Consider the following 70,502-nt stretch of genomic DNA (forward strand, 5'->3'; position numbering starts at 1 on the left):
ATACTTAATTCAACTTCCCCAGTAAGGACTCAGTCCCAGACTATGGGTCTGGGAAGGAATGGGTCCCAGATTGGGAAGCTAAAACAGGAGGGTCATGGTCAGCCTGGGTCGTATAGAACTGTATAATGAAACCCTATAGCAAAACCAATAAATAGCAAAATGGATCTATTCCTGCCAGTCATTTGAAAAGTAACTAAAGCTAGCCAACACATTATGAAGAATTGTTTTTTTTTGTTGTTGTTGATTTTTTTTTGCCAGTCCTGGGGCTTGAACTCAGGGCCTGGGCACTGTCCCTGAGCTTCTTTTGCTCAAGGATAGCACTCTACTTGAGACACAGTGCCACTTCTGATCTTTTCTGTTTATGTGGTACTGAGGAATCGAACCTAAGGCTTCATGCATGCAAGCCAACCACTCTACCACTTACCGCACATTCCTAGCCCCAAGAATAGGTTGTTATATCTATTTCACACAAGCAACTTAATTAGCTGGAAGGTGGGTGCTGTTGGCTCACATCTGTAATTCTAGTTAGTCAGAAGGCTGAGATCTAGGGTACAAGGTTTGAGGATTGAAGCCAGCTGAGACACACAAATCCATGCATTTCTTCCAATTAACTAATAAAAAGCCAGTAGTGGAAGTTTGGCTCAAGTAGTAGTGTGTTAGTCTTCATGAAAACACGAAGCTGAGTTCTAAAAACAATAGCACAAAAATCTGATGCTGGGAACAGTAGAAGAGATTACTGAAAAAGTTTGTTCTCTATGGTTCATTTGTATATCAGATTCTACATTTCTTGCCTTATAGAAACTATGTAACAACTGGAAACACCTTAACAAGGGAACTAAGGTCCCTTTCAACTGTGGGACCTCACTCTAGTATGCAGATGATCCTAATTTCTTGGGTTCTGAAGGATATTGGGTCTCCACAAAAGGTATATATACCCCAGAAAAAAGTGAAATTCTGTAGGCCATATTGTAACTCCACTCTTGACCCCTGAGGAAAGAAAGGCCTTCTTAAAATTAGACACATCAAAGAAATAGCTCAACACTTACCTGGGAATGATTAGGGTTTGGATCTCTGGCCTTAAATAACTAAACCCCTTTATGTGGCAACACAGGATCTGATTATAAACACTTAGAGTGAACTGAAACTCAGAAAGCCTCTCAATGCTTAGAGGTTTAACAGTAACTTCCTCAACCCTGGGAATTCTAGATGTAAGTAAGCCTTCCAGTTAATATGTAACTAAAAGGAAAGGTGTGACATTCAAAGTACTTATTCAAAGGTGGGGAGAATTCTGTAGCATATGCCTTATTTTTCAAAATTAGTGGATGCTGTCACATTGTAAGACATGCTTCTTGGATTTGAATTTCAAGAATAAAACCTAAACTGGATGCTGGGTGCTGAAATCTGTAATCCTAGCTACTCAGGAGGTTAAGATCCAAGGGTTGAGGTTCAAAACTAGCCCAAGCAGACAAATCTGAGACTCTTATTTCAAACTAACCAGCAAAAAGCTAGAAGTGGAGCTGTGGATCAATTGGTAGAGCACTAGCCTTGAGTGAAAAAACTAAGCAAGAATTTCAGGCCAAGTTCATGTTCAAGCTCTAGTATTGACACACATGTGGACACACACAGACACACACACAAACAAATCTATCTTAAATTGTTAGAGTAAAAGAGAAACAAGACAGAGTCAACAAGCAATGAAAAATTTCATTTCTGTAAGTCATTAAAGGATTTTTTTTTTGTACCAATCCCAGGGCTTGAACTTGGGGTCTAGGCACTGTCCCTAAGATTCATTTTGCTCAAGTTTAGCACTCTACCACTTGAGCCATGCCTCTATTTCTGGCATTTCTTTTCTTTTCTTTTCTTTTTGTAGTTTAGTAGAGAGAAGCGTTTCACAGACTTTCCTGGCTGAGCTGGCTTTGTACTGTGATTGTCAGATCTCAGCCTCCTCAGGTTTTTAAAGTAGGTAGCCGGTAAAGGAGAACGCCACGCGGTATTCAGGCAGGAAAGAAAGTTTATTACTGAACTACTTGCCTGTGGCCAAGATGATCCATGGCCTGAGAGAGGGGAGAGAGAGAGAGTGACCCCCACCCAGCCTTGCTTTATTTAGGGCAGGGGCAAGGGGTGTGGCCAGGTGGATTAGGAGGTGACCTCAGGGAAAGGGGAGGTAACTGCCTCCAGGTCTGCAGGTTACCCAGGTAACTGGGTGGAGACTTAATGAGGTGGGGGCATCTGCATGTAGCCCTCAGGGAGAGGACCTAACACTGACCAGCTAGGATTACAGGCATGAGCCACCAGTGCCTGACTTATTAAAGGATTTAAAATCAACCACCCAAGAGTGCCTGCCTCGGATACACGAGGCCCTAGGTTCGATTCCCCAGCACCACATATACAGAAAACGGCCAGAAGCGGCGCTGTGGCTCAAGTGGCAGAGTGCTGCTAGCCTTGAGCGGGAAGAAGCCAGGGACAGTGCTCAGGCCCTGAGTCCAAGGCCCAGGACTGGCCAAAAAAAAAAAAAATCAACCCCCACCCTCCAGGAGTCAGTCAGTATTAAACTAGAGCATTGTCCATAGTGAGTAGCTGTGACATAAATGTTACATCTCAAATAACAGATGGCTCTAGGTTACCATCTCTTAGATGCTATCAATCTACTATGCTATTTCTGTGGGTGGCAAGAGTTTCCAATATATTTAAATCTGTAAAGTTTACCTAGGTCTTAGTTTAATCTTAGCTACTGAGGAGGCTGAGATCTGAGAATCAAGGTTCAAAGTCAGCCTGGGAAGACAAATCCATGAGACTCTTAGCTCCAATTAACCAGCAAACAGTTGGAACCAGAGATGTGGCTCAAGTGGTAGAGCATCAGCTGTGAGCTAAAAAGCCAGGTGAGAGTGCCCTGCCATGAGTTCAAGCCCTAGCTAGTACTGGCACACAAAAAAAATCAGTAAGGAGGCTGGGAATGTGGCTTAGTGGTAGCGTGCTTGCCTAGCATGCATGAAACCCTGGGAATGATTCCTCAGTAACATATACACAGAAAAAGCCAGAAGTGGCGCTGTGGCTCAAGTGATAGAGTGCTAGCCTTGAGCAAAAGAAGCTCAAGGATAGTGCTCAGGCCCTGAGTTCAAGTCTCCAGACTGTTAAAACAACAAAAAAAAGAATGGTACTATTGTTACCCCCATGTTGCAGATAGTGAGATGAAAGCAGAGACGAATTGACCTACCTAAAAGTGAAGTGCCACACTTTGAAGTCAGGCCCCATTTTACCACGTGAACCCCATTGTAGAATCGAACCCTGAGCCAATCAGATTTGTACCTGTGTCCTAATCTTGCTTGCTTGAACACCTGATTGCTGTAACCTTGTTCTTTGCCTTTATAAGCCCTGTGTAATCACAGCTCGAGGCTCCCTCCTAACTTCCGCTGTGTCGGTGGGTAGGAAGAGGCCCGAGTCGCAGCTCGCTTAAATAAAGCCTTGCCTTGCTTTTGCATTTCGGAATGTCTGAGTCTCGGTGGTCTTCTTGGTGGTGGTTTCGTGGCTTGGCACAACATTTGGGGTTTCGTCCGGGATGGCCTCAGAGACCCCCGAGACCCCAGACTCCGAAGGTAAGAAAATAGCACTGTTCATTCTGGGTGTCTGTGTCTGTGTGATTTGTAGCTTTGTGTTCTGTTTTGGCCAGCCACCTGAATCTGAACCTGTAGGTAGTGAAGGACCAGCCAGAATGGACACGCTCATATGGGCAGTCCTGGAGGACTTGGGGAACACCTCAAGCCCTCCACAGGGGGCTCAGGCTTCCCACTACCACCCTGAACCTAAAGGACTGGACCCGGAAGCCCTTCTAATGGGTGCCTGTCCAGTCCACTCTATATTTGGGGTTGTCTGGTCCGCTCCTACACAGGAACGGGAGAGAGAGAGCCTCAAGACTGTGTGGTCTGCCCCCTCACAGGGGCAGGAGAGACATAGTCGAACCTGTAAGCTGCGGCTCCCTAAGTCTGTCTGTAAGTGTTGTCTGGTCTTTGTGCCTGTGATTATTTTTGTGTGTTTCTTCCTTGCGCTGTGCCTGACTGACAAACGGATGATGGGGAACGTTCCTTCCACTCCCCTGGACTTGACTTTAGCTCACTGGAAAGATGTACAGGTGACAGCCCACAATCAGTCAATCAGTGAGAGTGTCTGCAAAAAAGAACTTTAGGGGGACCCCCACCCAGCCTTCTTAAGCAGAAAATTCTTTGGTGTGCTAAAATGTTTTACTAAAACTATCAAGCCCTGGAAAATGAGGCTGGAGAATGCTAAAATCATTTGTTAAAGGTTTTTTCTTTTTGGCCAGTCCTGGGCCTTGGACTCAGGGCCTGAGCACTGTCCCTGGCTTGTTTTTGCTCAAGGCTAGCACTCTGCCACCTGAGCCACAGGGCCACTTATGGCCGTTTTCTGTATATGTGGTGCTGGGGAATCGAACCAAGGGCCTCATGTATACGAGGCAAGCTCTCTTGCCACTAGGCCATATCCCCAGCCCTGTTAAAGGTTTTTGTCTTAAAATGTAAGGCCAATGCTTATTCAGCACGCTTTAAGATCTTTTGAAAATGTATGTGTGTGTGCATGTGTAAGTGTGAACATGTTCAAGACTGCAGTATGATGCAAAACTAAGTTTAAGTTTAAACTCAAAGGGTCATCAGTTGGGGCATTACCAAATGCTTTAAAGGATTTCTCAGGGTTCTTTAAAATTAAAAAAAAATCAGAGCTAAGTGTCAGAAATTTGGATTTAAAAGGATATATATATACTAAACTAATGGGGATAGAAGTAAACTCTCATTAATTCTATGTATGGAGGAAGAAATGGCAAAATGGGCCAATGTTTCTCACTAATATATTGGAAAGCTGAATGGATAAGTATTTCTAATTGTAATTCTTGCATTAAGGAAAAATTCAAAGGTCTTCATGCCATGCAGTAACTGGGACTGAAGAAAAAAAAAAAAAAAAGAGGCTCTTTTGAAACAAGCAGCCCGTAGGCAAAGGGCGGCACCTGGTTTCAGAATGCCTATGAGCTTCAGTTTTTCCAATGCAGATAAAAGCTAAAATGTTGTGTTAGTGTTAAAAAAAAAAGGCTTTGGAAATCAAGAATACATTTCTCGATAAGAAATTTGGAAGTAAAATTGTCCTAAATAATTATTGCAAAGTGAGAAAAGGAGAATTATGGCTACAAAATGTTTAATTGCCATTCCAGCTTCTTTGTAGGTTTTTTGTAAGTTTCCAGCAGGCCCACAGAGAAGCACAGGTGATTCCTACAAGTTTGTCAAGATCTAATAGTGACCCTTAAAAAGTTCCAGGTAAGAGAGCATGCTTAAAAACTACTTCTGTGTGGACCACCTTGTTGCTTATAATTGGAGTAAAGTGGCCCCTTATAAGACTCACTGATCTGAATCTGCGGTTCGAAGCCAGCCTGGGCAAAGAAAGGTCCCTGTGAGAGACTTGTCTCTAATCAGCCAGCAGAGTGCTGGGAACGGAGTTGTGTGGAGCTCAAAGTGGTAGGGTGCTAGTCTTTTAGCTAGAGAGCTGGGGGACAGCGCTCAGGCCCTGAGTCCAAGTCCAGTGGAAAGTCACTCCTCCTGGGACAAAAGTGATGGAGCATCCAGAGGCAGTAAGCCACTGCTTGGATGGCAGAGATGGTGTCAGATCCTAGAGTCACTCCTGTTTGGCCTTTCAAAAGTTGATCAAAGCTGGGAAGTCCTAGAAGAATAGTTCATAAGCATGCCTTTCCAATGCCCATGTCTGTCTACTGGGCAGGAACTTGCCAGTCATCTGTGATATTGGTTAGTAAGGGGAAGTTTGTCAAATGAGAGGATAGATTAAAATCTCACCACCACCCCCGCATTTACTCAAAGCTCTGACTGGCAGTGAGAATTTTAAGCTGATACATCTGTTTAGGAAAGAAAGCTTGTAGACTTGAGATTGTGTCCTTATTGAGATCTGTTAAAGACCTGCAAAGGTAATTTTTTTTAGGTCATCAGAGATCAGTTCCCCAGCCAGTTAGGAAAAAGCTTTTACAAACTAGAATGTTAAAAGGCACAAATTTGTAAACCTGAAGTCACCCATCTGGGCTTCATATTAAAAGAGAGCAAGCATTGGCTGTCAGATGCACGTAACAAGACTGTGCTAAAAATCCCTGTGCCTAAATCAGCCAGACAAGTCAGAGTTCCTGGGAACAGCAACAGCAGACTTTTGCCGGCTGTGGATACCTGGGTTTGCTGAGATGGTCAAGCTTCTATATGAACAGAGGTATTGACTCTAGTAGACCCAGGGCCACGAGCTTTGCTTCCTGTGCCCCAGTATTCCCAAGAAGATTTGGAGTAGATAAAGAAAATTCCCATGGCCCACAAAACCCCGGACAGAAGGAAACAATGACTGGTGGAAAACTTGTGAAGGGAAACTTACCCTGCCACAAGGGCTGGGTAAGGGGATCCTTAAGAGAATCCACTGAGTTTCTCACATGGGAACCCAAAAAATGCAGGACTTGCTCCGACACTCCAAAGTGAAAATTAGACAAGGAGATCAACTTACTGAAGATATTGTTAAAAATTGCAAGGCCTGTCAGCTTTCCAATGCCCCCAATCAACAGATTACTAAAGGAGCTCGCCTCTGTGGGAAACTAGAGGCATGCAAAACAGAGGTACAGAGACTAAACTTATAAGAAATGGTGACAGGCCCTTTGGTTACTACATTGGGCCCTACTGGCCCATGCCTTACCTCTATATCATCCCCTAGACATGCAAGCCATTGAAATGGACAGAATGGAGCCATGATTGGCTCCCAAGGTACCAAAAAGAAAAAGGGGGAAATGAAGTGCCAGACTTTGAAGTCAGGCCCCATTTTACCACGTGAACCCATTTTACCATGTGAACCCCATTTTAGAATCGAACCCTGAGCCAATCAGATTTGTACCTGTGTCCTAATCTTGCTTGCTTGAACACCTGATTGTTGTAACCTTGTTCTTTGCCTTTATAAGCCCTGTGTAATCACAGCTCAAGGCTCCCTCCTAACCTCCGCTGTATCAGTGGGTAGGAAGAGGCCCGAGTTGCAGCTCGCTTAAATAAAGCCTTGCCTTGCTATTGCATTTCGGAATGTCTGAGTCTCGGTGGTCTTCTTGGTGGTGGTCTTGCAACTTGGCACAACATTACTAGACACTGTTATAGGTATTTCCTATGTCTCCTTTAGTGGAGGGCATTTATTATCTCCATCTACTGGCAAGGAGATATATTTATGATGTATTTATGTATTGGAGATGGAACCCAGGGCCACACTTGATACACCTTCAGCCCTTTTGTTCATATTTGTGTATGTGTGTACTGGTCCTAGGCTTGAACTCCCGGTCTAGGAGCTGTCCCTGAACTTTTGTGGCCAAGGCTAGCACTCTACTACTTGAGCCACAGCTCCAATTTCGTGTACACTTGTGCACACATGTGTACACACACAAACACCAGCAATTTCCAGATTTCACAAGACATCTTGAGGGCCTTGAAATAGAATGTTTGTAACTATGCACCGAGCTTTGGGAAACAGAGCGGCCTGCTAGTTCTACCAATATGGAGGTTGAACAAAGCATACCCCTGAGTTTTCTTTTGAACTTTGTATTAAATAAAATTTCCAACATATAGAAGAGGATAGTATTTTTTTCTTGTGTTGGTCCTGGGCTCTAACTCAGGGCCTGGGGTCAGTACTCAGCTTCCTAGCCACTGGTGCCTGGCTAGGACAGTATATTTTTTTCTTTCTTTTTTACAATTCCCCACGATTATTTTTTGGTGTCAGTACTGAGGTTTGAACTCAGGGCCTCATGCTTTCCCTCACCAATTTATTCAAGGTTGGTGCTCTACCACTTGAGCCTCATTTCCAACTCTAGATTTCTTGTTAATTTGAAATTAGTTTGCTTGGGCTGGCGTTGAATCTTGATTCTCAGTTGTCAGCCTCATGAATAGCTAGGATTTACAAATGTGAGATGCCAACTGCTCATCTCATTTTTTTGGTCAGTCATAGGGCTTGAACTCAGGGCCTGAGTGCTTTACACTCAAGTCTAGCACTCTGATTGGAGATCAGTTTCATGGAGTTACTTGACTGGGCTGGTTTTAAACCACAATCCTCAGATCTAGAGGTCCTGAGTAGCTAGGATTATAGGCGTGAGCCACTGGCGCCTGGATCATCCCCAAAATTAATTAGTGTCAACTGATAGTTGTACATAGGGGGTTTCACTGACATGTCCTTGATCAGACCCACTTCACCGTTCTCCATTATTCCTCTCCCCACAAAAGGATAGGATAATGAACCTTCATGTATCCATCATCTAGATTCAATAATTCTCAAACTGCAGGCACTATAATCACTTCAGAGATTTGGGATCAGCTGTCCTCATGAAAATATGATAAACTAGTAATGTTTTATAAGCAAACTATTATTCATGGATGAAACTTTTCTTCCCTTCCCTAGATAAATGGATAGAATAGATTCCAGTGAAGAAAAATGCACTTGTTACTGACTGCAGTTTAAAGACTGCAAATCCCTACTTTAGCAACTATTAAAAACATGTAGGGCTGGGGATATAGCCTAGTGGCAAGAGTGCCTGCCTCAGATACACGAGGCCCTAGGTTCGATTCCCCAGCACCACATATACAGAAAACGGCCAGAAGCGGCGCTGTGGCTCAAGTGGCAGAGTGCTAGCCTTGAGCGGGAAGAAGCCAGGGACAGTGCTCAGGCCCTGAGTCCAAGGCCCATGACTGGCCAAAAAAAAAAAAACAAAACATGTAGGAAGGGCTGGGAATGTGGCTTAGCGGTAGAGTGCTTGCTTAGCATGCATGAAGCCCTGGGTTCAATTCCTCAGCACCACATAAACAGAAAAAGGTAGAGTGCTAGCCTTGAGCAAAAGGAAGCCATGGATAGTGCTCAGGCCTTGAGTTCAAGTTCCAGGACTGGCAAAGAACGAAGGAGTGGGGTATACAGTGGTAGATGGCATGTCTGGCATACATACACAAGGCTCTGGGTTCCATCCTCAACAATGCAAAAAATGGGGTTAAAAATTGACTAGATGAGGGCTGGGATGTAGCTCAGTGGCAAAGTGCTTGCCTAGCAAGTGCAACATCCTGGGTTCCATCCCCAGTAGCAAAAAAGAAAAGACAAAAAAAATGCAGATACATTTTTTTGACTATGAGTGAAGTTGTCCCTGTAGGTTTGCTCTTCAATGGGCTAAGACCCTGGCTCCTTTCTCATTCTGCTTCCCCAGCCCTGACATGAGAGATCAGCTCTACCATACCCTCCCCACCATGTCCCACTTACTATGGCCCCAAATCAACAGACAAGTGATCATGAACTGAAACCTCAGGAACTATGAGTCAAAATAAATTTTTGTTCCTCTAAGTTGATTCTCTCAGGTGTTTTGTCAAAGGATACTAGAGTTAATTAACGCAGTACATTTACACAGCTTTTATTTATGTTCTGACATTCTGTGAACAACAATTGAGTTCATTTTCTTTCTTAAATTTTGTCATTTTTAGTTAATCATGGCCAAAAAGAGAGAGCTGCTTGATTTTCAATCTATTGTTAGTTCTCTAACAGTTGAAGAAACTTTGAATCATATTCCATGGCTTGCTAAAGATGAAAAGTATATTCAATTTATTCAGGTAAGACTTTTATTTTCTTTTTTTTTTTTTTTTTTTTTTTTGGCCAGTCCTGGGCCTTGGACTCAGGGCCTGAGCACTGTCCCTGGCTTCTTCCCGCTCAAGGCTAGCACTCTGCCACTTGAGCCACAGCGCCGCTTCTGGCCGTTTTCTGTATATGTGGTGCTGGGGAATCGAACCTAGGGCCTCGTGTATCCGAGGCAGGCACTCTTGCCACTAGGCTATATCCCCAGCCCAAGACTTTTATTTTCTGACAATATCATCTTCCATCAAGCCAAAACATAACCTTGAAGAAGTTAGGATTTTGGGTGTGGACAGGAGAGAGAAACTGGGGGAGAGGGAGGGAAGGGGTGGCTTTTTCAGAAAGAAATGTATTCATTATCTGATCTAAGTAACCTCTGTACATCACCCTTACAATAGCAATAATTTGTCTAAGGATTTAACCATAAAATTTTTTTTGACTATATTAGCCGGGTGTGAGTGTGTCATGCCTGTAATCCTAGCTACTCAGGAAGCTGACATCTGAGGATTGCAGTTTGAAGCCAGTCCAGGCAGAACAGTCTATGAAACTCGTATCTCCATGAAACTACCCCGCCCCCCCCGAAAAAAGGTAGAAGTGGAACTGTGGCTCAAATAGTAGAGTGCTAGACTTGAGCAAAAGCTCAGGGAGAGAATTCAGACCCTGAATTCAAGCCCCAGGACCAGCACACAAAATATTGATTGCTGCCAGGTGCTAGTGGCTTACATGTGTAATCCTACTCACGAGGCTGAGATCTGAGGTTTGCAGTTTGAAGTCAGCCAGCCTGGGCAGGAAAGTCCCTGATACTCTTCTTTTTACCAGTCCTGGGGCTTGAACTCAGGGCCTGAGCACGGTCCCTGGCTTCTTTTCTTGCTCAAGACTAGCACTCTACCACTTGAGCCACAGTGCCACTTCCAGCTGTTTCTATATATGTGGTGCAGAGGAATTGAATCCAGGGCTTCGTGTATACAAGGCGAGCATTTTACCACTAGGCCATATTCCCAGCCCAAGACCCTGATATTCTTATCTTCAATTAAACCACCAAAAGCCAGAGATAGAGTTGTGACTCAAGTTGCAGAGCACTAAGCCTTGAGCCAAAAAAAGTTTAAGGACAGTGACCAGACCCTTAGTTCACACCCCAGGATCAGAAAAAAAAAGGCAATGTTGTCAAGTGTCTGTGGCTTACACCTATAATCCTAGATACTCAGGAAGCTGAGATTCAGAGGACTGTAGGTTTATTTTTTTGTGGTACAGAGTATTTAGCTCACAGCCTCATGCTTGCTAGGAAGGTGTACTACCACATGAGCCACAACTCCAGCCCTTGATTTTTTTATGCTGTGCTGGGGCATGAACTCAGTTAGGGTATGCAGCTATTGCTTGGCGTTTCCTGCAAGACTGGTATTCTACCATTTGAGCCACAGCTCCATTTCCAGCTTTCTGTTGGTTGATTGGAAATAAGAGTCTGAGATTTGTCTGACCTAGCTGGCTTCAGATCCTCAAATCTCAGCCTTATGAGTAGCTAGGATTATAGGTGTGAGCAATCTGTGCCTGGCAAAAGGACTGTAGTTTGAAGTCAGTCCAAACAGAAAAGTTGTTCAGACTCCATCTCCAAAATAATCAGCAGAAAGATGGCCTTGAGGTGTGCTCAAGTGGTATAGCAACAGGTGTGAAAGCCACTAAAGTTTAAGTGTGAGGCTCTGAGTTTCAACCTAAAATCAGAAAAAAAAAATGCTCTAGGGTAGAACACAATGCAAAGCCATAAAACAATTTTTTGTGTTGGGATTTGAATTCAGGGCCTGGGCAGTGTCTCTTAGCTTTTTGGGTCAAGGCTGATGCTTTTTTTTTCTTCCAGTCCTGGAGCTTGGACTCTGGACCCGAACAGTCCCTGGCTTCTTTTTGCTCAAGGCTAGCACTCTACCACTTGAGCCATAGCGCCACTTCCAGCCTTTTCTGTTTATGTGGTGCTGAGGAATTGAACCCAGGGCTTCATGCATGCTAGGCAAGTACTCTACCACTAAGCCACATTCTGAATCCCAAGGCTGATGCTTTCACTTGAGGTACAGCTCCACTTTCAGCTTTTCTGTGTTTAATTGGAGTCTCATGGCTTGGAACAACAATCCTCAGATCTCAGCTTCCTGAACAGCTAGGATTTACAGGTATGAACCACCAAATAAATATTAACAAATTTAATAATATAAAAACTTTCTGATCACAGTAGTATGAAAATAGAAATTAGTAATGGGACAAAAAACTGGAAAATGTGCAAATATGAATACATTGAACACCACCAACTCCTGGACAATTAGTGGGTCAAATCAAAAAGGGAAATATTGAGACAAATATACATGGAAACACAACATACCAAAACTACTTACAGGATAAAGGCAATTAATAAGAGGAAAGCTTATAGTAACAAATACCTACACTAAGAAAAAGTTGTTACAAAAAAGCCAGGGGTAGGGCTGGGAATATGGCCTAGTGGTAAAGTGCTCGCCTCGTATACATGAAGCCCTGGGTTCGATTCCTCAGCACCACATATATAGAAAAAAGGCAGAAGTGGAGCTGTGGCTCAAGAGGTAGAGTGCTAGCCTTGAGCAAAAAGAAGCCAGGGACAGTGCTCAGGCCCTGAGTCCATGCCCCAGGACTGGCAACAAAAAACAAATAAACAAAAAAGCCAGGGGTAGAGTAAGTTAGTCTTGAGCAAAAAGAATCTAGGAACAGTAGTTAGGCTGAGTCCTGAGCCTCAGGACTGGCAAAAACAAAAATAAAAACAGAAAAAGTTGTTACTTAGGAGGCTGAGATCTGAATGTCATGGTTGGATGCCAACCCAGGCAGAAAAGTACTGAACTAGACGTATAGCTCCAGTGCTGGTGCACCAGTTACTAGCAAAAGAGCCAAAGGAGAATACAAGGCCTTGGAACAGAACTACAGAGCTGGAAATGGTACATGTGGACAACTCTAGCACTAGGGAAACTGTGGCTGGAAGATTATCAAGTTCAAGGCCAGCCTGGGTTATACAGAAAGTTTCAGGCCACTTTGAGCTACATACCAAGTTCACAGCCAGCTTGGGTCTTACACAATGAGACTCTGACTCAAAACAAAGGCTTGCTGGGTGCCAGTGGCTCACATTTGTAATCCTAGTTACTTGGGAGGCAAGATCTGAGGATGGCAGTTCAAAGCCAGCCTGGGCAGGAAATTCTCTGAGACTCTTAGCTCCAATAAACTACTCAAAAAAGCTGGAAGTTGCCCTGTGGCTCAAGTGGTAAAGTGCTCACTTTGAGCAAAAGAAGCTCAGGGACAGTGCCCAGGTCGAGTTAAAGCCCCAGGACTGGCAAAAGCAACAACAGTGGTATATGCAGCAGTGGTACTCACTAGACACTTTGCTGAAAATGAACTATACAATGTATGGGTAATGATGGGAGGGGAAAAAAACTGGGAGTAAGCACAGGAGAGACATTGTCTAAAAAGAAATGTGCTCTTTACTTGATGTTTGTTGACTTATGTAACCAACCCCTCTGTACATCATCTTTATAATTTACAACTTAACAGGACAGAGTGCTACCCTTGAGCTGAGGAGCTTAGGGTCAGTGGACAGGCCGAGTTCAAGCCCCACAACCAGCCAAAACAAAAAACACAACACAAAAATATATTAGGTCACTGTGAGGTGTGAATGCAAACCTGTGCGGCCATCATGTGTATTGTTATTTACTAAAATGATATGTAGTGCAGGACTGTCATAAATCAGAAAGGCTAGGTGGGGGCTAAGGCCTAGCTACATGGGAGGCTGAGATCTGAGGATCATGGTTCAAAGCCTGCCTGGGCAAAAAAGCCGAGTGGGACCTGGGAACATGGCCTAGTGGTAGTGTTTACCTGGGTTGATTCCTCAGCCCCACATATAGCCAGAAGTGGCACTGTGGCTCAATTGGTAGTGCTAGCCTAGGGCAAAACAGAAGCCAGGGACAGCACTCAGGCCCTGAGCCCAAGCCCCAGCACTGGCCCCCCTCCGAAAAAAAAAGCCAAAAGTGGAAGTGGAGAAAGCCTGAGTTCTGCATGTCCCCTCACAGTCACAAAACTATAAGCACAGGAAGTAGTGCTGTGGCTTAAGAATTAGACAGCTAAAAAAAATGTTAAACAGCTGAGAGCAAAAAGCAGTACACACACAAAACTGTATACACATTGCTGCCAAGATATATAGCAGACTAGAGGCAGGGCTCAAGTGATAACTTTTATTTATGCTTTCAGATGGTTAACTGGGGTCTTTTCTGCCTGGGGTGGCTTCAATTACAGCTATCAACTCCAAACTCCTTAAATTGGGTGTTGTCTCTATAAACACAGCTATTCAATGGAGTTGCTTGCAACAAAAATCCAGTAGCTTAAATGGTAGAGTACTAGCCTTGAAGTTCAAGGATAGTCTCCAAGGTGGAACTGGCAACTCTCCCCCGCAAAGTGAAGGGTGAACAGCCATTATATCCAAAGTGCATTTATGCAGAGGGCGTGGATGGGGAAGTGATATTGATCAATATGCACTGCAGTCATAACCTGACTTGGGGAACTGAAACTCCTTTTCACAACTACTCAATACACATGTTTTTTGTGAACTATTGAGGCTTGAAACTACCCCTCAATCTTTTCATTCAAGATGGGAGCTCACTCACCTTGGGCCACATCTCTTAGGGCTTTTCTAGTGGCTAATTGGAGACAAGTCCCTCAGACCTCTCTACCCCTGCTTGGGCAAGTGGTAGTAATAAAAGCAGTTCAGGGATAGCACCCAGGCAGAGTTCAAACCCCAGCATTGGCAGAGGAAAAAGTCTGGGGGAAGGAGTATTTCAGGAGCAAATGCACAAACCAATAGCCCTGCATTCAATACACAGCAGCCCCCGCCCCCCCAAAAAAGGACTCCAAACATATTAAGAAATGTTTATTCAAAATGCCCACAGCATATTCTTAACCTTGTATATAACACTGTCAATTTAATCCCATCCCAGATTCTAGGGAGAAACATTGCAAGCCTTAGCCATGTTTTTTTTTTTTTTAAAAAAGAGACCATCAGATCATTTTACTAGTTTTCTTGCTGACAGCCTTGAAAAAGCTTCTAGCTCAGTATTTTTCACTTTCCTATGCCCCCTAAATCCAGATTGGGGGGGAGACACTAAGAGGAATGAGCCTTCATAAACTTAACACTGAATTCCTACCCCTTTGTGAGATAAGTAGGGTTTTAAAGCTTTTTCTACTTAGGTGAGGTAGAAAAGCTAGGATTTGGGACCTGAGAACAAACCTGAAATTCTGCATCTTGAGAAGTCTTCAGGGTAAAGTTCTAAATGAATCCCTAGCGTACACACACACACACACACACACACACACACACACACACACGCACGCACGGTGTAATGGCTTCCATCAAGTTTTACTAAAGCGGGGCATGGTGGAGCCATGGCAGCTGTCTTTCCTAGGAAGTGGCAGAGGGTGTGGCCCAAATGGAAAAGCCACTTGCCTACATGTAAAATCAGGGTCTCAATCACCAGTGCCACAGGGGATGGAGGAAGAGTAATTTTTAGCAGGGATGGGACATTGGATACCTTTAAACGGGTAGGGTGGGAATATGGCCTAGTGGTAGAGTGCTTGCCTTGCATACAATTAAGCCCTGGGTTTGATTTCTCAGCACCACAAACATAGAATATGAGCAAAAAGAAACTAGGCACAATGCTCAGGGCCTGAGTGCAAACCACAGTACTGGCAAAAAAAAGGGAGGGGGGCCTGGCCATGACATTAGCTATTTGGGACCAAGAATACCACTGATATACCACTTGTGTACTGGGCATATCATATACAAGGTTCTGGGGTCAATTTTTAAGCACCAACTGTGTGTACCAATGCTGAGTGCTGTCCCTGCGCTTTTCTGCTCAAGGCTAGTGTTCTATCACTTGAGCCACAGTTCAACTTTGGGTGATTTTGCTGGTTTATTGGAGGCAAGACTCTCCAGGACTTTCCTGCCCTGGCTGGTTTAGTACTGTGATCCTCAGCTGTCTCTTGAGTTGCTAGGATCACAGGTGAACCACTTGAGCCTAGCTCAAATGTGGAATTTTATGAGGTTATGGCACAACACAAATTTGTGCTGCAGGACTTCTGTGCAAGAGACTGGGTCTCTCATGGCTGTTTACCACAATGCAACTCCTGACAGAAAGAACATGTCAGACAGTTTTTGAGGCTATTTGTGGTCTTCATTGAACAAACCTAGGTAACTTTTTGTCATAAGCACTTTGGAGTTAATTTTGGCATCTTACTTCAGATGAGAAGCTGGTGGTAAGAGGTGGTGTATTTTCTATCCAGGCAGTGAGTGGCTTCCCCACCCCACCCCCACTTGCAAGGCAGTAATAATGGTCTTCCTGGTCCCACCAGTTTCCCAAAAGCCCAACAAAGAATGTTTCCTCAGACCAAGTACCCACCTGGTGGGGTTAGCCACAATGCCCCATAACCTGGGCCTGGCTCACTGGGTCAGGCAGAAGTCTGGGAAGTTCCTGAGTCTCTCCATCCACCTGCCAAAGCAAATTCATGACCATTTGGGTAGGAGAAAGGGTCCTTGGGGCATGTCTCTCTCTAGTAGCTGCAAGAGGCAAGTCTCCATGCTCCAGGAAAATGTGAACACGCAGCTTAATGTCCTGGAACCTTGTGGTAGTTGGCCAAGTATTGGTCAAATGGGGAAAAAGGGTGACATTTTTCTGTTCCACAGTGGAATCAACTAAGGAATAACATAGTTTTTATAAAGAAAGGTAGAATTAAGAAACTAAGGCTAGGTAGGAATAACAAAAACCAGACTAAAAAATAGTGTTAACACCTTCCTACTCAAGAGACAAGGCTGAATTCCTGTAACTGAGCTGTGGTAACTATTGCCAGCTGTCAACTCTTTGAACCTTCTACAGAAAACAGGCCAGTTGCTAGTGGTTCAGACTCATAATCCTAGCTACACATGAGGCTGAGATTTGATGACTGCTGTGTGTCTGAGACTTTTCTCTCCAACTAACCACCAGAAAATGAAAAGTGGCGCTGTGGCTTAAAGTGGTAGAGTGCCAACCTTGAGCAAAAAGAGCTCAAGGACAATGCCCACGGCAGAGTTCAAGCCCCATGACAAAAAAAAAATAAAGGTCAAACATCCCTGAAGCTAAGATAAAAAATGCCTGAGTTCATGTTGAACCCTGGAATCTAGTTTGAGCTGAGGACCTTGTTTTCAAACCAGGTTTGTCAAGTCTCTCAAAGAATAAGTCTACCCACCTGAGCAACTGGAATCATTTCACAAGACTAGTAACATTAAACATCTTCACTCCCCTTCTACCCACCCCACCCTTTTCCTTTTTTCAGTTCTGTGGCATATACAAAGAATCCTTGCCTGCATTCTATTAATTTCCAGTTAATTATCCTACCCTCTCTTCTATCCTCCCCCACCCCACAAGTACCCATTTTGTAGTACTATTTGTTTGGCCTTTAGTTTTTCTAAAGAATTACAATATTTGCCTTATAGATTCTACTATACTTTAATTCATTCCCATTTGGGTGCCACCCAGTGTACTTAGTTCTAGACTTATAGGCACAAAATGCTTTGTTAAATGGCAAAAAGTCAATGTATAATCTAAATTAAGAAAAGTGAGAGAAGAAGTGGGTAAGAATGTTGAAAGGGGTGACACTGATCAAGAGCGTATTCATAAACTGTTGAATAGCAACTCCTTTGTACAACTATCTAAAGGAAAATTAAAATAAAACCTAGGACCACTGTCATAAGGTTTAAGACTCATGCCCTGGGTCTGAGGTGTTCATTCTCAGAACAATCTTCTGAGGGTACCTATCTCATGCTCACAGTCAAACCTAAGTAAATCAATACTGACTATACCACAAGACCAAGAAATCAACTCCAGAAACCCATTTCCAGTCAGTAAGGCCCACCATACCTCATGTCTCAATGTGTACTCAAGCCTTGCAACTTCAGTTCAGTACTTTTGGCAGTCCCTACCCTCTCCCCCATTGTTCCAACCTTCCCTCCTCCTGGATCTGCCTCTATTTTAAGGAAAAAAGCATTATCAATGTCAATTTGTATTCAGGTTTCATCTTTTAATCAGCTCCATGAAGGACATCCTAAACACTACATGAGACACAACAGAATATCTTTTTCTTCCAGTATTAAAAAATGACATTCACAAACAGTTTAAAGGAGCTTTCCTATATAATCAAGGTGGTGATCTTGAATTTAAAAAATCTGTAAGCTAATTACGTTCTTGATGCAGACTGCTTATAGATACATTTAGAAATCACTTTCTGGCCATGATAAACATTGTATACAGGTTTTAAAAACGTCCCTAAATACACATCATTTTTAGTTTTAAAAATCAGTCTGACCAATCTTTTTGGTCAGAAGGAATAATCCTGAGAGCTCTAACAAAAAACCTGATAAAAAGATAAAAATACCTGGATTCTAAAAATTTGTCTTAATTTGTCTTTAAATGGGAAAAAACACATGGAGCTTTCTGAAAGGTATTTAACAGGCTACCTTGGGAGCTCAATTAAAAAATATAACTTGATGTACTAAAACAGATGTTTCAACGCAGCTCCAAAAATCTTTATAAATACAGCAATTTGGAAGGACGATCCTGGATCAGAAGTGTTATTCCTTGTGTATCTGAGAACAGTAAGAAGGGGTAGAATTGTGATGTCAGGAAGAAAACAGGCTGACAACATGCTCACCTCTTTATCTCTTCCAGCCCCCAAAGAGGGTTATGGGTGGGTTTTTAGGACCTCCCCCAAGCAGACTAGCCTTGACATGCAGAGAGCGAGGAAAGCCGGAGTGGTGTTTGTTGGGCTGTCTGGGTGAGGGATGCAAGCGCAGCCAGAAATACTGAGCAGTGTGGCAAGAACAAAAGAAAAGAATTCAGAGGGTTTGGTAGGCAAAGATCTGTTTAGTGCCAACATTCAGGTCTCTCACCTACATATGTGCGCATGTCTCATCTCAGTTGTCGTAATTGTCTCTGTAATTTCCTCCTGAGTAGCGGTCATAACCACCCTGGCTTCTGGGAAAAAGCACAATTGTTTTACAGGAATGCATTCTACACCAAGGATAACATTAAAAAGTGTACATTTTATAATAAAAACATCTAAGACAGAATATATGAAATACATGCACTTCATGTAGTAAACCCAATTTTGTGAGATAAATCAAGTGTGAATATCCAGGCTACTTCAACCTTATTTCTCAGCTACCCACCTGCCACTGTAATCTCTGGAGCGTCCATATCCATATCCATATCCTCCAGGCCGACTGTCATATCTGCCACTCCCATATCCCTGGTCCCCGCCACCTATAGCACATAGAAATTTAAATGGGAGCTATCTAGACATAGGCCACCAATAGGTAACTCTTCTCAGCAACCACATGATCGAACCTGTCACTGCACTTACCTCTAGAGTAGCTGCGACCACGTCCATGGCCCCCAAAAGCACCCCCTCTGGTGCCCCGGGCAGACTTGCCTGCATGGTCCACTCGGATCTGGCGACCATCCAGGGACTAGGTTTGGGAAGGAGACACAAGGAAGAAAGGTTGGCAGTAAGTCAGGCAAAAGGTAAAGGAAATGTGGGCATGGGCAGTTGGGCAAGAGCCCAGAAATACCGGCTGGGCACCAGTTTGTGGGTGCCATGTTCCAAAACTAGCTCCTCTGACCAGAATGGCTTCAACAGGAGCTATAGAATCCCACAAAATGACCTGAATCCACCGTGCTCCCCTGCTACTACTTACATCTTGACTGAACTCAGGCTGAGTTCTCCTCCCCACTCCTCTAAGCTGCCCAACTATTAGGGCTAGACACCTCTCTTGGTTTGAGGCTTCAGAGTCCATCCCAGAAGACTCACGAGGTCCTCTCCGGGCCAGGCCCACAGGTCTGCAGACTCTACTACCTAAGCCCAGGGCAGGTCAACCATCCTCAGGTGGCTTCTCGGCCTCATGCAGGACCAGTCGTCGCCTCCCAGGCAGCACGGCTCTGTCTGCCGCTGCCCTCCACCCCCTAGAACAGAAGGCAGTCATGCTCCTGTGAGTGGGCACAACGAGGCTTCATGGCCACGCTGCCTCTAGCAGACACAGAGGGGAAAACAGAACGGAGAAGTGTAAGATGGGGAGAGGACCCCTGGGTAAGTAGGAGGCCTCACCTCTCCATTCATGGCTCTCATGGCATCTGAGGCATGTTCTGGGTTGGTGAAGGTGATGAAGCCAAAACCTCGGGACCGTTGAGTCTCCCTGTCCTTGACAACCACCACTAGAAAACAAAGAAAGGAAGAAAAATGTAGTGAAGTCAGAACCTAAAAGAGTAGGCATACCTCTTCCACCAATGCTATAGGGCTCTCTTCAGCTTAAATCTCTACCCTAGACCTAAAGAAATATGTCTGACAATGCACACTGCAATCCCAGCACTTGGGAGTCAGAGGCAGAGGATCTGAATATTGACTTACCAAAACTGCTCAACTCCTTCAAGGTTGAAAAAAAATCACAGAAAAATTATAGGCGCAAAGTACCCATTTTTTTCTAACGCTCTTTGCAATTAAAGGGTACCAGTTTTGCTGTCACTGCCCCTCTCCATACACACACATTGGGTTTGGCCCAAGTTTCACCTTCAGAAATAGGCCCGAAGCTACTGAAGTGGTCTTCAAGTGCCTGCTCATCGGTGTTAAAGTTCAGTCCTCCCACAAAGAGTTTTCCTTCTTCAGAAGACATGGTAGTGAATTTGAATCCTGTGGGGGAGGATGGAAAAATAGCGGTAAAGAGGGCATGTGGCGAAAGGAATCAAAATGGGGAACCAAGAAAAGCACAGCAAACAGACAAAAGGATAAGACACTGAAAGAGGAAGGCTTAAATGGCGGGAATCTGCCAGGATGTCTGTCAGATTGCCGCCGCCATTTGAGGGCTGCAACCGCGCATGCTCACATCCCCTGCCACCACGCCCGTCATTTTGTTCCGCCGCGCATGTCCGGTACAGCCTGGCGTTCCCTCGGCGCCCGCAGAACAAGATGGCGGCCATCACGTGGGGAAAAAAGCGGGCAGCCGGTATTGGCTGTCGCGTGGTCACTGCTGCCACCAGCGCCGCCAGTCCCTCCCGGCATTCCTCTCACTCAGACGCAGCTCACTAGCCTCTCACCAAACAAGCTTTTCACCTCTAAGCTTGGGATCCCACCCGCGACAGGGAAGTTCTGGCCAAGATTTCTGCAGCCACTACTGTCCCCACAGGCGTTCCCTGATCTCGGCCGGCAAGGCGCGGGGGTGACGCAAGGAGTGGCCGCACCGCAAGAGACATTCCTTACCTTTGAAAGTGAAAAGACTGACACGCCAAGTTCGGCAGAGCAGGGAGAACAGGGAGGATGTCGCGCGGGAAGACGCTAGATAAAGAGTACGTAGCGTCGACGTCACACAACGTCCCCTAATACGCGCCTGCGTGCGTTCCTATTGGCTGAGCCCATCAGCTGGGGTAGGGCAAAAGGAAGGGATAGCCGAGAGAACAGAGCGATGCGTTCGGCGCGCTTCCGGGGATGGAGACAACTTTTGTGTGATTGGTGCACAGCGACATCAGCAGCCCCTCCCCCCAGCACTAGCAAAGCCGTCTTTTTTCACTCCCTTCAGTGCATGCAGTCTCGTATCCTTTTCCGAACTCGACGGATTCTCATTCTCCTTATTGGATCTTGGTCCTTACTATCTCACTAGGTTCCTGACAATGGAGCTATTCTCATCGGATGTCAATCTTCTTTACCTTCTAGTCTTGTAACCCTAATACCTCTCACGAGCCTGACGTTTTATCCCCCAGTGTCCCTGAAGTCATTACTCTTCAAAGATCTTACATTTTCTCAATGCTTGGTGCGGCCCTTTTGTTTTCTCCTCTCTATGTACTATCTAGTTGCCTGTCATAGGACCATTCTGATTTTCCTGTAATTTGAGATGCCTTCTACAAAACAGGATCGATCCTGCTTTCAAAAGATGCTAATGTCAATTCCCTTTCCACCTGCAGTTGCTCAGGGTAGATGAGCTCTTGAACCACAGAATAGACCTTCACAGCACAATGAAATCCAAAGCAAGTAATGAATCCCATTTTTTTTCATCCTTTACAATGAATGGATTGACAGATTTATTTTCCTTGCTGACCTCTGCATCAATGAGAGTCTGCACAGATTTCATGATTTACCTGTAGAATTAGTTTCTCTGACTTTATAAGGGCCCTCCTCTCCACCAAATCACATACCTCTGGCATGAGCACAGGCTAAATTTGTTAATTTTCAGAGTATTTTTGTTGAGCTGATTTTCAAATTGCCCAGTTTCAGGGATTCCTCAAATCGTTTTATCTTTATTTTTGGTTGGTCACAGGGCTTGAACTCTGGGCCTGGGTGCTGTCCCTGAGCACTTCAGCACAAGGTTAGTGCTCTACCACTTGAGACACAGCGCCAATTTTGGGTTTCTTGCAGTTAATTGGAGATTAGAGTCTCACAGACTTTCCTGCCTGGGCTGGCTTTCAACCAAGATCCTCAGATCTCAGCTTCCTGAGATAGGATTACAGGCGTGAGCCACTGGCGCCTGGCCAGTTTATTAACTTTTACATGTTGAATATTTTAATAAGCTACAGTCAACTATTGGGACATTTGCATTATTCAGTTTCTAAGTAGTATCTTTTGTGTGTGTATGTACAGATATAGGCACTGGATCTTTTTAATTTAGGGCTAGTTCTCTAGCACTTGAGCCACATCTTCAATTTTAGTGGGGTTCCCCCCCCCTTAATTAGAGATAAGTATCTCCAGGATTTGTCTGCCCTGGCTGGCTTCAAATCTCAATCCTCAGATCTTAGCCTCCTGAGTAGCTAGGATTATAGCTACGAACCATGGGTTCCTAGCTTTGGTTTTTCCCAAAACCTTCACATGCTAGTCAAGACTTCTAAACCTGGGTGCCAGTGGTTCGTGCCTATCATCTTAGCTACTCAGGAGGCTTGAGATATGAGGATAGCAGTTCTCAACCAGCTGAGAAATTTCCTATTCTTTTATAGTCATGGGGCTTGTCTCAGAGCTTCGACTCTGTCCCTGAGCTCTTTTGCTCAAGTCCAGCACTCTACAACTTTTTTTTTTTTTTTTTGCCAGTCCTGGGGCTTGGACTCAGGGCCTGAGCACTGTCCCTGGCTTCTTCTTGCTCAAGGCTAGCACTCTGCCACTTGAGCCACAGCGCCACTTCTGGCCGTTTTCTGTATATGTGGTGCTGAGGAATCCTACCCAGGGCTTCATATATAAGAGGCAAGCACTCTGCCACTAGGCCATATCCCCAGCCCCAGCACTCTACAACTTTGAGCCATAGTTACAGTTCTGGTTTTCTGGTGTTTAATTGGAGATTTAACTATCATATAGACTTTTCTGTCCTGGATAGCTTTGAACCATGATCTTTAGATCTCAGCCTCCTGAGTAGCTAGGATTACAGGGGTGAGCCACCAGTGCCCAGCAAAAACTGAGACTCTTATCTCCAGTTAACCTGCAAAAAGTTGGAAGTGGAAGTATGCTCAAATGGTAGAGCACCAGCTATATGTTCAAGTTCCAGTACCAGCACACACACACACACACACACACACACACACACACACACACACACACCCTTGACTTATAGGCACAATTAAAGAATTAGCTTTTATTTCATTCTTCTTTATTCCACTTGCTGCCTTCCATATATTATTTTTTTATGACTCAATCCTTTGGGTTTCTCTCTCTCTCTCTCTCTCTCTCTCTCTCTCTCTCTCTCTCTCTCTCTCTCTCTCTCTCTCTCTCCTCTCCCCCCTCTCTCTCCCTCTCCTGGGGCTTGAAATCAGGGCCTGAGCACTGTCCCTGGCTTCTTTTTGCTCAAGGCTAGCACTCTACCAACTTGAGCCACAGGCCCACTTCTGGCTTTTTCTATATATGTGGTGCTGAGGAAGCGAACCCAGGGCTTCATGTATACGAGGTGAGCACTTTGCCACTAGGCCAATTCCCGGCCCCCTTAAGCTGCACATTTTCTTTTAGTGATTTTAATTTTGTATGTAGTATTATTGTATTAAATGTTTCTAAACTTGTGATTTTTTTATCCAAGGACTATTTAGAATGTTAATTTCTCAAAACCAAGGGCTACAGTTTAGCTAATTGCTAATTATTATGGACGGAGAACATGTTTAATGTTACTATTTTTTTTTTTGCATGCTATAGATCTAACTCAGAGCCTTGTACATGCCAGGTAAGTACTGTACCACTAAGCTATACCCCTATCTTTTTTTTTTTTTTTTTTTTTTGGCCAGTCCTGGGCCTTGGACTCAGGGCCTGAGCACTGTCCCTGTTTTCCTTTTGCTCAAGGCTAGCACTCTGCCACTTGAGCCACAGCGCCACTTCTGGCCGTTTTCTGTATATGTGGTGCTGGGGAATCGAACCCAGGGCCTCATGTATACAAGGCAAGCTCTCTTGCCACTAGGCCATATCCCCAGCCCCTATACCCCTATCTTTTAATACTGATACTTTTTTTTGCCAGTCCTGGGGCTTAAACTCAAAGCCTGAGCACTGTCCCTGGCTTTCTTTTGCTCAAGGCTAGCACTCTACCACTTGAGCCACAGCACCACTTCTGGCTTTTTCTATATATGTGGTGTTGAGGAAATCGAACCCAAGGCTTCATGTATATGAAGCAAGCCCTCTACCACTAGGCCATATTCCCAGCCCCAATATTGATACTTTTAAATGTACTGAGGTCCAAGCACTGGTGGCTCACACCTGTAATGCTAGCTGCTCAGGAGGCTGAGATCTTAGAATCGCGGTTTGAAGTCAGCCTGGGCAGAAAAAAATCCCTGTGAGACACTTATCTCTAATTAACCACTCAAAAACTAGAAGTGGAACTGTGGCTCAAGAAGTAGAGCAATAGCCTTGAGTACAAAGAGCCCCATAACCAACAAAAAATAAAAAAAATAAATGTATGGAGGCCTTCTTTGTGCCCCAACATGATCTGCTTTTGTAGTTGTAAATATTCAAGAAGTCTTCTCCATTAAAACACAGTGTTGGGCTGGGAATGTGGCTTAGCAGTAGAGTGCTTGCCTAGCATGCATTAAGCCCTGGGTTCTATTTCTCAGCACCACATATACAGAAAAAGCCAGAAGTGGTGCTGTGGCTCAATTGCTAGCCTTGAGCACAGGGATGCTCACAGACAGTGCCCAGGCCATGAATTCAAGCCCCAGGACTGAAAAAAAAACACAAAAATAAAAGTGTTATATAGGTATGTTTTATGTGTATTTATGAAACATATGCTATACATATAAACATATATATGACGACTATATTGTATTCTCCTCTGTAATTTAGTTTTTCTGCCAGTCCTGGGGCTTGAATTCAGGGCCTGGGCAATGTCCCTGAGCTTTTTCTCTCAAGGCTAGTACCATTTGAGCCACATTTCCACTTCTGGCTTTTTTGGTAGTTAATTGTAGAGAATAATCTCACAGGCGTTCCTACCAGGCTGGTTTCAAGCCTCAATCTGTTTATCTCAGCCTCTGGAGTAGCTAGAATTAAAGGCTGGAGTTTAGCTTCTTTTCTTTTTTCTTTCTGCAAGGCTGGGTATTGAACTTGTGTCCTGGGACATGCTGGGTAAGCACACTACTACTGAACTATATCTCCAACTTTTTTTGTCATGGTGGTGGTACTGGCATTTTGGAAATCAAGGCTTCAAACTTCTTCTATTGGTGCTGTACCTCACAAGCCATGCCTCCAGTCCGTTTTTTGCCAGTCCTGGGGCTTGAAATCAGGGTCTGGGCACTGTCCCTGGCTACTTTTTGCTCAAGGCTAGCACTCTACCACTTGAGCCACAGCGCCACTCCTGGCTTTTTCTGTTTGTGTGTTGCTGAGGAATTGAACCCAGGGCTTCATGCATGCAAGGCAAGCACTCTACCACTAAGCCATATTCCCATCCCTATCCAGTCTGCTTTTTGCTCATTAAGTGATGATAGAATTTAACCAACTTTTCTGCCAGGGCTTGCTTTGAACCACCATCCTTGGCATATCAGCCTCCTAAGTAGCTAGGATCACAGGTGTGAGCCACCAGCACCAGGCTACACTTCAGGCTTTTTGCTGGTTAATTGTAGAAAAGAGTGTCATAGACTTTCCTTCTCTGGCTTGGCTTTGAATTGCCACCCTTGCCTCTTGAGGAACTAGGATTTTTTTTTTGCCAGTCCTGGGCCTTGGACTCAGGGCCTGAGCACTGTCCCTGGCTTCTCTTTGCTCAAGGCTAGCACTCTGCCACTTGAGCCACTGTGCCACTTCTGGCCGTTTTCTATATATGTGGTGCTGGGGAATCGAACCCAGGGCTTCATGTAGAGGAGGCAATCACTCTTGCCACTAGGCCATATCCCCAGCCCCCCCCCCTTTTCTGTTTTTAAGACAGGGACCGCCAGTGTTGTCCAGGCTGCCCTCAAACTCGCAATGTTCTTGCCGCTACCTCCTAAGTGCAAGGACTACAGGTATGCACTGCCATTAGTGGCTTGGATCTTTTTGTTGTTGTTCTGGTCCTCAGGCTTGAACTCAGGGCCTGGGCTCTCTTCCTGAGCTTTTGTGCTCAAGGATATTGCTCTAGCACCTGAACCACACCTCCACCTTTTTGGGGGGTGTATTTAATTGATGTTAAGTATCTCACAGTATTTCCTGCCTGGGATGGCATTGAACTGTGATCTCCTGAGTAGCTAGGATTATACACTTTGCCACTGGTGCCCAGCTCTGGATTAAACTTAAAAAAATCAATAAGGATATCTGTATTTTAAATATTTGCAATTACTATTATTTCATATTCATTGTGTGTGTGTGTGTGTGTGTGTGTGTGTGTGTGTGTGTGTGTGTGTGCCAGTCCTGGGGTCTGAACTCAGAGTCTGGGCATGGACACTGTCCCTGAGCTTTTTGTTCAGGGCTTTATGGCAATCTCAGGGGAGACAAATAAGAAGATGGTTGTCTGATGCTTCCTCACCTCTGGAAACATTACCTAGTACAACTTCTGGCCAGAAGCTTTACGATGACAGGATGGAGTTAACTCATCCACTGTCTGCTGTCCTTTGTAGAGGAAAACAGCGGCCTGTGAGAGATCCATACCTGATGAGAAGGTAAGGGGGGAGGGAGTTTGAAGTCCAGGTTGTCCTCCAATGTGGGATTCTCTTGCCTCAACCTCACATGTAACTTGGTTCTGTTTTTTGTTTTTGTCTTTTTTTTTTCAGTCACAGGGCTTAAACTTGGGGCCTGGGCACTATCTCTGAGCTCTTTTGCTCAAGGCTATTGCTCTACCACTTTGAACCACAGCACTTCTGGTTTTCTGGTTAATTGAAAATAGAGTTGCCTGGGTTTTCCTGCCTAAGCTGGCTTTGAACCATGATCCTCAGCCTCTTGAGTAGCTAGGATTATAGGTGTGAGCCACCAGAGCCTGGCTTTTTAAAAAAAAAATGTTGTTCTTTAATTTACTTTTATGGTGCCAGTACTGGGGTTTGAACTCAGGGCCTAGGTACTGTCCTTTAGCTTTTTTTGCTTAAGCCTGGCACTCTACCACCTGAGCTGCAGCTCCACTTCTGGCTTCTCCTTTTTTTTTTTTTCCAGTCCTGAGGCTTGGGACTCAGGGTGTAAGCACTGTCCCTGGCTTCTTTTTGCTCAAGGCTAGCACTCTACCTCATGAGCCACAGCGCCACTTCTGGCTTTTTCTGTTTATGTGGTGCTGAGAAATTGAATCCAGGCCTTCATGCATGCTAGGAAAGCACTCTACCACTAAGCCACATTCCCAGCTTCAACACTTCTGGCGATGGTTAAAGATGAGATTTTTCACAAATTTTCCTGCTTGGGCTGTCTTCGAGACAAACTCTTGAGATCTCAACCTCCTGAATAGTTAGAATTACAGATGTGAGCCACCAGTGCCCAGCCAGTATCTATTTTTGATCATTATTCTTCAAATACTTAGGTCACTTCTTTTAGGTCCTGGGTTTTATCAGTGCTTGGTTTGGTCAGTTTCTATCACTGAAACTGTTTAAGGCCAGGCCTTCAAGCTGCCTCCAAGCAAGTTACCAGATTAGTAGCCTTATAGCCCTGCTCATGGCTGCCAGTATTAGTGCATAAGACTTCTAGACAGGGGCTAGATTCTAGAAATGATGAGGTATGGCATGTTATAGGTGGCCGGCCTGCTGTTTTTCTCCCAGTAGTCATGACTCCCAAGTCTTTATAATAAGTCTTGTTTTTCTGGTACAAAAACTTGAACTTAGGGTCTCTCTGTTTCATTCAGCTTTTATTCTTGCCCCCCCTCATTAAAAAAAGAACAACTAGGAACCCTTTTGCATTTCTTAGAGTCTATACTGAAATCCTAACATTCACAGCTACCAATATCAGTCCTCAAACGCAGATAGATGTACCAAACATCTAGGTTTTCCTAGAGCAGACCACAGCTTAGGCTCACCTTCAACCAGTCTACTGCCCCCCGCCACCTGGGGAAACAAGAGCCCACCCACCATCAACTGAAGTAGTTCAGCCTCATCAGCTAAGGATCCTGTGATGATTCCACTGACAGCAAACCCCAGGAACAGGGCAGAGAAATACACACAACACATTGACCTTCATGTGGGCAAAGTGGAGTTGTTTAAAAATGCAGTGATAAAAACAGACAAAAGAGGCCATGGCCTCTATTGGGGCAATGACAAAACATCCCCCCTCCCTGAAAACCTGAGGAGAGAGGCCACCAGGCTCCATCAGGTCTTGGGATGCCAGGCAGGGAGGTGGTGTCTCACTTTAGGCCCACATGGGTAGGGAGATCAGTGGGACTGATGAAATGGTGGGACAGAGGTAAATCAAAATGAAGCTGTGGCCTCAGCCCCCTCCTCTGAGTCCCACACCTCAGACTGCAGGTAATCAGCGAACAGAGATTTGGCCCGGCGCAGGACGCGCCCTAGGTGGTGTTTTCGCACAAGGCGGTCAAAGTGCATGGCCAGCTCGTTGTAATCTAGCCCATTGCGCATGATGTGATCACGGTGCTCCAGCAAGATGGCCAGGCAGAGGAAGAGCATGAATGGATTCCCCCGGCCAAACTCTTGGGGTGGGGGGAGGCCCACTGGAGATGAAGATGACAAAGATTTCCCAGAGTGTCGCGGAGTGCCTACTACCTCTTGCATCAAGGGGGATCCTCCGGTTATGTCACCAGAGGGAGAGGCTTCCTGGGTAGATGGTGGAGATGAGGAAGATGGAGAGTCAGGGCGGGAAGAAGAGGAGAGCAATGGGTCTGGGGAGTTTAGCAAGGGTTCGGAGAGGGACTTGGAATTGATGAGGGCAGCGGGGTGGGGTAGATGGACCAAAGGGTCCCTCCTGGGGCCCATGTTATCCCTGAGTTGCTGGAGGCCATCCAGACTAGCTTGTCTCAGGAGACGCCCCCCACCACCAGGCCCTTGGCTGGATTTGGCCAAGTGGCAAACGGCATCTTCGAAGGCACTGCCTCCTCCGCCAGCAGGCCTTAGCATGTGCCTCTGTCGTACCGGCCTCCCTCTGTGGCCACCAAAGCCAGTATCTGTCACATGGCTAGGGGGTCCAACGAGCTCCACTTCATGTTCAGGAGGATCAGGGGGCAATGAGCTCCAGGTGACCTCAAGCATGCGGAGTGCATCATCGAAGGCGAACTCTCGCTTGAGCTCCAGCAATAGCCAACGGTAACAAAAGAAGAGGTCATCAGCTCCCGCTTCACGCAGGTACTGGTAGAAGTCAGGGTCAGCATGTCGTAAGAGTAGCTTAAGGTGGGCAAATTTGGTGGCCATGGCGCGGCCATCAGGATGGAAGTTGGCGGCCAGGCGCTTCATGATACCACAAAAACAGACAAAGGCATGACCCTCGTGGTCCATGACAGCAAGGATGGGAGAGGCCAGGTCACTCATACCCTGGCAGTAGGACACCTGTGGGTGAGTAACAGCATAGGTGGTGAGCAGGTCATGCAGGGCCCGCAGATGTGGGCCATCCTCAGGCCCTGCATAGTAGGGGTGGGCGCGGTCTGTGCGCAGCACATCCTTGAGGACTGTGCTACGGATGAATTCCAGGTCCTCAGGGCTTGCTCGCTGGGCCCACTCACTCTTGAGCTGCTCGTACTCACGACTCTTGCGTTTCATGTAGTCCATCCGCTCACGGCCAGTAAGCCCATCTGGGTATACATTAAGCAGGTAGCGCCACACCACCTGGTCAGGAAAAGAAATAGCAGGGTGTGTATGTGTGTGTGTGTGTGTGCTGGTTCTGAGATGTAAACTGGGGGGGCCTGGGTGCTGTCCCTGAGCTTTTTCACTCAAGGCTAGGGCTCTACTACTTGAGCTATAGCTCCATTTCCAGCTTCTTGGGTGCTTAATTGGAGATAAGCATCCCATGGACTTTCCTACACAGGCTGGCTTCAAACTATAATCCTCAGATCTCATCCTCATGAGAAGCTAGTATTACAGGCATAAACCATCAGTCTCCAGCATGAGGGGGAGGTTTTATAGGCCAAGTCACCACCCACCCAGCACCTTGAGGCCTCTGTCCTTCTTTCCATAAGCTTGCCTTCCCACCACTGAGTCTTAGTGCCTCTTATAAGACACATATAGGGCTAGGAATGTGGCTTAGTGGTACAGTGCTTGCATGAAGCCCTGGGTTCGATTCCTTAGTACTACATAAACAGAAAAATCTGGAAGTGATGCTGTGGCTTAATTGGTAGAATGCTACCCTTGAGCACAGAGATGCTCAGGGACACAGCCCAGGCTCTGAGTTCAAGGCCCAGGACAGGCAAAAAACAAAAACAACAACAAAAAACCTAAAAACAAAAGATAAGCATACTGTTGCTGGTGGCTCTTGTCTGTATTCCTATCTACTTAGGAGGCTGAGATCTGAGGATCGTGGTTCAAAACCAGCTCAGGCAAGAAATTTTGTGAGAGACTTATCTCCCATTAACCACCAGAAAACTGGAAGTTGAGCTGTGGTTCAAAGTGATAGAGTACTAGCCTTGAGCACAGAAAGTTAGGGACAGTGCCGAGGCCCTGAGCTCAAGCCCCACAACCAACAGAAATGAAAAAGACAAGCATCCCTATCTGGATATCTCTACTCTATCCACAGAAATACATATTAGCACAGAAGGGATGGATACAAGGAGTGACCAACAAAACTCACCTTCCGCAGTGAGGGTTCCACACCGCCATGGTAAATCCTTAAGCGCAACTCTTCAGGACGGGAGAGCTGGCCTTCGTGGTTCAGATATGTGTGAAACTCAGCATCACTCAAGGGTGGTTTAAAGGGTTTCACATCTTCTCCATATGACCAGCTCAGCACCTGTTGAACCCTAGATAAGGTGCGGCCCACCTGGAAGGGAAAGGAGGGAGGAAGGCCACTAGTCATCAGAGAAGGCTAGGAGCAGATGCCAATGAGCAGGTTCCAGATCAGAGGTTCCAGGTGGGCCCTGCTCTCCAACCCCAACTGGGTCCCCAGAGTCCCTGAAAACCACCTGAGAGAGGATAGACTGTGTAAAAGGCAGGGCAGCTGTCAGCGATGACCGTTTCTCAGATAGTAGCACGTCAGAACCAATCACATCTTTGGGGCTGATTATATCCCAGTCTTCCAGCAATGGGCCTGTGCAAACAGAGCGAAGAAGCACCAATAAGAATGATGAGGAGCTAAACCTCAGGGCCAGGTCCTCTTCCAAAGCCTGGCTATAGAGCAAGTAATATAAAAACAAAATAAACCAAACCAAACCATCAGCAATCTTTCATGTACACATCTCAAAAATGGCTGTAATTGCATAATCCCTCCTGTACTTAGTGGTGTTTTTTTTTTGTTGTTGTTGTTATTTTAATTTGTGCGGATCCTGGATCTTGAATTCAGGGCCTGGGCAATTTTTCTGAACTTTTTTGCTCAAGGCTAGTGCTCTGTTACTTGAGCCATAGTGCCACTTCAGGTTTTTTGGTGGTTACTTGGAGACAAGTCTCTCACAAGACAAGACAAGTCTCTCTTTCCTGCCTGGGCTGGTTCTGAACCACGATCCTCAGATCTCACCCTCTGGAGTAACTATGATTACAGGTGTAAGCCACCAGTACCGGGATAAAATGAATTTTTAAAAAGGAGTATAGGAAAAAAAAAAGGAGTATAGACTGGCTGGGTATATGGCTTAGTGTTAGAGTGCTTGCCTCCTACACATGAAGCCCTGGGTTTGATTCCCCCAGCACCACATATATAGAAAAAGCCAGAAGTGGTGCTGTGGCTCAGGTGGGAGAGTGCTAGCCTTGAGCAAAAAGAAGCCAGGGACAGTGCTCAGGCCCTGAGACTGAAGCGCCAGGACTGGCAAAAAAGGTGTATAGGCATGTATATCATGAATTCCATATCTATATCATGAATTCTGGACCAACTTGGGGTATAGAGTGAAACCCTGTCTCAGTTATTTTTTGTGTTGGTTCTGAGGCTTGACCTCATGCCTGGGTGCTGCCCTGAGCTTGTTTGCTCAAAGGAAGCACTCAAAGGCACAGCTCCACTTTTGACTTTCCTGGTGTTTAATTGGAAATAAGAGTCTCATGGACTTTCCTGCCCAGGGTGGCTTTGAGCCTCAATCCTCGGATCTCAGCCTCCAGAGTAGCTAGGATTACAGGCCTGGCTTATCCTTCCTTTCCCTCTTCCCACCCCTCTCTTCTCTTTCTTTCTTTCCCAGTCCCAGGGCTTGATCTCAAGGGCCTGGGCTCTGTCCCTGAGCTCTTCAGCTCAAGGCTAGTGCTCTACCACTTGAGCCACAGTTCCACTTTCAGCTTTTTCTGTATACGTAGTATTGAGGAATCAAACCCCGGGCTTCGTGCATGCTAGGCAAGCACTCTACCACTAAGCCACATCCCCAGTCTTATCCTTTCTTTTTTGAAGAAGAAATTGTGCTGCGGAGCAAATAAAAGGCCTCACTCATACTAGACAAGTACCCTACCACTAATATACATGCATATCCTCCTTAAAAATACATGTGAGCCACTAGTACTTAGCTCTTATCTCTACATTTATTATTTTTTTGTTAGTCATGGGGCTTGAACTCAGGGCCTGGACACTGTCCCTCAGCTCTTCAGCTCAGCTCTAGCACTCTACCACTTGAGCCACAATGCTACTTCTGATTTTCTGGTGGTTAATTGGATATAAGAATCTCACAGACTTTCTTGCTGGGGCTGGCTTTGAAACAAGATCCTCAGATCTCAGCCTACTGAGTAGCTAGGATTACAGATAGGAGCTATCAGTGCCGGCTCTCTGCATTTCATTTTTTTGCCAGTCCTGAGGCTTGATCTCAGGGCCTGGGCACTAGCCCCAAGCTTTTGTGCTCAAGCCTAGTGTGCTCTACCACTTGAGCCACACTTCTATTTGTGTCTTTTATTGGTGGTTTATTGGAGATGGAGTCTCTCAGTCTTTCCTGACTGAGCTGGTTTCAAACTGCCATCCTTGGATCTCAGCTTTCTGAGTTGCTAGGTTTACAGGCATGAGCCCCTCGCCCCCCAGCCAGATTGTTCAACAATCAGAAGTTGGGTGCCTATGGCTCAGGCCTGTAATCCCAGCTACATAGGAGGCTGAGATCTAAGGATCCTGATTTGAAGCGATCCTAGGCAGACCCTTATTTCCAATTAACTAGGAAAAAGTCAGAAATGGAGCTATGGTTTAACTGGTAGAATACCAGCCTTGAGCGAAAGAAGATAAGTAGAGTGTAAGGCCTCTGAGTTCAAGCTCTAGGACCAGCAAAATAAATAAGCAAAAATCAAATCAAAACAAAACAAAATAGCCAGGCACCAGTGACTCATGCCTGTAATCCTAGCTACTTAGGAGGCTGAAATCTGAGGATGGTGGTTCGAAGCCAACCCGGGCAGGCAGAAACATTTGTAAAATTCTTATCTCCAATTAACTACCAGAAAACTGGAAGTAGCACTGTGGCTCAAATGGTACAGTGCTAGATTTAAGCAAAAACCCCTCAGAAACAATGCTCAGGCCCTGAGTTCAAGCCCCATAACCCCCTCCCCCACAAGAAGTGAAACAATGAGAGCATTAAGACTTTATAGGTGAGATGAAGGTCATGCTACTTGAAAATCAAATAGTCTGAAAGAACAAATAGAAGAAGCACTTCAAGGCATAGAGCTATGGCTAGATGATTTTTCTTTTGCCAGTCTTGGGGCTTGAACTCAGGACCTAGGCACTCTCCCTGAGCTTCATTTGCTCAAGGCCAGCATTCTACCATTTGTCACAGCACCACTTCTGACTTTTTTGAGTAGTTTATTGGAGATAAGAGTCTCTGACTGTCCTGCCTGGGCTGGCTTTGTTTATTTTTTTTTCCCATTTAATTTTATTGTCAAAGTGATGTACAGAGGAGTTAGTTATATATGTAAGGTAGTGAGTACATTTCTTGTCATACTTGTTACCTCCCCTTTCCCATGGGCTGGTTTTGAACCACGATCCTCAGATCTCAGCCTCCTGAGTAGCTAACATTACAGGTATGAGCCACTGGCGCCCAGCTTGGGACAGGAGATTAAACTCAGGAGACCTAATAGGAAATGCAGATGGGAAAAGGGATCAGGTACAGATGTTAGAATAAACAAGTAATGAATAATATGACTGGAATATTTTCCCAAGATGAAGAAATGGCTCAAAAGTCTTGTCTAGGATTGGTTAGCAAACAACACATACAGCAGGCCTCTCCATATCTTATTCATATGTCCAGATTCTAAGAATGGAGAAAAACTCTTGCCAACTTCTAGAGACAAAGGGTAGGCTGCTTATAATGGAAGGAAGGGCAGACTGGGGTTGAAGTTCCTGCTGCACAACTCCAGAAGTAAAATGCTAGCAGCTCAGGTCTGGCATTGGTGGCTCACTCCTGATATCCAAGCTACTTAGGAGGCTAAGATCTAACAATCTAGGTTCAAAGCCAGCTCAGGCAGGAAAAATCCATGAAACTCCAATTAACCACTAAAAAAAAGCCTGATATGGAGCTGTGACTTAGGTGGTAGAGCACCAGTCTTGAGCGAAAAAAGGGATAGTACCCAGGCCCTAACTCAAACCCCAGTAACTGGTGTACACACATGTGCACACACACATATATATACACGCATAATTTAAAAAAATTCTAGCTCAGGCACTCACAAAGCACAAAGGCCTGTGATCCAAGTGAACCACCTATAGCCAAGCCACTACAGATGTAGTTGGCCAATGAAATACTTTCCCTCTTTCCCAGGTCATTTTCTTTCTTTCTTCCTTCCTTCTTTCTTTCATTTCTCTCTCCTCTCTCTATCTCCTTCTTCCCCTCCCCCCCTTCTCTCTCTGTGACAGTCCTGGTGCTTGAGCTCAAGGCAGCCAAAAAACAAAAAACAAAAAACAAGACTCCCTCCTTCCCAGGTTCCTCATTTCCTTCCTTCCTTCCTTCCTTCCTTCCTTCCTTCCTTCCTTCCTTCCTTCCTTCCTTCCTTCCTTCCTTCCTTCCTTCCTTCCTTCCTTCCTCCCTCCCTCCTTCCCTCCCTTCCTTTCTTTCTCTTTCCCTTCCTTCCTTCTTTCTTCTCTCTCCTCTTCCTCTCCCTCTCGCTCCCTCCGCTCCCTCCTCTCTCTCTCTCTCTCTCTCTCTCTCTCTCTCTCAGTGACAGTCCTGGGGCTTGAGCTCAAAGCATCACACTCTAATTTGGCTTTTCCACTCATGGATGGTAATCTACCACCTGAGCCACACCGCTAATCCAGCATTTTGCTGGAGATGGAGTCCTGCAGACTTGTCTGCCTGGACTGATTTTAGATCTGGACTTCTTCTCTAAAATTTTATTGTTATTATATATATTATATGTTTTATATTATTATTATAAAGGTGATGTACAGAGGGGCTACATGGGTAATGAGTACATTTCTTTTTGGACAATGTTATTCCTTCCTTTGCTTTTTTTTCTGCTCCTAGGTTTAACTCAGGGCTTGGGCAATGTACTTGAGCTATTTCAGCTCAAAGCCAGTGCTCTACCACTTGAGCCACAGCGGTGCTTCCAGCTTTTTCTTTTGTGATTAATTGGAGATAAGAGTCTCACAGACTTTCCTGCCTAGGTTGTCTTTGAACTGTAATCCTAATCCTCAGATTTCAGCTTCCTGAGTTGCTAAGATTATAGGCGTCAGCCATCAGTCTGGCTTCTCATGTCTCATGATAGCATCATTTTCCCTTGTGCTTAATTTAATATTGTGCACTATGGTTCCTAGGAGCGTAACAGGCCTCACTAGTGCATGTGTGCACACACACTGTATATCTCTATATATCATCTAACCTAGAGCAGGCTATACTATCTAGATGTGTGTAAGTATACTATCGAGGTTGACATGATACATTTCTCAAAATGTATGTTAAACACATGTCACACATAAAATGACAAACAGGTAATATGATTGGGAATTTGTGATTTTACATTAGAATTCCCAAAATGTAACAGACTTAGTATGTTATCAATAACTTAAAAAGTGGGGTTCAGGGGCTGGGGATATGGCCTAGTGGCAAGAGTGCTTACCTCGTATACATGAGGCCCTGGGTTCAATTCCCCACCACCACATGTACAGAAAACGGCCAGAAGTGGCGCTGTGGCTCAAGTGGCAGAGTGCTAGCCTTGAGCAAAAAGAAGCCAGGGACAGTGCTCAGGCCCTGAGTCCAAGCCCCAGAACTGGCCAAAAAAAAAAAAAGTGGGGTTCAAGGCATGGCTCAGGTGGTAGAGTACTAGCCAATGAGGAAAGGTGTCAGATACTGAGTTCAAATCCCAGTCTGGGGGAGGGGGGATTTAAAAAGAAAACAAAATTACCAGAAAATTGAAACAAGAGGTTTTGGGGCTTGGAATATGGCCTCGTGGTAGAGTGCTTGCCTTGTATACACGAAGCCATGGGTTTGATTCCTCAGCACCACATATACAGAAAAAGCCAGAAGTGCCGCTGTGGCTCAAGTGGTAAGAGTGCTAGCCTTGAGTAAAAAGAAGCCAGGGACAGTGCTCAGGTCCTGAGTTCAAGCCCCAGGACTGGCAAAGAAAGAAAAAAAAAGAAATTGGCTAACTGGAAGGGGCTGGGGATATGGCCTAGTGGCAAGAGTGCCTCATATACATGAAGCCCGGGGTTCAATTCCCCAGCACCACTTATACAGAAAACAGCCAGAAGTGACACTGTGGCTCAAGTGGCAGAGAGCTAGAGCTAGCCTTGAGTGGGAAGAAGCCAGGAGCAGTGCTCAGGCCCTGAGTGGCAAAAAAAAAAAAAAAAAAAGAAACGAGGTTTTTTTCTTTGTTGCTGTTTTTGTTTTCTTTTCTTTTTGTCTGGTTTTTTCATTTATCTGTCTTTGGGAGGGTAAGGGGGGGCACAGAAATGGAGAGACAAAGGGTGAACAAATACAGCAGTGGTACTCACAGGACACTATGTTGCAAATGAACTGTACAATTGTGGGTGGGGATGGGAGGGAAAAACTGGGAGGGAATGAAGGAAGGGGTGTCCACAAAGAAATGAATTCTTTATCAGACTTATGTAACTCTAACCCCACTGTACATCGCCTTTAAAACAACAAAAGGTCAAAAAGTAACATGAAACTAGCTGTAAACAGTTTAAGTTTTAGAATTAGAAGCCATGATGTTTAACATTACTTAAAAGTACTATCAGCTCAAGTTGTCATAATTTCTATTTTCTTAACACAATAGACAAAGTAACACTTCCTAAAAACCTGCTCAAATAAATGGTTTGATTTATAGTAAAATATTAATATATCCTAAAAAGTTTTAAAGAAATGTACTATTTAACTGACTTATGTTACTATAACTCATCTATAAATCACCTTTTTGGGGGCCAGTCCTGAGGCTTGAACTCAGGGCCTGGGCACTGTCCCTGAGCTTTTGCTCAAGGCTAGCACTCTACCATTTGAGCCACAGCACTACTTCTGGCTTTTTCTTTTTATGTGGTATTGAGGAATCAAACCCAGGGCTTCATGCAGGCTAGGAAAGCACTCTACCACTAAGCCATATTCCCAGCCCTGTAAATCACCTTTATAACAATTTTTAAAAATCATACAGTAAAAAAATTAGAAATGTTCTAAAACTCCATTTCAAGGGCCAGGGAGAAAGACTGGAGGAGGAAAAGCCTAAAGAGTCCACTACCAGCTGGTAGCTGGTAGCTCATGCCTGTAACCCTAGTTACTCAAAACGCTGAGATCTGAACATGGAAATTGGAAGCTAACTCAGGAAGAAAGAGTCTGTGAGGCTCTTATCTCCAATTAAACAAAAGTTAGAAGTACAGGCATGGCTCAAGATGTAGAGTACCATCCTTGAGCCAAGAGGAAGTATGAAGTCTTGAGTTCAAGCCCCAGTACCATACAAAACAAAACACACAAAACAAAATAAAATAATGATTCCACTGTCAAGCCAGGTATGATGATATATACCTGTAATTCTGGCAGTAAGGAAGCAGGGGCAAAAGACTCATAAGCTCCAGGTCAGCTGGGGCTCATAGCAAGACTCTCTCAAAACAACAACAACAACAAAATAACAGCAAGTACTGGCGGCTCACGCCTTTAATCCTATCTACTCAGGAAGCTGAGATCTGAGGATCGCAGTTCAAAGCCTGCCCTGGCAGGAAAGTCCATGAGACTTTTATCTCCAATTAATCACCAGAACACTGGAAGTGGTGTGGTGGCTCAGAGTGCTAGCCTTGAGCTGAAGAGCTCAGGGACAGCGCCCAGGCTCCATGACAAAAAAATAAACAAAACAAAACAATAAAAGATCTCTCTGCTAACTGTGCTTTTTTTTTAAAGCATAAGTCCAGCTCTGAGGTTTTTCTTAAAAAAAGGTAGCTAAGAAAGATTGAAAATTAATGAAGCCTAAAGTATACCAGGTGAACAAACAAACAAAAAGCAACAATATGAATGTCAGAAAAAGCACCACAGAAGCCCCAAAGCATTTAATAGAAAAAGCGAGGCATTATATACTGACAAAGCACATTAATAAAATAGGCTGAGAAGTCCTTCATCTGGGGCAAAACCTGACCTGGACCGACAGAAGTTTATATATAGTCTTTATATAACCTACTTAGTATGAATACATACACATTTCCTGGAGAAAGAGCCAAATGTTTCTTTATGTGCTGCTGGCCAACACTCATGCTTGTATTACATAATGTGTATTGGCATGCATCGCCTTTTCTTATCACAAAGTCATCAAACATGTTAAATTGTAAATAAATATATATAGTATAAGGCTAGCAAGAAATATAATGGGGACTTTTTCCAGAACTCGATGAAACTATTTAAAGGTTCACATGAGGAAATTATGGTTCGGAATAGCTAAGGAGCCAGACACTGGTGGCTCATGCATGTAATCTTAGCTGCTCAGGAGGCTGAGATCTGAGGATCAGTTTGAAGCCAGCCCAGGCAGAAAAGTCCCCATGAGACTCTTATCTCCACCACTTGAAAACTGGAAGTGGCAGTGTGGCTGAAGCGGTAGAGTGCTAGTCTTGAGTACAAAGAGGCTCAGGGACAGGGCCCAGGCCTGTGTTCAAGCCCTATAACACACATACACACACACACAGAACCCCCCTCCACACACACAAAGAACCTGACCACAAAAATAAAATGGTATTAGCATAGCAACAGACAAAGGCAGTTCACAGAATAAGCCAAGAAATAAATCCAAGTGTACATGTGTATATAGAAACATCATATGTAATCAAAGTATCATTTACAATCAATGCAACAAAAATTGGCTAGTTAGCAAATGATGCTAATATATTTAGCTATCTGAATTTTCTTTCTTTGAGTGCTGGGTGAGGAAAACAGAACATCAAGCATGTCAGACAAGTGTTCTACTACTAAGTTCACAGCCCAAAATTTAAAGCCAATTTTTTCAAAGCTAGATCAGGTGCTGGCAGCTTATGCCTATAATCCAAGTTACTCAGGAGGCTGAAATCTGAGAATTGTATTTCAAAGCTAGCCCAAGCAGAAGTCTATGAAACTCTTATTTCCAGTTTACCAGCAAAAAGTCAGACGTGGAGGTGTGTTTCAAGTGGTAGAGCACTAGCCTTTGGTGTAGAAAGTCAGGGAAGAGTGTGAGACCCAGTTCTGGAACAAACAGAAAACAAAACAAAACCTAGGTCTATGCCTGGGTGCCAATGGCTCATGCTTGTAATCCTAGCTCTGGGAGGCTGAGATCTGGGGATCAAAATTTGAAAACAGCTAGCCTAGGCAAGCAAATTCAAAAGACTCTTATCTCCAGTTAGCTAGTAGAAAGTCAGAAGTGAAGGTTTGGCTCAAGTGGTAGAGCACCAGCCTTGAGCAAAAATGCTAAGCAAGAGAGCAAGGCCCTATTAAAAAAATTAAATCTAGGGGCTGGGGATATGACCTAGTGGCAAGAGTGCTTGCCTCATATACATGAGGCCCTGGGTTCAATTCCCCAGCACCATATATACAGAAAATGGCCAGAAGTGGCAGAGTGCTAGCCTTGAGCAGGAAGAAGCCAGGGACAGTGCTCAGGCCCTGAGTCCAAGGCCCAGGACTGGCAAAAAAAAAAAAAAATTAAATCTATGGCCTCGGGTTGTAACTCAGTGGTAATAAGTGTTCTTGCCTGCCATGCACTGTTGTGCCAAGTCGTGAGACCACCACCAAGAAGACCACCGAGACTCAGACATTCCGAAATGCAAAAGCAAGGCAAGGCTTTATTTAAGCGAGCTGCAACTCGGGCCTCGTCCTACCCACCGACACAGCGGAGGTTAGGAGGGAGCCCCGAGCTGTGATTACACAGGGCTTATAAAGGCAAAGAACAAGGTTACAACAATCAGCTGTTCAAGCAAGCAAGATTAGGACACAGGTACAAATCTGATTGGCTCAGGGTTTGATTCTAAAATGGGGTTCACGTGGTAAAATGGGGCTCACGTGGTAAAATGGGGTTCACGTGGTAAAGTGGGGCCTGACTTCAAAGTCTGGCACTTCAGCACAAAACCCTGCATCCCACACTAGCACCTCAAAGAATAAGGAAAAAATAGCTAGAGCTAGGCACTAGAAGCTCATGTATGTAATCCTAGCTACTCAAGAGATTGAGATCTTAGGATCAGGGTTTAGAGGCAGATCAGACAGAATCTTTGACTCCTATTTATTTATTTTTGTGCCAGTTCTGGGGGCTTGAACGTGGGGACTGGCCACTATCTTTGAGCTTTTCTACTTAAGGCTAGTGCTCTACCTCTTGAGCCACAGCTCCACTTTTGGCTTTTTTGGTAGTTAATTGGAGAAAAGAGTCAAGGACTTCCTGCCCCGGATGGCTTTGACCCGCAATCCTCAGATCTCTGCCTTCTGAGTAGCTAAGATTATAGGCATGCCATTGGCACTCAACTATATTGTTCTTATTAAAAATAAAAATGGAGATCCAGACACCTGTGGCTCTCCTAGGTACTTAGGAAGCAGTGATATGAGGGTAGAGGTTCAAAGCCAACCTGGGCAGGAAAGTCCGTGAGACTTTTGTTTTCTGGTCATGAGGCTTGAACTCAGGGCATGGGTGTTGTGCTTGAGCTTTCTTTTTTTCTTGCCAGTCCTGGGGCTTGAACTCAGGGGGCATGGGCACTGTCCTTGAGCTTCTTTTGCTCAAAGCTAGCACTCTACCACTAGAGCCATAGCGCCACTTCCTTTTTCTGCTTATGTGGTACCGAGGAATCAAACCCAGGGTTTTATGCATGCTAAGCAAGCACTCTACCACTAAACCATATTCCCAGACCTCTGAGCTTCTTCTTGTTTGTTTGTTTGTTTTGCTACTCCTGGGGTTTGAACTGGGTCTTAGGCACTGTTTCTGAGCTTCTTTTGCTCAAGGCTAGCACTCTACCACTTGAGCCACAGTGCCTTGCCAGCCCCCTGAGCTTCTTATGTTCCAGCATGTGGCTACCACTTAAGCCACAGCTCCACTTCCAGTTTTTTTTTTTGTATTTTAGTGAGATAAGAGTCTCACAGACTTCCCTGTCTGGGCTTGCTTTGAACCATGAGCCTCAGATCTTAGTCTCATGAGTAGCTAGGATTACAAGCATGAGCCACTGATGCCCAGCTTCTGTGAAACTCTTATCTCCAATTAACTGCCCCAAAGTCAGAAATAGAGCTGTGGCTCAAGTGGTAGAGCACTAGTCTTGAGTAACAAAAGCTCAGAGACAGGCCATACACCCTGAGTTCAAGCCCTAGGACCAGCACAATAAAATAAAATACAATTAAAAAATGGAGAGCTATATTAGTCTTATTAAAAATAAAAAGAGGGGGCTGGGAATATGGCCTAGTGGTAAGAGTGCTCGCCATGTATACATGAAGCCCTTGGTTCGATTCCCCAGCACCACATATATAGAAAACGGCCAGAAGTGGCACTGTGGCTCAAGTGGCAGAGTGCTAGCCTTGAGCAAAAAGAAGCCAGGGACAGTGCCCAGTCCCTGAGTTCAAGCCCCAGGACAGGCCAAAAAATAAATAAATAAAAAATAAAATAAAAAGAGGCAGGTGATAGTGGCTCACACTTGTAGTCCTAGCTACTAATGAGGCTGTGACCTGTGGCTCACCATTTGAAGCCACCCCAGGCAGGAAAGTCCTTGAGAATCTTATCTCCAAATAACCACCAAAAAGTTAGAAGTGGAGCTATACGGTAGAGTGCTAACCTTGAGCAAAAATCCTCAGGGAAAGCATTCAGGTCCTGAGTTCAAGCCCCAGGACTAGCACATAACAAACAAACAAAAAAACTCAAAACACTATTATTTACTGGGCACCTAAAACTTATTTTCTATTTTGTGTCAGCATAAAGGCTGAACTCAGGGCTTCATACTATTGCTTGACTTTCTCATTTAGGCTAGTGCTCTACCACTTAAGTCATACTGCCAATCTTGTTTTTATTGGTTAATTGGAGAACGAATCTCCTGGATTTTTTGGCTTGGGCTGGCATCAAACAGTTCCTTCATGTATCAGCCTTATGATTAGCTAGGATTACAGGCATGAGCCACAGTACCCAGCTCTGTCATAAAGCTACGGTGAGTAAAGCAACTTTAAACCAGGCAATCTGGCATATACCTGAAATTCCAGTACTAGAAGCTGATGCCGTAGGTTCTGTTCAGGCCAGTCTGGGCTACATATAAATAGCTTTCCTCAAAAAATAAGACAAGCATACAAAACAAAATAATGTAAAACTGGCTTAGGATTTAACAGAGATTAGTATTAAGAAACTAGGGATTCAGAAATAAACTTTCCCATAGTTAGGACCTGGTAGGGTTGGGATGTAGCTCAGTAGTAGAGAACTTGTCTAGCATGTGAAAAGTTATTTTAAAAAGGTAACTTATGGGGGCTTGGAATGTGGCTTAGCTGTAGAGTGCTTACCTAGCATGCATGAAGCCCTGGGTTCGATTCCTCAGCACCACATATACAGAAAAAGCCGAAAGTGGGTGCTGTGGCTCAAGTGGCAGTGTGCTAGCCTTGAGCAAAAGGAAGCCAGGGACAGTGCTCAGGCCCTGAGTTCAAGCCCCAGGACTGGCAAAAAAAAAGGTAACTTATTTTACTATATATTTTTGAGTGTGTGCTAGTAGAGGGTCTTGAACTCAGGGCCTTGCACTTCAAAATGTTTTTTAAATTGTTACTACAAAGGTGATGTACAGAGGGGTTATAGTTACATAAGTCAGGTAATGAGTACATTTCTTTTTGGACAATGTTACACCTTCCCTAGCTCTCTCCTAGTTGTTTATTTGTTTTGTTTTAGTTGCCAGTCCTGGGGCGTGGACTCAGGGCTTGAGCACTGTCTCTGGCTTCTTTTTGCTCAAGGCTAGCACTCTACCTCTTTAGCCACAGCACTACTTCCGGCTTTTTTCTATATATGTGGTGCTGAGGAACTGAACCCAGGGCTTCATGTATATGAGGCGAGCACTTTACCACTAGGCCATATTCCCAGCCCATCTCCTAGTTGTATAGTTCATTTTCAACATAGTGTCTAGTGAGTACCATTGCCACATCCTTTGTCCCTCCATTTCTGTGACCCCCCCTTGCCCTCTTAAAGGCATAAATAAACAAGACAAGGAAAGAGAACAAAAACAGCAACAAAGAAAAAAAGCTCTTCATTCCATTTCTTGGAGTTCATTTTGAAAAATATTATTTTATATGACTAGATGCACATAGGCATTGTGCCTTTGTGTTCCTCCCCTAAGAATAGTTTCCTTGGGTCTCACTGTGTGTAAATGCCTAGAGTCCTGTACAATTTATCATGTACCAGTGTATTTTAGACCTAACTTCCTCATATGAGAGAAAACATGTGGCCCTGTGCTTTTTTTTGTTGTTGTTGGTAATGGGGCTTGAACTCAGGGCCTGGACATTGTCTCTGAGCTTTTTTTTTTGTCAGTTGTATGGTTTGGTCTCAGAGCCTGAGCATTGTCCCTGGCTTCTTTTTGCTCAAGGCTAGCACTCTGCCACTTAAGCCACAGTACCCATTTCTGGATTTTTCTGTGTTTGTGGTGCTAAGGAATTGAATCCAGGGTTTCATGCTAGGGAGTACTCTCCCACTAAGCCACATTCCAAGCCCTCCCTGAACTTTTTTATTCAAGGCTAGCACTGTATCACTTTGGGCCACAGCGCAACTTCCAGTTTTCTGTGGGTTAAATAGAGATAATGGTCTCAGGAGCTTTCCTGCCCAGGCCCTCCTTAAGACTAAATTTTTTGTAAGCCAGTCCTGGGGCTTGAACTCAGGGCCTTGGCACTGTTCCTCAGCTTTTGTGCTCAATGCTAGTGCTCTACCACTTGAGACAGAGTTCTACTTCTGGCTTTTTGGTAGTTAGTTGGAGATAAGTCTCATGGATGTTCCTGGCTGCAGTAGCTTTGAAGCTCAATTCTCATATCTCAACCTTCTGAGTATCTAGGATTACAAGTGTGAGCCACAGCACCTGGCCCTGAGATGGATATTATCTTTTAAAAATTTAGCTAGGTACTGATAGTTCATGACTATAATCCTAGCTACTTAGGAGGCTGAGATTTGAGGATTGGAGCAGTTTGAAGCCAGCCTGGGCAGTAAAATCTTTGAGACATTTATATCCAGTTAAGAACCAAAAAAAATTAGAAGTATAGCTGTGCCTCATGTGGTAGAGCACTAGTCTTGAGCAAACAAGCTCAGGAACAAAGCTGGGTACTGCTGGCTCACCCCTGTAATCCTAGCTACTCAGGAAGCTGGGATGTGAGGATTGCAGTTCGAAGCCAGCTCAGGCAGAAGTCTGTGAGACTCTTTTTTAAAAAAATTTTTTTGCCAGTCCTACGGCTTGGACTCAGGGCCTGAGCCTGAGCACTATCCTTGGCTTCTTTTTGCTCAAAGCTAGAGCTCTATCACTTGAGCCACACTTTTTCTGTTTATGTGGTGCTGAGGAATCAAACCCAGGGCTTCATGCATGCAAGGCAAGCACTCTACCACTAAGCCATATTCTCAGCTCTCTGTGAGACTCTTATCTCCAATTAATCACCAGAAAAGCCATAAGTGCAGCTGTGGCTCAAATGGTAGAATGCTAGCCTGAAGCAAAACAGCTCAAAGACAGTGCCCAGGCCTTGAATTCAAGAAGAATGTCACACGCGCGTGCGCACACACGCACGCACACACACACACAAAATTGGGGTGGGCATTTCAGAATGTGGTAGGGCATGCCTGTAATCCTGACTACTGAGGAGGCTGAGGCAGGAGGATTTCAAGTTTGAGGCCAACCTGGGCAAAAGATTGAGATTCTGCCTTAAAATAAACAAAAAGAAAATGAGGTAATGTGGAACTCAATGGTAGATCGTTTGCCTAACAGGTACAAGGTCTTGAGTTCCATCCCTGCCACTACAGTGGAAAAAAAAACCAGATTGGCCAACTATGTAACCCTTATCTAGGTCCTGATAACCAGTTTTGCTACTTTTGCTTTATCTCACCCTTCTACATGTAAATATTTGATGTCTACTAAATTATTTGCATATATCCTGACACATTACTTCCTTATACATATTTTTTCCTAAGATCTAGGTCATTTCTTTTTCTCTCTCTCTCTTTCTCTCTCTTTTGCCAGGCAAAGCACTCTACCACTTGAACTCAGGGCCTAAGCACTGTGCCTGGCTTCTTTTTGCTCAAGGCTAGCACTCTACCACTTGAGCCACAGTGCTTTTTCTATATATGTGGGGCTGAGAAATCAAACCCAGGGCTTCATGTATATGAGACAAGCACTCTACCACTAGGCCATATTTCCAGCCCTTGAGTCATTTCTCTTAAAGAGCCCTAACACTATTACCATATTGACACCATTTGGAAGCAAGTGCCAAGGTCAGAGTGTTACTAGTCTGAAAGTGAAGTGCCAGACTTGGAAGTCAGGCCCCATTTTACCACGTGAACCCCATTTTAGAATTAAACCCTGAGCCAATCAGATTTGTACCTGTGTCCTAATCTTGCTTGCTTGAACACCTGATTGTTGTAACCTTGTTCTTTGCCTTTATAAGCCCTGTGTAATCACAGCTCGGGGCTTCCTCCTAACCTCCGCTGTGTCGGTGGGTAGGACGAGGCCCGAGTTGCAGCTCGCTTAAATAAAGCCTTGCCTTGCTTTTGCATTTCGGAATGTCTGAGTCTCGGTGGTCTTCTTGGTGGTGGTTTCGCGACTTGGCACAACAAAAGATTGAAATCTAAGAGTGGCACTTTTTTTTTTTGCCAGTCCAGAGGCTTGAACTCAGGGCCTGGGCACTGCCCCTGAGCCTCTTTTTCTCAAGGCTAGCACTGTACTACTTGAGCCACAGCGCCACTTCTGGCCATTTTCTATGTATGTGGTGCTGGGGAATTGAACCCAGGGCCTCATGTATACAAGACAAGCACTCTTGCCACTAGGCCATATCCCCAGCCCACTTCTGGCTTTTTCTGTGTATGTGGTACTGAGGAATCAAACCCAGGGCTTCATGAAAGCTAGGCAAGCACTCTACCACTAAGCCACATTCCCAGCCCTAGACCTGCAAATTTTTGAGTGTACACCTATATAATGCTCAAAAAGTTTTGGACTTCTATGCTGGGTGTTGGTGGCTCATACATGTAATCCTATCTACTCAGGAGACTAGGATCTGAGGATTAAGGTTAGATTCCAGCCAAGGAAGAAAAGCCCATAAGAATCACATCTCTAATTAACTAGCAAAATACTAAAAGTGGAGTTGTGGCTCAAGTGGTAGAGCATCAGCCTAGAGCAAAAAAGCTAAATAAGAGCACAAAGCCCCAATTTCAATCCCAGTACCAGCACATACAAAAAAGATGTTTAGGATTTTAGAACATTTCAGATTTTGAATTTCTGAATCAGAAATACTCAACAGGTAAAGTCTGTAAATATTCTAAAACTGAAAAACTACAAAATCTGAAACACTTCTGGCTGTAAACATTTTAGAGAAATGATACACAACCTAGATTAAGAGTCAAGGCCACTTACAAATTACTAAAGAGGCTTAGTGGTAGAGTGCTTGTATGAAGCCCTGGGTTTGATTCCTCAGTACCACATAAACAGGAAAGCCTGGAAGTGGCGCTGTGGCTCAAGTGGTAGAGTGCTAGCCTTGAGCAAAAAGAAGCTCAGGGACAGTGCCCAGGCCCTGAGTTCAGTCCCCAGGAATGGCAAAAACAAACAAACAAAAAGGATTTGTGCCAGCTGGGTGCTGCTGGCTCACATCTGTAATCTTAACTACTCAGGAGGCTGAGATCTGAGACTCTCTGTTCAAAGCCAGCCCAGGCAGTGACACTTTTATCTCCAGTTAAACCAGAAGTGGAGTTGTGGCTCAAAGTCTAGAGTGCTAGCCTTGAGCAAAAGAGCTCAGGAACAGTGCCCAGGCCTTAAGGTCCATGACCAACCAAAAGTAAATAAAAGGGCTGGGAATATGGCCTAATGGCAAGAGTGCTTGCTTGCCTCCTATACATGAAGCCTTAGGTTTGATTCCTCAGCACCACATATATAGAAAATGGCCAGGGGGCTGGGAATATGGCCTAGTGTAAAGTGCTCGCCTCGTATACATGAAGCCATAGGTTCGATTTCTCAGCACCACATATATAGAAAACGGCCAGAAGTGGCGCTGTGGCTCAAGTGGTAGAGTGCTAGCCTTGAACAAAAAATAGCCAGGGACAGTGCTCAGGCCCTGAGTTCAAGGCCCAAGACTGGCCAAAAAAAAAAAAAAAAAAAAAAAAGAAAAGAAAAAGAAAATGGCCAGAAGTGGCGCTGTGGCTCAAGTGGTAGAGTGCTAGCCTTGAGAAAAAAAGGAAGCCAGGAACAGTGCTCAGGCTCTAAGTTCAAGGCCCAGGACTAGCAAAAAAAAAAAAGTAAACAAAAATATTTGTGCCAGTACTGGGACTTGAACGCAGGGCTGCAGTGCCATTCCTTAGCTTTTTCAAAAGATGACCAAGGAGGCTTAGTGGTAGAGTGCTTGCCTAGCATGCATGAAGCCCTGGGTTCGATTCCTTAGTACCACATAAACAGAAAAGGCTGGAAGTGACAGTGTGGTTCAAGTGGTAAAGTGCTAGCCTTGAGCAAAAGAAGCTCAGGGACAGTGTCCAGACTCTGAGTTCAAACCCCAGGACTGGCAAAAAAAAAAAAAAAAATGATGACAAAGAATTTGATTAAGACCCTCCAGGAGAGGGCTGGGAATATGGCCTAGTGGCAAAAAGTGCTTGCCTCGTGTACATGAAGCCCTGGGTTCGATTCCTCAGCACCACATATATAGAAAAGGCCAGAAGTGGCGCTGTGGCTCAAGCGGAAGAGTGCTAGCCTTGAGCAAAAAGAAGCCAGTGACAGTGCTCAGGCCCTGAGTCCAAGCCCCAGGACTGGCAAAAAAAAAAAAAAAAAAAAAGACCCTCCAGGAAATGGAAACACTGTGGTTGTTATTGTTGTTATTGGTGGTGGTGGTGTTTGGTTTTGTTTTGGGTTTTTCTTTTGGAGAGGCTTAGAAAGGGAGGGAGAAAGGATAAACAGATGCAATCATGTTATTCACTATGTGGAAAATGACCTACATAACTCGTGGGCAGGGATGGGAGAGGAAAAGTGGGGAAAATGAAGGAAGGGGTGAAGTTGTCCAAAAACTACTCATTATCTGACTTAGGAAATTATAACCGCTCTGATCACCTGAATAATAATAATACTATTATATTTTTTAAAGACTCATAAAAAGGTTTAAGGGGGTAGTAGCTCTCTTTGGCTCCAAGCCTACAAGGGGACTTCTTTGTGCTTTCATCCTTTCCATTATTTTGGACTGCCTGGCTTCCAGATCTGTGAGAAATACATTTCTGTGGGTTTTGTTTGTTTGTTTGGCACTGGGGCTTGAACTCAAGGTCTTACCACAGCATTTTGTTTTTTTGTTTTTTTGCCAGTCTTGGGCCTTGAACTCGGGGCCTGAGCACTGTCCCTGAGCTTCTTTTTGTTTAAGGCTAGCACTCTACCACTTGAGCCACAACGCCACTTCCAGCTTTTTCTGTATATGTGGTGCTGAGGAATAGAACCCAGGGCTTCATGTATATGAGGCCAGTACTTAACCACTAGGCCATATTCCCAGCCCCTTACCACAGCTTTATCTCTCCGAGCTGGCACTCTGATACTTGAATCATACTTCTACTTCCAGCCTTTTCTGGTTATTTGGAGATAAAGTATCTTGGAGATTTGTCTACCCAGCCTAGCTCTGAATTCTCAGATCTTAGCCTCCTCAACAGCTAGGATTATAGATATGAAATACTAGCACTCAGCTTTAGTTTTATTATTTTTTTTAAGTTTTTATTATAAAACTGATGTACAGAGAGGTTACAATTTCATACGTTTGGCATTGGATACATTTCTTGTACTGTTTGTTACCTTGTCCCTCATACCCCCCTCCCCCCTCCCCTAGTTGTATTATTTTTATTTTTGCCCGTCCTGGGGCTTGAACTCAGGGACTGAGTGCTGTCCCTGAGATTTTTTTTTTCTCTCAAGGCTAGCATTCTCCCACTTGAGCCCCAGTTCCACTTTCAGCTTTTTGGTGGTTAATTCGAGATAAAAGTCTCAGAGACTTTCCAGCTAGGGCTGGCTTCAAATGATGATCCTCAGATCTCAGTCTCCTGAATGGCTAGGTGTGGGAATCAATGGATGCCAAGCAATGAGGTGTGAAAAGGGGAAAGGAGAATTGGAATGCCATTTTCTGACTCTCAGTATGCTGGGAGTTACCCTCGAAAGATCAAACATTCCTGGCATTACAGAGACCCAGAATTCTACCCTAAGTGTGAGTAAAGGGCCCCAAACTTTCTGGGAGCTTGGGGATAGACAAAGGCCTATCCAAATTGTAAGCTGTTTACTGTTTACCTCTACTTCTCCAGATAAGGAAGTCACTTATCATTTACATATAAGATTATATCACATATGTTGGTGCTAGTGACTTCAAAGATATTAAGGTTGTATCACATGCTGGTGTTTGTGACTTCAAGGATATTGATACCTTACTTTCTACATGTCCTCCCCTATGCCAAACTCAATAAATACCTTGTTAAAGGGACCTTGGGCACCTGGAGCTAGTGAAGGCTTCAGGCCCCTGGATCCCCAAACCTTAATCCCATGGTTTGCTCTCTGTTACTGCATTGCATCAGCTATGATTATAGGTGTGAGCCACCGGTGCCAAGGATCTGGCTTTAAATTTCTGTTCCTTGTAAGTAACTGAGGCTGTAGAATCTTTCTTTTTCTCTTTTTTTTTTTTTTTGAGACAGGGTCTGACTATGCAGCTTAAGCTGGCCTTATACTCATCATGTAGTTCAAACTGGCCTTAAGCTTGCAAGGGTCCTGCTTCAGCCTCCTGAATCATGAGATTACAGGCATATGCCACTATACCTGGCTTAGAGATAGTATTCTGTTACAGCTACACACACAGCTGAAGACACACATTCCGGAAATTTAACCCTGAAAGAATACTCTCTAAGCTAGATATGGTGGTTTGCACTGAGGCAGGACAATAATAGCTTCTAAGCTAACCTGGGCTACATAGTAAGACTCTGTCTTAAAGAATTATTATCTAAGCCAGGCACTGGTGACTCGAGATGCCTGTAATCCTAGCTACTCAAGAGGCTGAGATCTGAGGATCATGGTTCAAAGCCAGCCCAGGCAGGAAAATCCATGAGACTCTTATCTCCAATTAACCACCAGAAAACTGGAAGTGGAGCTGTGGCTCAAAGTGGTAGAACACTAGCCTTGAGCTGCAGAGCTCAGGGACAAGTGCCCAGGCTGAGAATTCAAGCCCCATGACTGACCAAAACAATATTTTCTTTTTTTTTTTTGGTGGGGATTACTGGGGTTTGAACTAAAGGTCTTATCCTTTGAACTATACCTTTAGCCTTTTTGGTTTTAGTTGTTTTTATATTTATTTTTATATATTTATTTTTATATTTATTTTTACCACTCCTGGGGCTTGAATTCAGGGCCTGGGCACTGTCCTTGGCTTCCTTTTTGCTCAATGCTAGCACTCTACTTCTTGAGCCACAGTGCCACTTCTGGCTTTTTCTGTTTTATGTGGTTCTGAGGAATCGAACTCAGGGCTTCATGCATGCAAGGCGAGCACTCTACCACTAAGCTATATTCCCAGCCCCAGAACAATATTTTCTAATAGTCCATAATAAGATTTTGGAACTATATCTGAATTTGTTTGCTCAAAGTGGCCAACATAGGCAGAAGTGGAGGAGCACATATTAGAAGTAGTTGAGCTAGGCACTTGTGGCTCATGCCTGAAATCCTACCTAGTCAGGAGGCTGAGATCCAAGGATCCCAGTTTAAGCTGGCCAGGACTTAACTGTGAGACTCTTATCTTCAATTAACTACCCAAAAAAGCCAGAAGTGGACCTGTAGCTCAAGTGGTAGAGCGCTAACCTTGAGCACTAAAGCTCAAGGAAAGTATCTAGTCCCTGAATTCAAGCTCCAGGACTGGCATTAAAAAATAGTTGAGAAGTCAGGTACCAGTAGTTCACACATATAATCCTAGCTACTCAGAGATCGACCTGGAGGATCTCAATGATCCTCCAATGATCCTCTCAATGATCAAATGCAGCCTGGGTAGAAGAGTTTAAGAGACTCCACCTCCAGTTAATCAACAAAATGTTGGATTGGAGGTGTAGCCTAACTGGTAGAGCTCCAGCCATAAACAAGAAAGCCAAACCAGAAAGTAAGACCCTGAGTTCAAGTTCTGATATTGGTACACACACACACACACACACACACACACACACACACACACACGTTGAGAAAGCAAGGGAATGAATAACAGTGTTAACCAATAAATATGTGTTCAGGATAAATGAATGAATGAGTAAATTTAAATACCATCATTATAATAAGCATTGCTATGTAAGAGTGTACAGGTACTGGGGTTTGAACTCAGAGCCTTATGCTCACAATTAGCTTTTTCACTCAAGGCTTGTGCCACACCTCCATTTATGGCTTTTTCATTCTGGCTTTGAACTGTAATCCTCAAATCTCAGCTTCCTGAGCAGCTAAGAGTACAGGATGAGCCATCAGTGCCTGGCTATGTTTAGATATTGTTATAACTGAATCTATAACACTAAAGCTATATACTCGTTTATTGCATTATGTAATTAGAGCAGACATTACTAGGTTCTATGCTAGCATGGTACAATATCATTATAATTAGAGCTAATGCTTTTTGAGTATTCTCTTTGTGGCTGTGTCCTGTTTCAGATATTTTATGTGGATTTCTCATTGACTTTACCTGTACTTACAGATAAAGAAACTAAGACCTGGGCTGGAATATGGCCTAGTGGTAAAGTGCTCGCCTCCTATACATGAAGCCCTAGGTTTGATTCCTCAGCACCACATATATAGAAAAAGCTGGAAGTGGCACTGTGGCTCAAGTGGTAGAGTGCTAGCCTTGAGCAAAAAGAAGCCAGGGACAGTGCTCAGGCCCTGAGTTCAAGCCCCAGGACTGGCAAAAAACAAAACAAAAGAAACTAAGACCCACTGATTGAACTAGGGTCTTCTAGCCCAGGATACCTTGCTGCCCAGCCCACTGAGGGTATAGACTGAGAGGGGAGCAGTCTTCCTATGGAGAAAAAGTAGGCCCCAGAACAGTGTCCTTGGGCACTAGGTACTCACTGTCCTCTGAGGGTCGAATGTCTACACGTAACTGCAGGTAAGGTTTGGAGGCAGTGGTGAAAGCTGTACTCAAGTCCCAATCAGACAGTAAGGAGAAGTAAGCTTCCTGTCCTAGGCGATCTCGGACTAGGTAACTGATGCCGAAGTTCTTCTTCCTGGACAGAGAATATGAAGGAGCTCTTAGGGGCCCCAGTTTCCTGGAAACTTGAGGGGCAGTTTCCAATACAAGGGGGAAAATGTGGAAGGTGTTCAGATGACTTTGCTTCCTGTTGGGTACTATGCTAAGGGCTGTAGGTAGCCTCAGGTCAGGTCATTTATAGCTATTTTGTTACATAAACACAGAAACAGATACAAACCTGCTTGTATCTGGAGGGCACACTGAAAACTGGTAAAATGTTGGTCCCCTCTAGGGACTGCAACAATGTAGCTGAGTGATGGAAGTGGAAAGCCTTCTTACTACATGGGAAATAAAGCAATCTATATGTTTGTTATTTTTTTACAACAAAATATGTTTATGAACAAAAGTAAAAAACCAAATAAGAATTCATGCTTTAGATGTACTTCTGCAACTATACTGTAATAATCAGTTTAATTTTGGAAATACCTTAACTCTCCATTAGCCCATCAATTCCATGCTGTTTCCATTTGTTACCACATTGGTATATATAGTCCTTCAAAACCACTACTATAACAAAATAACCATCACAACTGTTTCCCAAGAAACATCACCTTTTTTTGTGTGTGCTGGTACTTGGGCTTGAGCTCAGAGACTTGAACTCTTGCTTGGCTTTCTTACTCAATGCTGGTGCTCTACTACTTGAGCCATACCCTTAACTTCTGGCTTTTCAATGATTGAGATAAGAGTCTCTCAGCTTTGGCTTCCTAGGTTGACTTCAAACTAGATCCTCCAACCACAGTCTTGTGAGTAGTTTGGATTACAGGCATGTGCCACCAGTGAACCTGGTGAGACACCAACGTTGGTAAGTTTTTCTTTTTCTTTTTTTTTTTTTTTTTTGCCAGTCCTGGGCCTTGGACTCAGGGCCTGAGCACCGCTCAAGGCTAGCACTCTGCCACTTGAGCCACAGCGCCGCTTCTGGCCGTTTTCTGTATATGTGGTGCTGGGGAATCGAACCTAGGGCCTCGTGTATCCGAGGCAGGCACTCTTGCCACTAGGCTATATCCCCAGCCCAAGTTTTTCTATATCTTTTAGAAACCCCTGTTTCTGAGGGTGTGTAGGAAACAAGTTTTGTAGTTGTCATTTGTGAGATAGGGTCTTACTATGAATCCCAGACTAGCCTTGAACTCTCAATCTTCCTGCCTCAGCCTCCTGAGTGCTGGGATTACAGTTTGAGCCATCACACCTGGTAAAACAAGTATTTTATTATCTTTGTAGGTGTATGTGTGCCAGTAATAGGAATTAAACTCAGGGTCTTGAGCTCTTGCTTGGCTTTTTTGCTCAGCCTTTTCCACTGGTGCTCTACCACTTGAGCCAATGCCTCCAGCCCAGCTTTTGGTTGGCTAACTGGAAATAAGAGTCTCAGGGATTTTTCTACCCAAGTTAGCCTCAAACCATGATCTTTACATCTCGGCTTCCTGTTACCTAGAATTACAGGCATGAGTCACTGGCACCTGGTGAAACAAGTATTTCAGACATTGCTGGTGAGGCTGTAAATTGGTAAAACCTGTCTGGAGACCATTTTGAAATGGTTCATTGTAAGTTTGAAAGCACACACCCTTTAGCCCAGTATTACAGTTGCTTAGAGTTTCTCTTATAACATCCCAAATACTCTTGAGATATACGTGTAATACCAAAAATAGACAAACTAAAACAAAACACAGAAGCACAAAAATCAGACAACTGCTGTTGACTTGACTGGCTAGGCCTTGGTTGCTACCTACTCACCCGTTCAAGTCAAAAGCTCGCATAAGAATGTGCTGTAACACATCCAGTGAGGTGATCTGTGGGTCTACGGCAAAAGATCGATATTCAGGTGGCAAGAAGTTCTCACATTTCTGGGGAGAGAAGACATGGTGGTGCACTTAAGCCCAAATCACTGTGCTAAAGAATGAGTGAGGTACAGAGAGGAAGGAGGCAAGGTCAGAGAGGTGGGCAGGGGCAAGAATGAGAGGAGTATTCTGGACCACTATGAGGACTTAGGTTTCTGACGAGTGGGAGGAAGTCACAGGTTTGTTGTTGTTGTTGTTAGGTGCCAGTGCTGGGTGAACTCCAGGCTATGAACTTCTGCATAGTTGGGTTTTTTTTTTGTCGGTTGTGGGGCTTGAACTCTGGGCCTGGGCACTGTCCCTGAGCTCTTCAGCACAAGGCTGGTGCTCTATCACTATGAGCCACAGCGCCACTTCCATTTTTTCTGTTGGTTAATTGGAGATTCAAGTCTCATGGCCTTTCCTGGCCAGGCTGGCTTTGAACTGAGATCTTCAGATCTCAGCCTCCTGAGTAGCTAAGATGACATGCATGAGACACTGGTGCCCAGTCTTTTAATGTTTTTCTATGCTGCTTAAGAGTCAATTTTTATAAAAGTAAGTGATTTAATATACCATTTAAAAAATTTATCGTGTGTGTGTGTGTGCTGGTACTGGGACTTGAACTCATGGCCTCATACTCTTACTTGGCATTCTCCCCTTCCACTCAAGGCTGGTGTTCTATTACTTAAAACCATAACTCCAGTTCTGGCTTTCTGCTAGGTAAAACTGAAGCTTAAGAGCCTTTGGGATTTGTCTGCTCAGGCTGTCTCAACTTCAATCCTCAGATCTCAGCCTCTTGAGCAGCTAGGATTAAGGTGTGAGCTACCAGTTGCCTTGCTTGTCTCTCTCTCTCTCTCTCTCTCTCTCTCTCTCTCTCTCTCTCTATATATATATATATATATATATATATATATATATATGTACTTGTACTGCAGCTGGAACTTAAGGTCTGGACTCTGTCACTTACCTTTTGCAGTCAAGGCTGGCACTCTACCACATTAGCACACCTCCATTTCCAGCTTTTTTGTTTTTTTGCTAGTTAATTAGAGATCAGAGTCTCATGCACTGTTCAGCCTGGGCTAGCTTCTAACTGCTGTCCTCGGATCTCAACCTCCTGAGAAGCCTAGCTTGAAGCTATCTTTTGACACTCTCATTACTGCCGAGTCCACTATCCTAGTCTGAGCTCTGGGCACTGTTTGCTGGAACTACTACAAGCCCCGGTCCTCCACCCCTTGGAGTTCACAGTAAATGCCATTCCCAGGGAGGAATGAGAAGAGCCCTTTCTTGCCTCTTAGCCACGTTGCTCTGCTTACTCTTTGCTTTTCCAGCAATATGGAAACCCACAGGAGTTGATCAAGCTCATCCCACCTCCCAGCCTTTGTCAGGGCTGTTTCTTCTACCTAAAACTCTCTTCGTCATCGGAAATTCACTGTGACCCTTCAATAACTTCTCTGAGGATTTTCCTATACATGAACTCTCAAGTTCAGAAACTGTCATTATTTCGCTATAGCACCAAGGATCCAAACCACTTCAGTTGTCTTCCCCCTTCCTCCTGCCCCTCCCCCCGACCAGAACAGGGGCCAAATGGCAGGGGCTCACAAAAAAAGTGTTCTCAACACCTATCGATTGACTGCAGGACTCCTCTTTCAGACAGCTAGGGCACCCCTACATTTCTAAAGGCTCCACCCCTCCACTACAGCAACCCCAACTCTTAGAGCACCTCTGTACTCAAAAGCTTCATCCACACATTCCAGCCCCAGTCCCACGCCCTGTGATTCCCTCCCTAGGACCCAAGTCTTCAGTCCCCCTTCTATTATTATGCTCTCAAGCCTCGCCCCTATAGTTAGTTACGCCCCAAGCCTCAGGTCCCTCCCTCGATCTTATAACAGCCATCATGGTCCAATCCTTCGGGGATACCGGGGCGGGCGGGCCGGAGGGTCGCTAGTCTCACCTTCACTCGTACTCGGACCACCTCTCGTTCCTCCTCCTCTGTCTGAAGTCTCCCACCCGGCGGGGGCACTCCGGGGCTGGCAAAATCTGAGGACCCGGAGGCCGTTGCCATCCCGCCGCCACCTGCCTCAAGGTGACGTTTGACCCCGTTGGCCCCCCTACCCTTTATACACGTAACCTATAGTGAGGGCACCCGTGGCCCCACCTTGCGCCGGGGCTGGGGCGCAGGCGCAGAACGTACCATACGACTCCCCCCCCCCCAACGCCCCTCCCACCTGGCCCTGGCTAGAAGTCGCATCTGCGCACGCGCCTCATGTGCTCTTGCTCAGAGTCCCACCCCTAAAGTCAGTCCCGGGTCCTGCAGCTTGGTTGTTTTGGCAGTCTTCTTCCGGATTCATCTAAGGGCGTGGTAAACTGACAACTGGTTCCAGAGAGAAGTAGGCGGGGAAAGGAAGCTGTGCGTGACAGCTCCGCACCAAGTTTCCTCACCCCTCTGCTGATAGATGATGTCATCTGTATCAGATAGCTGTGGCCCTTGCTTCAGGAATTCTCAGAACACAAAGAAAATAGTCTTTCCAGTCTTATTAAAAAGAATTTGCGGGAGCCGGGAATATGGCCTAGTGGCAAGAGTGCTTGCCTCATATACATGAAGCCCTAGGTTCGATTCCTCAGCACCACATAAACTGAAAAAGCCAGAAGTGGCGCCATGGCCCAAGTTGACAGTGCTAGCCTTGAGCAAAAAGAAGCCAGGGACAGTGCTCTGGCCCTGAGTCCAAGGCCCAGGAGTGGCAAAAAAAAAAAAAAAAAAAAAAAAAGAATTTGCACCTTGTGAAAATTAATGGAATGGTACTTGTATCAATCAGTTTTACCCTTCCTGTATGCTTGTTATACTACCATTAAGTAATTCTCCCCCCCACCCCCCACCCCCCGAAAGCTGTTTTTAGGCTTGCTGGGGGACCTAGCTTTGTATCTTTTCTTTTCCTTCCTTCTTTTGTACAGGCATTCAACGAAGTCCCCCTTTTATGTTTGATTAAGTCCCCTCCCTACCTGGGAATGCAATTGGTCAGTTAGAGTCCATGTGCTGCTTGGGTCCCTGATTGGTCTCCACCACTGGGCAGGAGTACAAAAGTTATTAAGTCGGCCTGGTCATACTCGTTCATGTATGACTACAGAAGTTCTTTCTCTCTCTCCCTCCCTCTTACTTATTGTAACCCCAACTGGCCTCTAATGTGCCATCTTTTGAAAGCTAGGTTAGTAGACATTTGCTACCACGCCTAGCTGTTTCTCTTCATTTCCTCTCTCTCTCTGTTGTTTTAATCAAATAGATTTTTATTTCTTAAAACCTTGAGATTGGGGCTGGGGGTATGGCCTAGTGGCAAGAGTGCCTGCCTCATATACATGAGGCCCTGGGTTCGATTCCCCAGCACCACATATACAGAAAATGGCCAGAAGGGGCGCTGTGGCTCAAGTGGCAGAGTGCTAGCCTTGAGCAAAAAGAAGCCAGGGACAGTGCTCAGGCCCTGAGTCCAAGCCCCAGGACTGGCCAAAAAAAAAAACAAAAAAAAAAACCTTGAGATTGGTCCTAAATTTCTTATTATTTTTAAGTGATTCTGGGGTTTGAATTCAGGGCTTCACACTTGCTAAGTAAGTACTCTGCCTCTTGAGGGATTCCACCAGCCCTTCTTTTATGTGTTGGTTGTCTACCAGATAAGGCTTGACCTTATGTTAGCCTTGGACTTTGATATTTGCATTTGTGCTTCTTTGTGTCACTAGGATGGCAAGTGCACACCACTGAGTCTAGCCATTAATCCAGATGGAGTCTTTTGAACTTTTTTGCCCAGGTTGGACTCAAACCAAGATCCCTCCATCTCCACCTCTCAAGTAATGAGGATTACAGGTTTGAGCCATGCTCCTGGCAATGATGGATTTCCTGATGAAAAAAGTTTAGACAGTCCACTCTCTCATTTCAGTTATCATGCAGTGAGTGAGCAAACCACTAGCCTGGAACTTGGAAATTTTCCTGAGAGTACTAGCGCACAGGTTTTAGACAGGCATACAATGTTATCAGATGTGCAGAGGGCCATTCAATGGAAAGATGTTGGACCTAAAAAGATCCTTGGCATAGTCCCGAGGAGAATTTCTCTTTCATTTATTGATTCTTCCATCCAACAAATATAAAGTACATATGTTCCACAGTCTCCATAGATTAATTTGTTCAATCTATTCCAAAAGCTCATATGAAGTAGGTATTATTAGTGTGTGTGTGTGTGTGTGTGTGTGTGTGTGCGTGCGCGCACATGTGCTGGTACTGGGGCTTGAACTCAGGGCCTGGGAAAGGTCCCTTAGCTTTTCATTTTTTTTTTTTTTTGCTTTTTATTTTCTTTTTTTCTCTCTAGAAACAGGACTTAAACTCAGGGTAGATGCTTTCACTCAAAGGCTGGCATTTCTACCACCTGAACTATACCTCCACTCCTGTAAACTCAGGACCTCATGCTCTCATTTGGCTTCAACCCAAGGCTGAGATGTGAGGTTCTCAGTTTGAAGTCAGCCTGGGCAGAACAATCCAATTGAACAGTAAAAAGCAGGAAGTAGAGGTGTTAGCTCCTAAGTAGCTAGGATTACAAGAATGTGCCACCAGTGCTAGACCAAGGTAGGTATTAGTATTAGCAGTAATTTTGGTCTTTTATAGTTTTTTTTTTTTTTCCAGAGCTGGGGAACAAACTCAGAGCCTTGCGCTTGCCAGACAGGCGCTCTTCCGCTGAGCCAGATCCCCAGCCCCTAGCAGTAATTTTGTATATAAGAGTGTTGCAGGCCAGGGAGAAACAAAGTCAAGATTAAAGTGTGGTAAGTGGGGCTGAGAATGTGGCTTAGTGGGGGAGTGCTTGCCTAGCATGCATGAAGGCCTGGGTTCAATTCCTCAGCACCACATACATAGAAAAAGCCAGAAGTGGTGCTGTGGCTCAAGAGGTAGAGAGCTAGCCTTGAGCAAAAAGAAGCCAGGGACAAAGATCAGGCCCGGAGTTCCAAGCCCTCAGGACTGGCAAAAACAACAGCAACAATACAAAACAAAAATAAAGTGTGGTAAGTGGCACAAAAAAAAGGTAATACAACAGAGTGGACAGAAGGTGGGGCTGTGCTTCATGAATGTGAAGCTGATGTGACAGCATATGAGAGATGGAGTCTAGGTTACGTGATATGTCGTGTTAAGTCTGTGAACAAAGGAGCGAGTCTGATAAAATGAAAAAGTTAAATAAAGCTTTATTTTGCGCCAAGCATCAAGAAAGAACTGACCAGCCAGGGCTACTCCTGAACAGGAGCGCGCTGACTCCATCTTACAGGCTAATTTTATAGGGAAAAACCGCAAATTACAGGGCTATGCCTGACCTTTGATCACAATCAACTTATACTAGGAGAATTTCACCATGACTCTGTTGCTGTTACTTAGTTGATTGTTAATTATTTTTAAAATCACCTATTATGACTCTGCTGCCAGGAGCAGCCCAGGCGTGGGGAAATGATTGTTGCTCCCTTTTTGGGCAGTTCCACACACTTAGTTGTCTGGATTGGGCTAAATTCCAGCAAAACTACATCAGCCAGGGTCACTCCGAGTTTTTCTAAGTTGGGATCAAAATGGAGTCACCTGGGCTTTTAGGTTGGCCCCTTCATCGGTTTGTGGTGATGATGGAGGTCTGTGGGAACAGTTGTGGGATATTTGGTATGAGAGAATGTGATTCTGCACGTATTAGGAGCCAAGTGGCTGAGTGGTAGGGGGCATGTGTGGTGTGAGTGCTGGAAACCCTGTGAGGTGTGGGATCTCGCATCTGTGGGGTGTATGATGAGATCTGTGGGGATACGTGGCAGAGATTGTTACAGACTAAATTTTCTCTCCTCCACCCAAAGTATTTGTTGAAGCTTTAAACCTCCAAAGGGATTGCATTTGAGATTGAGTCTTTAAGGAGGTAACTAAAGTTCATTGAGGTCATAATGGTGGGGCATTAATCCAGTAGGACTAGTGTTTTCATGAGAGGAGGAATAGACATTAGGGTTGTAAACAGAGAAAAAGATGAAGCATGAAGTTGAGAGGTCAAGGAAAGAGGCTGTAGGAGATGCCAGACTTGCTGCCAGCTTGATTTTTAGATTGCTCAATCTCTGGAACTATGAGAAAATAAATATTTGCTAGGTCACCAGGTCTCTGGAAGCTTTGCTTCTTTCTTGCAAGTCCTGGGGTTTGAACTCAGGGCATGGACACTGTCCTGAGTTTCTTTTGCTCAAGGAGTCACATTCCAAGTCCTCTGGCATTTTTCTTATGAAAGTCTAGGATGATTTACAGGGCATGATGATGGTCTGTGGTGTCAGTGATGGAGCCTCTATTAGATGACTTCAGGAGATTATAAGCTGAGCGATAGGATCCATGGTGTGAGGCAGTCTGGGGTGACTGATGGGTCATGGAGGAGTGACAGCATTGAATATGGTTAATGATGGGGGCTCTGATTAATGAGGTGTCTATGGGGTTAGTGGTGGGAGTTTGTAGGGTGAGAATTCAGTGTTCTGTGGGGTAAATAATGTGGTAATGCTGGGAAGAATATGTGGGGTAACAAGGCATGCAATGGAGAGTTTGTAGATGACTGGTGTCTATAGATGATGGGAGGGGTCTATGAAGTATTAGGAAGTGAGCAGGATGAATGTAGAGAGATTTACTGAACTGAATTATAGCTCCAAAAATATTTTTTCTTTTTGCCCATTTCAGGACTTGAACTCAGGGCCTGGATGTTGTCCCTGAACTATTTAACCTGAGCTATTTCACTGAAGGCTAGTGCTCTATTACTTTGAGCCCCAGCTACACTTCCAGGTTTCTGGTGGTTAATTGGAGATGAGAGTCTCATGGACTTTCCTGCCTAGGCTGGCTTTGAACTATGATCCTCAGATCTCAGCCTCCTGATAGCTAGGATTACAGGCTTGAGCTACCAGCAAGGGGTTCAAATTTTTTTTTGTATGTGTCAGTATTGGAGCTTGAATTGAAGGCCTCACATTCTTACTTGGCTTTTTTTTTGGCCATGAACTCAGGGCCTGAGCACTGTCCCTGGCTTCTTTTTTGCTCAAGGCTAGCACTCTGCCACTTGAGCCACAGCGCCACTTCTGGCCATTTTCTGTGTATGTGGTGCTGAGGAATCAAACCCAGGGCCTCATGTATACGAGGCAAGCACTCTTGCCACTAGGCCATATTACCAGCCCCTCATACTTGGCTTTTGAACTCAAGGTTGGCATTCTGCCATTTGAGCTACAACTTCACTTCTAGCTGTTTGCTGGTTAAGTGGAAATAAGAGTTTTATAAACTTTTCTGTTAAAGATGGCTTTAAACCCCAATCATCAGATCGCGGTCTCCTAAATAGATAAGGTGACAGGTATGAGCTACCAGCACCTGTCCCCCTAAAATCTCTCTCTCTCTCTCTCTCTCTCTCTCTCTCTCTCTCTCTCTCTTTGCGATTGTGGGGCTTGAACTCTAGGCCTGGGCCAACCACATGAGCCACAGTGCCACATCACTTTTTTTGTGGTTAATTAGAGATAAAAATCTCATAGAGGGGCTGGGAATCTGGCCTAGTGGCAAGAGTGCTTGCCTTGTCTACATGAAGCCCTAGGTTCGATTCCTCAGCACCACATATATAGAAAAGGCCAGAAGTGGTGCTGTGGCTCAAGTTGGCAGAGTGCTAGCCTTGAGCAAAAAAAGAAGCCAGGGACAGTGCTCAGGCCCTGAGTTCAAGCCCCAGGACTGGCCAAAAAAACCCAAAACAATGTACAGGTTGTGTGCTTATGGAAACACTTGGGCTGGGAATATGGCCTAGTGGCAAGAGTGCTTGCCTCATATACATGAAGCCCTGGGTTCCATTCTTCAGCACCACATGTATACAAAAAGACCAGAAGTGGTGCTGTGGCTCAAGTGGTAGAGTGCTAGCCTTGAGCAAAAAGAAGCCAGGGACAGTGCTCAGGCCCTGAGTCCAAGCCCCAAGACTGGAACAAAAACAAACAAACAAACAACAACAAACAAAGAGTCTCACAGACTTTCCTTCCCAGGCTGGTTTTGAACCAAGATCCTCAGATCTTAGCCTCCTGAGTAGCTAGGATTACAAGTGTGAGCCACCAGCACCTGTGGTGCCTGGTCCCCCCAAAAAACTCTTTTTTTTGTTTTTTTTGGCCAGTCCTAGGCCATGAACTCAGGGCCTGAGCACTGTCCCTGGCTTCTTTTTTGCTCAAGGCTAGCACTCTGCCACTTGAGCCACAGCGTCACTTCTGGCCGTTTTCTGTATATGTGGTGCTGGGGAGTTGAACCCAGGGCCTCATGCATACGAGGCAAGCACTGTTGCCACTAGGCCATATCCCCAGCCCCCCCCCCCCAAAAAAAAAAACTCTTGTTGAAGCCTTTACCCCATACCTCAGAATGTGGCTGTATTTGGAGACAGGGTCTTTAAAGGGGGTGATTTTAAATGAAACTAGTAGATTCAATTTTAATCCAATATGATTGCTGTCATTCTAAAAAATTAGGATACAAACATGACTGCACAGAGGGCAGAGAAAGTAGCCATTTGCAAGCCAAGAGATGTTTATGAGAAATCAAATCTGCTAAAACCTTGACCTTGAACTTTCAGCTTCCCAAATTGTGAGAAAAGAAATTCCTGTTAAGTTATGCAGTTTATGGTATTTTGTTATAGCAGCTTGAATAGTCTAAGACAATTGCTTTGAAAAGACCAATGGCCAAAGTATGAATGCAAAGGTACTTTTGGAGAGGTCTCAGATGGAAATGAGTAAAACATGTTATTGAAAACTGGAAGGCAAACAACTCAGTTGAATTTGTTCTAGTGTTTTGGAAGGTAGAACTTGAGAACAATTAATTTGGATTTTTAGCTGAGTTTTTTTTTCTTTTTTCAGTTATGGGGCTTGAACTCAGGTCCTGGGTGCTGTCCCTGAGCTCTTTTGCTCAAGACTACAGCTCTACCACTTTGAGCCACAGCTCCACTTCTATTTTTCTGGTATTAATTGGAGATAAGTCTCATGGACTTTCCTGCCTGGGCTGACTTCAAACTGGTATTCTCAGATCTCAGCCTCCCGATTAGCTAAGATTACAGGTGTGGTACCCTACCAGCTAAGATTTCTTTTTTTTTAAATTTAATTAATTAATTAATTAATTTTGGCCAGTCTTAGGCCTTGGACTCAGGGCCTGAGCACTGTCCCTGGCTTCCTTTTGCTCAAGGCTAGCACTCTGCCACTTGAGCCACAGCACCACTTCTGGCCGTTTTCTGTATATGTGATGCTGGGGAATCGAACCCAGGGCCTCATGTATACAAGGCAAACTCTCTTGCCACTAGGCCATATCCCCAGCCCCCAGCTAAGATTTCTAAAAATAAAAAAAAGTATTGAAGGTGTACCTTGTTTATACAAAAAATATGTGTGGGGACAAGTAATTGACAAAGCAAATATTAGGCAGACAGGAAAAAAGGATTTAGAAAATGCACAGCTCAAATGAGGCATGTTGGCATAAGCCTATAAGCCCAGACTGAGTTCAAAGCTAGTCTGAGCTAAAACAATGTATCAACAAAAAAACTCTCAGCCTGTCTATTTTGCAAAGACTGACAAAGTATTCTAAGGAGAACACACAAGGCATGTCTAGACAAGCTATCATCACAATATGTTTATTTATTTATTTTTTTGCCAGTCCTAGGCCTTGGACTCAGGGCCTGAGCACTGTCCCTGGCTTCTTTTTGCTTAAGGCTAGCACTCTACCACTTGAGCCACAGCACCACTTCTGGCTTTTTCTATATATGTGGTGCTGAGGAATCGAACCCAGGGCTTCATGCATACGAGGTGAGCACTCTGCCAGTAGGCCATATTCCCAGCCCCACAATATGTTTATCACAGCACAATTTACCACTGCTAAAATATGGAACCGACCTAGATGCTCCTCAGTCGATAAATGGATCAAGAAAATGTGGAACATATACACAATGGAATTGTACGCTTCCATCAGAAAGAATGACATTGCCCCATTCGTAAGGAAATGGAAAGACTTGGAAAAAAACATTAAGTGAAGTGAGCCAGACTCAAAGAAACATAGACTATCTGGTTTCCTCCATTGGTACATTGGTAATAATTAGTACATCTCTAGGATAGTCCTAGCAGAAGATCACAATAGCTCAATAGCTAGTACATATAAATACATAAGATGATGCTAAGTGAAATGAACAAGTTATGGAAATGAGTGGTTTATCATTGTTGTTGTTTTCAACCTACCATGTGAAATTATGCCCTTTTTCTTTTGTATTTCTTCCCCATGATTTTACCCCTGATGTCACTGTAACTGATGTTGATACCCTGGATATTGTATGTAAGTTTACAGGAACTAGAGAAGGGAAAGGGAACATAAAAATGGACAAAGGGTAAAAGATGAACCAATGCAACAGTAATACTTACAATGAAGTGCCAGACTTTGAAGTTAGGCCCCACTTTACCACGTGAACCCCACCTTACCACGTGAAACCCACTTTACCACGTGAACCTGAGATAAGCAGGCCCTGTGAGCAGACCCAGGACAAGCCCATTAGGGCCCATTCGGCCTAGAACTCTAACTGCTGGGAATGCTTAACTCTGACCACCCCTAGAATGCCTCGAACCCTGAGCCAATCAGATTTGTACCTGTGTCCTAATCCTGGTTGCTTGAACACCTGATTGTTGTAACTTTGTTCTTTGCCTTTATAAGCCCTGTGCAATCACAGCTCGGGGCTTCCTCCTAACCTCCGCTGTGTCGGTGGGTAGGATGAGGCCCGAGTTGCAACTTGCTTAAATAAAGCCTTGCCTTGCTTTTGCATTTCGGAATGTCTGAGTCTCGGTGGTCTTCTTGGTGGTGGTCTTGCCACTTGGTACAACATTTGGGGTTTCATCCGGGATGGCCCCAGAGACCCCCGAGACCCCAGACTCCGAAGGTAAGAAAACAGCACTGTTCATTCTGTGTGTCTGTGTCTGTGTGATTTGTAGTTTTGTTTTCTGTTTTGACCAGCCACCTGAATCTGAACCTGTAGGTAATGAAGGACCAGCTGGAGTGGACGCGCTCGTATGGGCAGTTCTGGAGGACTTGGGGCACACCTCAAGCCCTCCACAGGGGGCTCAGTCTTCCCACTACCACCCTGAACTTGAAGGACTGGACCGGGAGGCCCTTCTAATGGGTGCCTGTCCAGTCCACTCTATATTCGGTGTTGCCTGGTCCGCTCCTACACAGGACCGGGAGAGAGAGAGCCTCAAGACTGTGTGGTCTGCCCCCTCACAGGGGCAGGAGAGACACAGTCGAACCTGTAAGCCGCGGCTTCCTAAGTCTGTCTGTAAGTGTTGTCTGGTCTTTGTGCCTGTGATTATTTTTGTGTGTTTCTTTCTTGCGTTGTGCCTGACTGACAAATGGATGATGGGGAACATTCCTTCCACTCCCCTGCACTTGACTTTAGCTCACTGGAAAGATGTACAGGTGACAGCCCACAATCAGTCAATCAGTGAGAGTGTCCACAAAAAAGAACTCTAGGGGGACCCCCACCCAGCCTTCTTAAGCAGAAAATTATTTGGTGTGCTAAAATGTTTTACTAAGACTAAAAATGTTTTACTAAAACTATCAAGCCCTGGAAAATGAGGCTGGAGAATACTAAAATCATTTGTTAAAGGTTTTTGTCTTAAAATGTACGGCCGATGCTTATTCAGTGTGCTTTAAGATCTTTTGAAAATGTATGTGTGTGTGCATGTGTGAGTGTGAACATGTTCAAGACTGCAGTATGATGCAAAACTATGTTTAAGTTTAAATTCAAATGGTCATCAAGGTTGGGCATTACCAAATGCTTTAAAGGTATTATTGCATTGTTTTAAAGAGTAACTAGAGTTAAAAAAGGATTTCTCAGGGTTCTTTAATTAAAATTTTAAAAAAATCAGAGCTACGTGTCAGAAATTTGGATTTAAAAGCAGATTATATATATATATATATATATATATATATATATATATATATATAAACTCTATGTATGTAGGAAGAAATGGCAAAATGGGCCAATGTTTCTCACTAATATATTGGAAAGCTCAGATACAGTTCACAGACTGTGGGGCTTCTGTGACAAACTCAAGAGAAAAGCCTGTTAGTATACTAATAACTAGCAAGTTAGAAGAGGAGTATAGGCTATACCAGCATCTTAAGCCTGAGTCTCCGGAAAATGAGTGGTTATGGCGTTTCCCCAAGCATGGGCAGAAACTGGGGGAATGGGACTGGCAAAACATCATCCTCCAATCTTTGTGGAACTCAAAGCCAGGGCCGACCCAGTAAGAGTTCGCCAGTACCCTATGTCACTAGAAGCAAAGAAGGGGATCACTCCTCACATCAGAAAATTGCTAGATTTAGGAGTTTTGAAGCCCATCCAGTCAGCCTGGAATACTCCACTGTTGCCTGTAAAGAAGCCTAATTCCAATGATTACAGACCAGTGCAAAACTTGAGAGAAGTTAACAAGAGAGTAATGGACATTCATCCAACAGTCCCAAACCCATATACCCTGCTGAGCTCCCTGTCACCGAGCCATGTGTGGTATACTGTGTTGGATCTAAAGGATGCTTTCTTTAGCCTGCCCTTAGCCCCACAGAGCCAAAGCTACTTTGCATTTACTTGGCACGATCCTGAAATCAGGATAAGCGGTCAATTGACCTGGACCAGGCTGCTTCAAGGATTCAAGAATTCGCCTACCATCTTTGATGAAGACCTGAAATAAGTCTATTGCAATATGTAGATGATTTGTTAATAGCCGCTCCAGACAAGAATAGCTGTCTAAAGGGAACAGCTAGGCTCTTAAAGACTCTTGGCAATTTGGGCTATAGGGCCTCCACTAAAAAGGCACAAATTTGTAAACCTGAAGTCACCTATCTGGGCTTCATATTAAAAGAGAGCAAGTGTTGGCTGTCAGATGCACGTAAAGAGACCGTGCTAAAAATCCCTGTGCCTAAGTCAGCCAGACAAGTCAGAGAGTTCCTGGGAACAGTGGGCTTTTGCTGGCTGTGGATACCTGGGTTCGCTGAGATGGCCAAGCCTCTATATGAAGCCACCAAAAACCTCCCAGAATTTCATTGGACTGAGCAGATGCAAAAAGCCTTTGAGGCAATCAAGAAAAGCCTTCTAGAAGCCCCAGCCTTAGGCCTACCTGACGTGAATAAACCATTCACATTGTTCGTGGCTGAAAAGAAAGGAATAGCAAAAGGGGTGCTCACCCAGCCAATTGGGCCCTGGAGACGGCCGGTCACCTACTTGTCAAAGAAATTGGATCCTGTGCTTGTGTTTAAGAATAATAGCTGCAGTAGCCCTCTTGGGAAAAGATGCAGATAAGTTGACTCTGGGACAGAACCTGACTGTGGCCACTCCACACGCTCTAGAGGGGGTGCTAAAACAACCACCCGACCGATGGATGAGCAATGCACGCATGGTCCATTACCAAACCTTGTTACTTAACCCGGCACGTATCAGCTTCTGTGTACCTACAACATTAAACCCAGCAACTCTGCTGCCAGATCCGGATCTGAAAGCACCTCTGCATGATTGTGAGCAGATCCTGGCCCAAGCACATAGCCTCCGGCCAGACTTTCTGGATTTACCGCTATCACATGCTGAGCACACCTGGTTCACTGATGGCAGCAACTTCATTCGGGATGAAAAAAGGTATGCGGGGGGCTGGGAACATGGCCTAGTGGCAAGAGTGCTTGCCTTGTATACATGAAGCCCTGGGTTCGATTCCCCAGCAACACATATACAGAAAACGGCCAGAAGTGTCGCTGTGGCTCAAGTGGCAGAGTGCTAGCCTTGAGCAAAAAGAAGCCAGGGACAGTGCTCAGGCCCTGAGTCGAAACCCCAGGACTGACCAAAAATAAAAAAATAAAAAATAAAAAAATATGTTATAGACCAACTGTACAACTCGGAGGGGGAGGAGTTGGTGAGAGGGGAAAGGGGAAGAAAATTAGGGAGGTGGTAAAGAGTTTTATATGAAATGTACTCATTGCCTTATGTATGAAACTGTAACCCCTCTGTACATCACTTTGACAATAAATTAATTTAAAAAAGAGAGATCATAGGTGTGTCATTCTAATCTAATCAGTCACCTCAGCAGAACTAGGAACAAGAGTAATACAATACCAGCAGAAACATTGCCAGCTGGGGCAGAGGAAAAGGAAAGTATGAAATGAAGGAAAGTTGTGGGATGTCTGGGATTCCAATGAACAAAGCCCTTTTGATAAGAACAGGCATTGTCCTTCAATAAAGGAGTGAACCTGGGCTGGGAATGTGGCTTAGTGGTAGAGTGCTTGTCTAGCATGCATGAAGCTCTGGGTTTGATTCCTCAGTATCACATAAACAAAAAAAAAAAAAACAAATCCAGAAGTGGCACTGTTGCTCAAGTGGTAGAGTGCTAGCCTTGAGCAACAAAGAAGCTCCTGGAGTGTACCCAGGCCCACAGTTCAAGCCCCAGGACTGGCAAAAACAAGAGACACAGAGGAGAGAGGGAGAGAGAGAAATGATCGGTGATCAAGCCTGGGGTCTGTCTACTCTCCAGTTTTGGAGGAAAGGGCCATGTCATTAGATTCTGCCACTGAGCAGAGCAACGTGGGTTTCCTAGCTAGATTTAAAGACAGGATGTGTACCCTGGTAAGCCCAGAAGACACAGTATCCACCCAAAGAGAATTCCTTTCACGTCTTAACATCAAGTGTTGCTGGGCACTTGTGGCTCACACCTGTGATCCTAGCTACTTAGGAGACTGAGATCTGAGGATCATGGTTCAAAGCCAGCCCGGGCAGAAAAGTCCATGAGACACTTTTATATCCAATTATAGAGCAAAAGACTGGAAGTGAAGCTGTGGCTCAAGTGGGCCAGCCTTCAACAAAAAAGCTAAAGTAGTGTTCCCTGGCCCTGAGTTCAAGCCTCAGTACTGGGACAGGAAAGAAACATCAAACGGAGCTAGCCTGTTTATTTTGGACTTAACTTGGGACCTATGATTCCCTGTCTTTTTTTTTTCAATTTCTCCATTTTGAAATGGGACTATATCTTATGTCTGTCTGTCATTACTGTATTTCATAAACAAAACTGACAAGGTTTTATAGGTTCACAGCTAGAGAAGAATTTTAGATTCAGAATAGAGATGTGCCATACCCCAAGTTTCATACATGTTTGGTTTTTTTTTGCCAAGCCTGGGGCTTGAACTCAGGGCCTGAGCACTGTCCCTGGCTTCTTTTTGCTCAAGGCTAGCACTCTGCCACTTGAGCCACAGCCCCACTTCTGGCCTTTTCTATATATGTGGTGCTGATGAATTGAACCCAGGGCTTCATGTATATGAGGCAAGCACTCTACCACTAGGCCATATTCCCAGCTCAAGTTTCATACATTTGATTTGCAATATCTACATCAGAGTTGGATATCATGTTTCTGTGGGGGTTGGGCGATGTAGCTTAGTATCAAGTGCTTGTGTGTACAATGCCCTTGGTTTGATGCCCTGGGTATTAAAAAAAAAAAGCTTTACCTGTGTAACAATGGCCTACACTTGTAATTCTAGCTACTTGAGAGGCTGAGATCAGGAGGGTCAAGGTCAGCCCAGGTATTTAGACCAACACCTGGGAGGGGTGGAAAGTGCTTGTCATCCCAGCTGTGTGGGAAACTAACACTGGTTTTAGATCAGTCCAGGTAGAAGTGTCTGCTTGTATTTCAACAGAAAGTAGTTGGGATGACACATGCCTGGCATGTCAGCATAAGGGGAAGCTCAAAATAGGCAACTG

At 44.7% G+C, this 70,502-nt stretch overlaps 3 protein-coding genes across 4 annotated transcripts in view; all 3 read right to left on the minus strand.

Moving 5' to 3' along the window:
• The window catches only part of Wdr13 (WD repeat domain 13), a 20,427-nt gene extending 19,310 nt beyond the window's left edge, over positions 1-1,117 (minus strand). The window contains exon 1 of the mRNA XM_048336082.1: positions 1,047-1,117. The gene's annotated coding sequence lies outside the window, so the exon portion shown is untranslated. The remainder of the gene's footprint in view (positions 1-1,046) is intronic.
• A 16,618-nt stretch (positions 1,118-17,735) lies between these two features.
• On the minus strand, positions 17,736-21,108 carry Rbm3 (RNA binding motif protein 3). Of its 2 annotated transcripts, none has more exons than XM_048335871.1 (7): positions 20,989-21,108; positions 20,302-20,421; positions 19,843-19,949; positions 19,102-19,207; positions 18,908-19,001; positions 18,629-18,710; positions 17,736-18,325 (listed from the first exon to the last, which is right to left on the minus strand). In XM_048335871.1, exons 2-6 carry the CDS (start codon positions 20,402-20,404, stop codon positions 18,653-18,655), a joined length of 468 nt encoding a protein of 155 aa, XP_048191828.1. In that variant the 5' UTR covers positions 20,405-20,421; positions 20,989-21,108; the 3' UTR covers positions 17,736-18,325; positions 18,629-18,652. The 2 variants fall into 2 exon arrangements, with proteins under 2 accessions (XP_048191828.1, XP_048191827.1); XM_048335870.1 differs by having other exon boundaries at positions 18,629-18,713; positions 20,989-21,107.
• A 7,165-nt stretch (positions 21,109-28,273) lies between these two features.
• Positions 28,274-56,912, minus strand: Tbc1d25 (TBC1 domain family member 25). Its single transcript, XM_048335869.1, has 6 exons — positions 56,690-56,912; positions 54,659-54,768; positions 52,756-52,910; positions 31,166-31,290; positions 30,835-31,023; positions 28,274-29,876 (listed from the first exon to the last, which is right to left on the minus strand). Exons 1-6 carry the CDS (start codon positions 56,798-56,800, stop codon positions 28,512-28,514), a joined length of 2,055 nt encoding a protein of 684 aa, XP_048191826.1. The 5' UTR covers positions 56,801-56,912; the 3' UTR covers positions 28,274-28,511.
• Between the last annotated feature and the right edge of the window lie 13,590 nt (positions 56,913-70,502).

Source organism: Perognathus longimembris, chromosome 28 (genome assembly GCF_023159225.1).
Source record: "Perognathus longimembris pacificus isolate PPM17 chromosome 28, ASM2315922v1, whole genome shotgun sequence".
Taxonomy (NCBI): domain Eukaryota; kingdom Metazoa; phylum Chordata; class Mammalia; order Rodentia; family Heteromyidae; genus Perognathus; species Perognathus longimembris.

What these genes read in the sequence shown, in the direction of transcription:
- Rbm3 (XM_048335870.1), bottom strand. Translation starts at nt 20,404, where the DNA reads ATGTCTTCTGAAGAAGGAAAACTCTTTGTGGGAGGACTGAACTTTAAC. An exon ending in TGAGAGCCATGAATGGAGAG is followed by an intron (nt 19,208 to 19,842) that starts GTGAGGCCTCCT and finishes TCCCAAACCTAG; the next exon opens with TCCCTGGATGGTCGCCAGAT. An exon ending in TGGTCGCAGCTACTCTAGAG is followed by an intron (nt 19,002 to 19,101) that starts GTAAGTGCAGTG and finishes TATGTGCTATAG; the next exon opens with GTGGCGGGGACCAGGGATAT.
- Tbc1d25 (XM_048335869.1), bottom strand. Translation starts at nt 56,800, where the DNA reads ATGGCAACGGCCTCCGGGTCCTCAGATTTTGCCAGCCCCGGAGTGCCC. An exon ending in CGAGCTTTTGACTTGAACGG is followed by an intron (nt 52,911 to 54,658) that starts GTGAGTAGGTAG and finishes TTCTCTGTCCAG; the next exon opens with GAAGAAGAACTTCGGCATCA. An exon ending in TGGAACCCTCACTGCGGAAG is followed by an intron (nt 29,877 to 30,834) that starts GTGAGTTTTGTT and finishes TTTCCTGACCAG; the next exon opens with GTGGTGTGGCGCTACCTGCT.